The sequence below is a fragment of the Engystomops pustulosus genome, chromosome 4 (assembly GCF_040894005.1).
Source record: "Engystomops pustulosus chromosome 4, aEngPut4.maternal, whole genome shotgun sequence".
Taxonomy (NCBI): Eukaryota; Metazoa; Chordata; class Amphibia; order Anura; family Leptodactylidae; genus Engystomops; species Engystomops pustulosus.
In genome coordinates this window covers 22,836,084-22,895,351 of record NC_092414.1, presented here as the reverse complement: position 1 = coordinate 22,895,351, position 59,268 = coordinate 22,836,084, and the positions used below count along the sequence as shown (strand labels likewise).

Sequence of the window (59,268 nt, the reverse complement as noted above, 5' to 3'; positions counted from 1 at the left end):
CGCTTCATCACCACCTACACCAAAAACCATAAGGAGATAGAGGCAATTTTTAGAAAACACTGGCACATCTTGTGTAATGACCCCTATCTACAACAAAATATCTCGGCTAAACCAATATTTACATATAGAAGGGCCACCACATTAAAACAAAGATTGGCCCCAAGTATACCCAAACAACTGAAAAAAGTAACACGTCCAGATAACTCTATTCAGAAAGTCAGCAAGTGCCTTAGTAAAAACTGCCAATGCTGCAAAGTCATTAACCATGGAACCACCATTTTCGGTTCCAACAACTCCGAAGAGAAATTCCACATTAAAACCAACATGACCTGTCAATCCAGATATGTCATCTACCTAATTGAATGCCAATGTGGATTGCAATACGTAGGCAGGACCACACAACCCCTTCACTGCCGCCTCAACCAGCACAGATTTAACATCCAACATCACAATAATAAACACAGTGTATCCAGACACATGGAAATAAAACATAAGAATGATGTCAGATACAATATCACTCCAATTGATCATGTACACAAAGAAACCTCCAATAGATTCGAAGTCCTCAAACGTAAAGAAATTTACTGGATGTTTAAACTTAAAACATTGAAACCACTGGGCTTAAATGAAATAACTGAAACGATCCTAATATAATCATACCTCTAGAACAATCACTTGTTTTTAAATATCTATAATTATATAATAATATACCTTCATTCAACCCCTGTACTTCAGATTCATTCAGCCAATCTCCAGTTTCGTATTCTTACCCTCATATTACGCTACACTTCTATGTATACATCCCTGGGCACGAACTTCCACCTGTCTACCACGGGGAATTATGGCCCATCTAGGCTTCCGTAGTTGTAGTCCTGCATCTACACCTCGGCCATTTTAGTAGTTCCCAGCATCAAGATAGATATAGATCGATGCCCAAGTCTTATCCAGCACATCGACCAATAATAGGTATAGCCACGAATACCTATATTCATATTTTAATATGTTTATTCATTTTTAATTTCATTTTAATTGTATTTATTGTATTTATTGGAACCATTCAAACTATTCTTCTTTTATATATTTCATCCATGAGTGCTATCGATCATATATTGATTTATATGCCTGCAGTAACGCAACCTGTCCCGTTGCCGTGTACGCGCCAAAACAATATGTATATATAGAACTCTATAGACGAACACCTATTATGCAACTGAGGAAGGATCCGGTCCGGATCCGAAACGCGTCTTGCTTTTCCATTTATTTTAATATGTTATTTTAATCGGAACAAATAAAATTATCTTTCCATTGGAACGAAGTGCGCCCAGGTTTTTGTTTTTAAAACCAACACAGGAGTCTTGAAGAACTCTAGGAATAGAGATCTACCTTTACCTCCCCGCAGTCGAAAAACACGCCCACTTGGGTCAGGCTGTCAGCGGACCCAACTTTCTCTCAGTCTCTCTTTGCCGTGGTCTGTGAAACTGGTCTGGCTTTCAGTCACAGTCTTATCAGTTCCTGTATACGCAAGTCTGGTTGAGATGTCTCTAGTCCGCTAACACCGTAAAAACCCATTACAAAACAGATGTACATTACACTGTCAGGTCATCCCCCATGTGTCCCAAAGCTGCAAACCGTTCCCATGGAACTCTTCCATTACCGTGTGCATCTCCGCTTTATCTCATCCAGACATATAGGATTCTCTTAACTATCTATAAACTTCTGACCAGACTCCAACATCTCAACAAAATCCAGATACACTTATGTTGGTTTTTTTGTCATAAAAGCAATAAAAGTCAGTCATAGGCTTTGTAATACAGTTGGGGGGGCTCGTTCTTACTTAGTCACATCAGGAGGACGTCACATCATAAGAAATTAATTCAGACAAATTGCTGATTTAAATCTCACTCAAACTATATAGAAATTATGGAAGAAGCAGAAGGGGGCGGAGAATTCCCAGCTCATGTAGTCTCTTGATTGGAGAACTTCCCTGCTGTTACTTACTGACGTCATGTTGACATTCTTTAGCCTTAATTGTTTTCGTTATGATCACGAGGCCGGCGCCATCTTATAATGAAGTCTCTGTTACAATGCTTTTAGGAAAATAGAACAAGTAGAAATGACTATTGCATGATCCGGGTCTTTGGATAGACATGAACAGAAACCTGAGGGATTTCCTTGTATTGCATGGTCCACAGCAAGTGAAACGTTTTAGATATCCCAAGGATGGAAGTAAAAGAAGCTTTGACCGCAAGCGTTATAATTGTGAACTTCCCAACAAGGAGATAACAAAAAGGCAGTGGCTCATGTATTCAGCAAGCAAAGATTTATTGCTTTTGCTGCTAAATTTTCCCTCCTCGATTTATTGTAGCTGCCATGTGTTCTACTGGTACAAGTGATTGGAGGAACTTAGTTTGGAATTTGGCGACCCATGAAAAAACCGATTACCATGAAAGAGCATTCCAGAAATGGAAAGATCTTGAGACCAGATTGCGGATGAACCTAACCATTGAAGATCAAAATAAAGTAGTTATTGAAGCTGAAAAACGTCACTGGCAAAATGTTTTAAAAAGATTGATTGTGCTTGTTAGAACACTTGGCTGTGCAAAACTTAGCTTTCCGTGGGACATCCAACAAATTATTTGAAAAAAACAATGGAAACTTCCTGAAGTTTGTGGAGGCAATAAGCGAATTTGATGAAGTCATGGAGAAACATGTTAGAAGGGTAACCAATCATGAAACTCACAATCATTGGGACAGATTTACTTACCCGGCCCATTTGCGATCCAGCGGCGCGTTCTCTGAGTTGGATTCGGGTCCGGCCGGGATTTATTGAGGTAGTTCCTCCGACGTCCACCAGGTGGCGCTGCTGCGCTGAAGAGCATCGGAACGTACTGGAATACACCGAGCCGGGCTGAGTGAAGGTAAGTGAAATTTTCGCGACACATTTTTTTTTTTTAAATGCGGCGGTTTTTCCGAATCCGTCGGGTTTTCGTTTGGCCACGCCCCCCGATTCCCGTCGCGTGCATGCTGATTGCGATGCAGTTTTAACTGCAACGTGTGAACGCACCCTAAGGTAGAAGATCCTAGCGCAGCTGCATTTCGCAAAATATTACTCGGTTATCTTAGACTGCACTCCTGACATTAGCCACAGAGAACAGATGACTTTAATAGTGCACTTTGTTCGATTGCAGGAAAGTGATACCACTGAGGTGACCATTAAAGAGCACTTTTCGAGTTTTATTGAAATGGAAAGCACAACTGGTGGCGAAATGACAAGTGTCCTTATTCAACATCTGGAAAAACTTGGAATTGACTTCAAAGATCAGGGCTACGATAACGGCGCCAATATGAAAGGCAAAATCAGCGGTGTCCAGGCTCATATGTGGGAACTAAATCCTTGTGCATTTTTTGTACCTTGCAGCTCACATTCATTGAACCTTGTTGTCAGTGATGCTGCATCTACTTGTGTGGAAGCTGTAGAATTCTTTAATGTGATTCAAAGCCTTTACATGTTTTTTTCTGCATCCACGCAACGATGGAACCTACTAAAGCAAAATTTGGCAGCTTCACAACAATATTTAACCCTAAAACCATTGAGTACTACACGCTGGGAAAGCCGAATAGATGCTGTAAAGGCCGTCAGGAACCAGTTGCCAAAAATAGATGATGCCTTGACTGCAGTTACGGAGGATACTACCTTGACAGGCACAGCTCACTCAAAGACTGTTGCAGAGGCTAGAGCAGTGATGGCGAACCTATTAGAGCCTGAGTGCCCAAACTTCAACCAAAAGCCACTTATTTATTGCAAAGTGCCAGCACAGCAATTTAAGCAGTAATTTATTTCTTCTTGTTCTTTGATAACTTTCAATCCTTCAGCCTCCTAAGGACACCAATGCAGTTGAAAGGAGGAGGGCAAATTCGCCTATCATTGTAGGAAGATTCTGCAGGAAGATTCTTTGAGTCCTGTCTGGTGAACTTCATGCTGGGGTGATGGCCTGGGTGCCCACAGAGAGCGCTCCGAGTGCCGCCTCTGGCACCAGTGCCATAGGTTCGCCACCACTGGGCTAGAGGAATTCAGAAAAATGTTACAGAATTCTAATTTTTTTGTGGCCTTGTACTGTGGTTTGACATTTTATTTGAAATAAACCTCACTAGCAAGAGACTCCAAGGCATTGAAATGGACATTTCTGGGGCCATAGAACAATTGGAGAAAACCAAATTGTACCTTCAAGAATATCGTTCTGATGCACAATTTGAAAATGTTCTGAAGGATGCAAAGAAATTAGCAGAGGAACTGAATGTTGATGGAGATTTCCCAGCAGACCAAGGAAGAAAACGCAGCAGAAGAAGACTATTTGATTATGAGGCAGAGGATGAACAGCTCAAAGATCCAAAGGAAGTTTTCAAAGTTCAGTTCTTCTATCAGATTTTAGATTGTGCAATCCAGTCAGTAGAGGAACGTTTTTTGCAGCTTCGAGAGCACAGCAGTGTCTTTGGGGTACTGTATAAAATACCCCAAATAAAAGATTGGACAGTGGAAGAAATCAACATCCATTGCAATACGTTAGGAGAAATTCTTGCACACGACAATCAACGAGATATTGATGCAGCAGATTTATGCCATGAACTAAAATCTGTCTCCAGATACATTCCCACTGATTGTATTACACCCAAGAGAGTTTTAGAGTATATTGCGAAAACAAAAATGACCAACATATATATCTTTTTCTAAACTTGCCTACTGAAATTCACAGAAATACCTGTTACTTTGTAGTGTATTGAATATGCAATGCATTTTTCTTTTCAAGATCAAAATCCTAATTATTTGTCTGTGTTTGATTACTTAAAGTGTTTGATTACTTGAAGTTTCAAGAAGAAGTTTAAAAAACGTGAGCCCCTTCACCCAGATATCCTGGTAAGTTACTGTTTTACTATTTAAATTCTCTATTTATTTGCAGTTTCAAGTTTTGCCTAGTCTACAGGAAATGGTAATATTAAATATTTTCTGTCTTTATTATATATATTATATATATCCAAGAAGATGGATATACATTTTCCTGGTAAGTTATCATTTTTCTACTTATAATTTAATTCTACTTATAATTTTATATTTAATTGTCATATCATGCGTCATTATATTTATCAGTCAAGACCCTCCATGTTGGTAAATCTGGTGTATTTTAGGCCTTTCTGGCTAGATATTATACTGAATTGGGTTCTGCAATCTTAGGAGATGAGAACCTGCTGAAAACTATTGTATTAGTTCATGTAATCTCCACATAATGTATCAGGCCTAACTGTAAACAGTCATCTGTGCCTATAACAACCAATTAGATCTCGGCTTAAATTTTTTCAATGCTGTCTTTGAAATGAAAGCTAATCTCTGATTGGTTGCCAGGAGCAACAAAGTCAGTTTTTCTTATCGCTAATTTCAGACATCTTGTAACCTACACAACATCCTTAGACACCCTCTGTGACATACCATGTAGAAGAGGGTGATAAAGCTCTGCCCTGTGAGGTACCTCCATTCTCTTACATCAGCCACCCAGGCTTTCTTGAGACCCACAGGAATGGATCTGACCATCACCCTGGACTCCATTAAGAGAAGAAATTAGCAATTACTGGTGCGAAATAGGGAACTTAAGATAATGTTATTTCTAATGCATGAAAATGTGGTTCTCAGGAACACCTTGGAAAACGTAAGTGACAACGCAGATGAGATGCGTCGTATTACAGACCTCAAATTAGATGAGGAATCGAGAACTTCCGAGGAGCATAAACAGATCGAAGATGGAGCCAGTGACGTTGGTGTCTACCAGGGCACAGGCAAGGAAAGACGTCCGCTGTTCCTCAACTCCTGGGTTTGTGGAGGTCATGACCGTATTAGGGTCCTAAGACCCCCTCTATTACTAAAGGGACATGAATGGGGGAGGGGATTATGCATAGATTTTACATTGGAGATCTGAGACTTCAAAATATCCCACCCAACTCCATTTCTTAACCCCACAGCTGATGGCGGAGATGTACATCGGAGCCACTAGGCCAGTGATGGCAAACCTTTTAAACACCGAGTGCCCAAACTACAACCAAAACCCACATATTTTTCACAAAGTGCCAATGCGACAATTTAAGCAGTAACTTATTACTCCCTGCTCTTTCACAGATTTAAATTGTATAGGCACCTGAGGACACCAATACAGTAGAAAGAAGGAGAACATGTTTGGATTATCATTGTAGCTTCCTTCTTGGGTCCTGGACTGCCTGGGACTGCAAGAGGCCTTGAGTCCTGTTTGGCAAACTTTACCCTGGGGCGATGGCAAGGGTGCCCATATAGAGGGCTCCGAGTGCCACCCCTGGCACCCGTGCCATAGGTTCGCCACCACTGCACTAGGCGATATGTGCCGTCCAACCACCAGTGTTTTCTGTTTTTATATATATATATATACAATATATTGTTGTTATTGTATCAAGCGTAAAAACAATCAGATGAATCTAATCATAATTTTAATTATTTCCTTCTTTCTTCTTGTCCCCTTCCTGCTAGCAGAGAAGAGCGAAAAAATAGGAGTGCCCTCAAAGTAAGTGACTTCTATATTGTACTCTGCAGCTAATGTATATAGTAAAAAATAACCTCTATAAATAACCTGCAGATTACTTAAAAAAAAACTTTATAGAGTTTGCAACTTTTAATCTTTATTATAAGCAGGGCGTTGCTAGCGTCGTAAAAGATGCGGGACATAGGCCCCCTCAAATAGACATACGCCAAAACCAAATACACGAGAAATCCCTACCTATTCTGCGGGGTACGCCTGGCTAAGTAAGGAAGGTGCCCCTGGACTGGTGGCTGCGTTTTTCCTGTTAGTTCATGGTGAAGGTCAGGGATAGGTGGCACTTTAGTAGGTGGGTTAGTAGCTTATCTCCACCCTTGCTACCTCATAATTGTTCACACCTACAGGCGTTTGGGGATTTAAGCTGGGAAAAAGCGGTGGGTTCCCTCTCTTTTGTCAAGCTTGGCAAGAAGCGGTCCCGCCCTCCCGCCCTATTTTGTTGTTTTGTTTCTTGTTAATTTATTGTTCTTTTAGCTCATGAAGTCACAGCTGGCGGAAAGTGAGCGATGGAGGTGAAGGCTCGGTTGGCCGACTTGGCAGCTGGGAGGCCAGCTGGAATACAGCGGCCGGGCCAATTACGAGATTAAGAGTTTTTGGAATTGTTAATTAAAATAAAGCTGTGACCATCTTTTTATACCCAACAAAAGAGAGTCTGTGTGGTTCTGTTGTTATATGGTTATGTAATGGGGTTTTGCATTATAGGGCCTGAGAGAGTTCTAATAAAGGTTTGTGTGTTCATGCCACCCAGTCCGTCCAGCGCCTGCATGGGAGCCTTGTCCTCTATCTTGTCCATTAGCCCGGCATCACCATGTCTTCTCTTCAGCCACGTGTCCTCCCTGTGGAGTTCACCACACAGACCTCTTATGTTTTTCATTGTTCCTACGTCTTTGTCCCCGAATAGTGTTTTCCTGCTGTTACTCCTAACACTCTCTCTCAAGTACTGTAATACAGCTAAACAGAAAATCCACTACAGGCGGTCCCCTACTTAAGAACACTCGACTTACATACGACCCCTAGTTACAAACGGACCTCTGGATATTGGTCATTTATTGTACTTTAGTCCTAGGCTACAATAATCAGCTGTAACAATTATCACAGGCGTCTGTAATGAAGCTTTAGTGTTAATATTGATTCTTATGACAACCCAACATTTAAATAAAATCCAATTGTCACAGAGACCAAAAAAGTTCTGTCTAGGATTTCAATGATAAAATATACAGTTCCGACTTACATACAAATTCAACTTAAGAACAAACCTACAGACCCTATCTTGTATGTAACCCGGGGACTGCCTGTATTTTTAAAGCCTGCAATTGTGGCAATATACATTATACTGTCCTGATTTTGCCCCTCACCCTTACATCACCCCCTAAAAATAGAATGTGAAGGGGCAGTAATTGTGGGGGCAACGGAATGAGTAGCATACATATATATGCTACTCATTCCGTGGCCCCCACAATTACTGGACATTATATGGGCTCCATACTTTACATTACAACACCCTCATACACCCAATAATGTTCCCTAATCGTGGCCTAGCATGTAAAAATGCACTTAATTCCTGTGCCCTCTTCTAATACCCATTCAATGTGACCCTACGCTGAATTATGCCCCCTCAATGACCCTAAACCTTTCTAATCATGTGCAGTGATCCTAGTGTAGGAGAAATTAAAGGGGTATTCCAGGAATAAGCATAATTCATATTCAAATGAGTCATTAAAATATAAGTTAATATGTAATTACTTTTTGTTTAAAAATGTTCCCCCCTTAGCAGGAAAATTAAGAGAATTAAAATGCTACTGGCCCTTTGAATTTTTTGTCCTTGGGGAGGAGACACAGCACAGAAGATGGCTGCTGCACCTGCCTGGGCAGGTCATGTGATCATCACTACGTTTGGCTGTAGTCGGTTGGTTGCAGTGCATCCAGTATGGCCAGTGTTGTGGTGAGATGCTATCTAAGTGAAGTAATGTGCAGTGATGGCAGTTACACATCCTTACTATGGTAACAGAGCAGGGCAGTCTGTTACATCATCACTGGTAGGAGAGCATTAGAGGGAGGAGCTATGGTTGAGAACTGAGGGATCATGGGAGATGTAGTATTCTGTGACAACCATCTATCAGATAGCTCCGCCTATTATAGAAAACTCATACAATTTTGTTGATCATAAAATCAAACTATTTGAGCTCCATTTTATGATTAATGATATTGAGTATTGTATATTCCTTTACTTGTACTTTATTTGCATCAGACATTCAATTCCCAGAATACCTCTTTAAAAGAACAGACATCAAGTTGATTGTGTGCTCAGCAGTAATAAAAGGAGTATTGACATTGAACATTTTGTATGTGGTGACTAGTTTGCAGATAGTGTAATGTAATGCTGTATGTCTATTTACAAAAAGCATTACACAGTTTCAATTAGAATAAATTGTGCCATAGACTGTGTATAAAATGGCTTTTACTCCATATTATTGCATCTAAAAGCTTTAAAAAGCTGATTTAATCATACTATATCTAGCTTGTAGTGATGAATGGGTCTGCAAACCGTGCAGAGCTGAAAGCTAAAATTCTGACTACTTGCAATGGCCACTAGGGGGAGCTCAGGCACATACAGCATATATTTATAAATTAAAAACTGTATATTGAACACTGTTAGGCTACATTCACACTACCATATGGGAGACGTATATACGGCCGACGTACACTCACCGGCCACTTTATTAGGTACACCATGCTACGGGTTGGGCCCCTTTTTGCCCTCAGAACTGCTTCAATTCTTCGTGGCATAGATTCAACAAGGTGCTGGAAGCTCCTCAGAGATTTTGGTCCATATTGACATGATGGCATCACACAGTTGCCGCAGATTTGTCGGCTGCACATCCATGATGCGAATCTCCCGTTCCACCACATCCCAAAGATGCTCTATTGGATTGAGATCTGGTGACTGCGGAGGCCATTTGAGTCCAGTGACCTCATTGTCATGTTCAAGAAACCAGTCTGAGATGATTCCAGCTTTATGACATGGCGCATTATCCTGCTGAAAGTAGCCATCAGATGTTACAGGGTACATTGTGGTCATAAAGGGATGGACATGGTCAGCAACAATACTCAGGTAGGCTGTGGCGTTGCAACGATGCTCAATTGGTACCAAGGGGCCCAAAGAATGACAAGAAAATATTCCCCACACCATGACACCACCACCACCAGCCTAAACCGTTGATACAAGGCAGGATGGATCCATGCTTTCATGTTGTTGACGCCAAATTCTGACCCTACCATCCGAATGCCGCAGCAGAAATCGAGACTCATCAGACCAGGCAACGTTTTTCCAATCTTCTACTGTCCAATTTCGATAAGCTTGTGCAAATTGTAGCCTCAGTTTCCTGTTCTTAGCTGAAAGGAGTGGCACCCGGTGTGGTCTTCTGCTGCTGTAGCCCATCTGCCTCAAACTTCGACGTACTGTGCGTTCAGAGATGCTCTTCTGCCTACCTTGGTTGTAACGGGTGGCGATTTGAGTCACTGTTGCCTTTCTATCAGCTCGAACCAGTCTGCCCATTCTCCTCTGACCTCTGGCATCAACAAGGCATTTCCGCCCACAGAACTGCCGCTAACTGGATGTTTTTTCTTTTTCGGACCATTCTCTGTAAACCCTAGAGATGGTTGTGCGTGAAAATCCCAGTAGATCAGCAGTTTCTGAAATACTCAGACCAGCCCTTCTGGCACCAACAACCATGCCACGTTCAAAGGCCTCAAATCACCTTTCTTCCCCATACTGATGCTCGGTTTGAACTGCAGGAGATTGTCTTGACCATGTCTACATGCCTAAATGCACTGAGTTGCCGCCATGTTATTGGCTGATTAGAAATTAAGTGTTAACGAGCAGTTGGACAGGTGTACCTAATAAAGTGGGCGGTGAGTGTATATACAGCCGATATACGTCCCCCATAGACGGCAATGGGCGCACGGCGCCCTACGGGAGCGGTACGGTGCAGCACACGTGCGGCACCGTACCGCTCTGTACCCCGGAAAAAGATAGGACATGTCCTATCTTTCTCCGTAGTACGGCGCCGTGCGCCATACCTTCCTATGGAGAGGGGTGGGGGTGAGCTGCGCTCACCTCCTCCTCCTCTCCCCGTGCACTGCCGTTGCCCGCTACGGTACGGGTGGGCAACAGCAGTGTGAATGTAGCTTTAGACAGATCTTCATAAGATAAACAGACAGCAGTTTAAAAGGAACCTATCTTCACCTTATCCCCCCCAAACACACCACTAGTACCTTGTTATATCTTATTCTCGTCGCGCACCCCTTGCTGCCCGGGCGCGGCGAGAAGAAACAGGACGCGGCACCAGAGGTGAGTATAAGGTTTTATTTTTTTAATCGAACAGCGGTAAAAGATGGTGGGGGCCTAAATATTTAAAATAATTAAGGGTGGGCTGAATATTAAATAGTTAATGGTTGGGGGGGCAGCAGCATATCAAATGATTAAGGGGGGCAGCAGCATATTAACTAATCAATTGGGGGGCAGCAGCATATTAACTAATCAATTGGGGGGCAGCAGCATATTAACTAATCAATTGGGGGGGCAGCAGCATATTAACTAATCAATTGGGGGGGCAGCAGCACATTAACTAATCAATTGGGGGGGCAGCAGCATATTAACTAATCAATTGGGGGGGCAGCAGCATATTAACTAATCAATTGGGGGGGCAGCAGCATATTACTAATCAATTGGGGGGGCAGCAGCATATTAACTAATCAATTGGGGGGGCAGCAGCATATTAACGAATCAATTGGGGGGCAGCAGCATATTAACTAATCAATTGGGAGGGCAGCATATTAACTAATTATTTGGGGGGAAGCAGCATATTAACTAATTATTTGGGGGGTAGCCGCATATTAACTAATTATTTGGGGAGCAGCCGCATATTAACTAAATAATTCTGGGAGGGAAAGCATAAATAATTAATTGTGTGTGTGTGTGGGGGGGTAGAATATTAACTCCTTCACACTCTTCGGTGTACGTGTACGGCGCAGAGGTGCGGAGGCTGTATGCTTGGGCTCACGGGCTGAGCCCTCTTCATACAGAGGTGTGATTTGCTGCATATTGCGATTGGTGCTAGCAACGACCGAGGGTATTAACCCATCTGATGCCACGGCCAACATTTCAAGGATGGTGGCACGTTGGCGCAATCATCTTTTATCCGATCGTCGCTTGCTCCCTACGACGTCATAGGGGGCAGCGAACGGTTGCCATGACAGCCTTGGGTCTTCGTCAGATCCAAGGCTGCATGGTTTCTGCAGATTTGTTACAATGTGCCAGTGGCTCATTGTAATGAATACTGTGTAAAAATTACATATACTGCAATACAGTAGTATTGCAGTATATGGTAGGAACGATCAGTACCCTAGAGTGTCTAAAAAATTGTAAAAAAAAAAAAGTTTAAAAAATAAATCATCCCCCTTTCCCTGGAACTTATATTAAATTTATTAAACAGTAAAAATCACAAACACATTAGGTATGGCTGCGTCTCAAAATGTCCGGTCTATTAAAATATAAAAACAGTTATTGCTGTTGTTGAACCACATAACGAAAAATAGCAGCCAAATGTCCGAAATGCGACTTTTACACCATTTTACATAACATAAAAAATTTAATAAAAACTGATCGAAAGGTCTCACAGTCCTCAAAATGGTAGCAAAGAAAACTACAGCTCATTCCGCCAAAAAATAACTCCTCACGCCAACCCTTATATAGCCAGCACCTGCCCCTGATATTGTTTTCCTCCTGTATATAGCCTGCCCCGTATATAGACAGCCAGCCCCCATATATACCCAGCACCTGCTCCTGATATAGCCTGCCCCCGTATATAGCCAGTTCCTGCCTTGGTATATAGCTTGCACCTGCCCCTGATATAGCTCTCCTCCTGCCCCCATATGTAGCCTTGCTCCTGCCCCATATATAGCCAGCCAGTCCCCATATATACTCAGCACCTGCTCCTGGTATAGCCTGCCCCCGCCCCGTATATAGCCAGCTCCTGCCTTGGTATATAGCTTGCACCTGCCCCCGATATTGCCAGCTCCTGCCCTGGTAAATAGCTTGCACCTGCCCCCGATATAGCCAGCTCCTGCCCTGGTAAATAGCTTGCACCTGCCCCCGTATATAGCCAGCTTCTGCCCCTGTATATAGCTTGCACCCGCCCCGAATATAGCCAGCTCCTGCCCCCGTATATAGCCAGATCCTGACCCGTATATAGCCAGCTCCTGCCCTCGTATATAGCTTGCACCTGCCCCCGATATATCCAGCTCCTGCCCCCGTATATAGCCAGCTCCTGCCCCCTTTTATAGCCAGCTCCTGCCTTGGTATATAGCCTGCACATGACCCCGTATATAGCCAGCTCCTGCCTTGGTATATAGCTTGCACCTGCCCCTGATATAGCTCTCTTTCTGCCCCCATATATAGCCTTCCTCCTGCCCCATATATAGCCAGCTAGTTCCCATATATACTCAGTACCTGCCCCTGATATAGCTCTCCTCCTGGGCCTGTATATAGCCTTCCTCCTGCCCCGTATATAGACAGCCAGCCCCCATATATACCCAGCACCCGCCCCTGATATAGCCAGCTCCTGCCTTGGTATATAGCTTGCACCTGCCCCTGGTATAGACCTCCTCCTGCCCCCATATGTAGCCTTCCTCCTGCCCCATATATAGCCAGCCAGTCCCCATATATACTCAGCACCTGCTCCTAATATATACTGCCCCCGCCCCCGTATATAGCCAGCTCCTGCCCTGGTAAATAGCTTGCACCTGCCCCCGATATAGCCAGCTCCTGCCCTGGTAAATAGCTTGCACCTGCCCCCGTATATAGCCAGCTCCTGCCCTGTTATATAGCTTGCACCTGCCCCCAATATAGTCAGCTCCTGCCCTCGTATATAGCTTGCATCTGCCCCCGATATATCCAGCCCCTGCCCCCTTATATAGCCAGCTCCTGCCCTGGTATATAGCCTGCACATGACCCCATATATAGCCAGCTTCTGCCTTGGTATATAGCTTGCACCTGCCCCTGATATAGCTCTCCTCCTGCCCCCATATGTAGCCAGCCAGTCCCCATATATACTCAGCACCTGCTCCTGATATAGCCTGCCCCCGCCCCCGTATATAGCCAGCTCCTGCCCTGGTATATATAGCTTGCACCTGCCCCCGATATAGCCAGCTCCTGCTCCCGTATATAGCCAGCTCCTGCCCTGGTATATAGCTTGCACCTGCCCCCAATATAGCCAGATCCTGCCCTCGTATATATCGTGCACATGACCCTGTATATAGCCAGCTCCTGCCCCCGGTAGCACTTAAAAATAGAAAGTCAAAACTCACCTTTCCGACGCTCCCCGCAGGCCTTCTCTTGTTCCGTTGGCAGCATGTACGAACCTGCCACTGCTGATGGAAGAAGAGAAGACCTGCGGGGGGTGCCGGAAAGGTGGGTTTTGACTTTTTTTTTCTTTTTCTTGACTCGAGTATAAACCGAAAAACTCGGCTTATACTCAAGAATATATGGATGAAAAAGTTATTAGCGTCAGAAGATGACAAAACCCCCTTTTTTTTCGTGATGAGGTTTTAATTTTTTTAAAAATGTATTAAAACTCAAAAAAACCTGCATAAATTTAGTATCCCTCTGATCTTACTGAACCAAAGAGTGAAGTGTACAAAATTCATTTGGGGGCCCAGTATATTACATAATTAATGGAGGGGGCAGAATATAAAATAATTTACAGAGGAGGGGGGGGGGGTATATTAAATAAATACTTGAGGGGCCAGCCTCTAAAATTCATGTGGCACCCCAGTATATTAGAAAGGGCCATAAATAGGTAAATTAATTCATTAAAGGGGTCAATGTATAAATTAAGTCATGGGGGAACCATATATTGTGTAATTGGGAGGTAACATATAATTAGGGGTACAGTATTATTCAGGGTCTGTAGTACAGTAATATATGCAGGGAACACAGAGGTTTTATTATAGGGCATATATGCGGGGGGGGGGGGCATATTTCTGTTATCCAGGTGACATTATATTGTGAGTAACTGTGGTAATTTTAGTTGCACAGTGTGGGGCATGTGCTGCCGGGAGCTGGAGACATCTGCTGGAAGATTCTTCAGCCATAAGTTACGTCGATTCTGGCCCTGACTGAGAAGACACGTCACCTGTGAGGTACTAGAAGCCACTTCTGCCTGTGTCAGATCAGTATTGTATTCACAGATTAACCTTCTAGGGTGAGACAGCTCTCAGCTTGTACTGTACATGTCCTGTTATATTCCTAGTGTCTGTAGTGAGCCAGCATTGGGGTGCGGGGTTATTGTCGTCAGTTATTGTTATGGTTTTATCTTATTGATAATGTGGGTGCTGTGACTTCACTGTAATACCCCCTGTTCTGTGACATCACTGTGTGTAGGTATTATCCCCCTGTTCTGTGACATCACTGTGTGTGTGTATTAAACCTCTGTCCTGTGACATCACTGAGTGTGTATTAACACTGGTCAGGGGTACAGTGTGGGGGTATATGTGGGGGTACAGTGTGAACAGTTGTGGTGTGAGGAGTATATATGATATATGTGAGGCACAGTGTGGTCAGTTGTGGTGTGAGGGGTATATATGATATATGTGGGGGTACATTGTGGTCAGTTGTGGTGTGAGGGGTATATATGATATATGTGGGGGTACAGTGTGGTCAGTTGTGGTGTGAGGGGTATATATGATATATGTGGTGGTACAGTGTGGTCAGTTGTGGTGTGAGGGGTATATATGATATATGTGAGGGCACAGTGTGGTCAGTTGTGGTGTGAGGGGTATATATGATATATGTGGGGGGCACAGTGTGGTCAGTTGTGGTGTGAGGGGTATATATGATATATGTGAGGGCACAGTGTGGTCAGTTGTGGTGTGAGGGGTATATATGATATATGTGGGGGTACAGTGTGGTCAGTTGTGGTGTGAGGGGTATATATGATATATGTGAGGGCACAGTGTGGTCAGTTGTGGTGTGAGGGGTATATATGATATATGTGGGGGTACAGTGTGGTCAGTTGTGGTGTGAGGGGTATATATGATATATGTGGGGGTACAGTGTGGTCAGTTGTGGTGTGAGGGGTATATATGATATATGTGAGGAGCACAATGTGGTCAGTTGTGGTGTGAGGGGTATATATGATATATGTGAGGGCACAGTGTGGTCAGTTGTGGTATGAGGGGTATATGTGATATATGTGGGGGTACAGTGTGGTCAGTTGTGGTGTGAGGGGTATATATGATATATGTGAGGGCACAGTATGGTCAGTTGTGGTGTGAGGGGTATATATGATATATGTGAGGGCACAGTGTGGTCAGTTGTGGTGTGAGGGGTATATATGATATATGTGGGGCACAGTGTGGTCAGTTGTGGTGTGAGGGGTATAGATATGATATATGTGGGGGTACAGTGTGGTCAGTTGTGGTGTGAGGGGTATATATGATATATGTGGGAGCACAGTGTGGTCAGTTGTGGTGTGAGGGGTATATAATATATGTGGGGACACAGTGTGTACAGTTGTGGTGTGAGGGTTATATATGATATATGTGGGGACACAGTGTGTACAGTTGTGGTGTGAGGGGTATATATGATATATGTGAGGGCACAGTGTGGTCAGTTGTGGTGTGAGGGGTATATATGATATATGTGAGGGCACAGTGTGGTCAGTTGTGGTGTGAGGGGTATATTTGATATATGTGAGGGGCACAGTATGGTCAGTTGTGGTGTGAGGGGTATATATGATATATGTGAGGGCACAGTGTGGTCAGTTGTGGTGTGAGGGGTATATATGATATATGTGAGGGCACATTGTGGTCAGTTGTGGTGTGAGGGGTATATATGATACATGTGGGGGTACAGTGTGGTCAGTTGTGGTGTGAGGGGTATATATGATACATGTGGGGGTACAGTGTGGTCAGTTGTGGTGTGAGGGGTATATATGATATATGTGAGGGCACAGTGTGGTCAGTTGTGGTGTGACGGGTATATATGATATATGTGGGGACACAGTGTGGTCAGTTGTGGTGTGAGGGGTATATATGATATATGTGGGGGCACAGTGTGGTCAGTTGTGGTGTGAGGGGTATATATGATATATGTGGGGGTACAGTGTGGTCAGTTGTGGTGTGAGGGGTATATATGATATATGTGGGGGTACAGTGTGGTCAGTTGTGGTGTGAGGGGTATATATGATATATGTGAGGAGCACAGTGTGGTCAGTTGTGGTGTGAGGGGTATATATGATATATGTGAGGGCACAGTGTGGTCAGTTGTGGTGTGAGGGGTATATATGATATATGTGAGGGCACAGTGTGGTCAGTTGTGGTGTGAGGGGTATATATGATATATGTGAGGGCACAGTGTGGTCAGTTGTGGTGTGAGGGGTATATATGATATATGTGAGGGCACAGTGTGGTCAGTTGTGGTGTGAGGGGTATATATGATATATGTGAGGGCACAGTGTGGTCAGTTGTGGTGTGAGGGGTATATTTGATATATGTGAGGGGCACAGTATGGTCAGTTGTGGTGTGAGGGGTATATATGATATATGTGAGGGCACAGTGTGGTCAGTTGTGGTGTGAGGGGTATATATGATATATGTGAGGGGCACAGTATGGTCAGTTGTGGTGTGAGGGGTATATATGATATATGTGAGGGCACAGTGTGGTCAGTTGTGGTGTGAGGGGTATATATGATATATGTGGGGCACAGTGTGGTCAGTTGTTGTGTGAGGGGTATATATATGATATATGTGGGGGTACAGTGTGGTCAGTTGTGGTGTGAGGGGTATATATGATATATGTGGGAGCACAGTGTGGTCAGTTGTGGTGTGAGGGGTATATAATATATGTGGGGACACAGTGTGTACAGTTGTGGTGTGAGGGTTATATATGATATATGTGGGGACACAGTGTGTACAGTTGTGGTGTGAGGGGTATATATGATATATGTGGGAGCACAGTGTGGTCAGTTGTGGTGTGAGGGGTATATATGATATATGTGGGGGTACAGTGTGGTCAGTTGTGGTGTGAGGGGTATATATGATATATGTGAGGGCACAGTGTGGTCAGTTGTGGTGTGAGGGGTATATATGATATATGTGAGGGCACAGTGTGGTCAGTTGTGGTGTGAGGGGTATATTTGATATATGTGAGGGGCACAGTATGGTCAGTTGTGGTGTGAGGAGTATATATGATATATGTGAGGGCACAGTGTGGTCAGTTGTGGTGTGAGGGGTATATATGATATATGTGAGGGGCACAGTATGGTCAGTTGTGGTGTGAGGGGTATATATGATATATGTGAGGGCACAGTGTGGTCAGTTGTGGTGTGAGGGGTATATATGATATATGTGGGGCACAGTGTGGTCAGTTGTGGTGTGAGGGGTATATATATGATATATGTGGGGGTACAGTGTGGTCAGTTGTGGTGTGAGGGGTATATATGATATATGTGGGAGCACAGTGTGGTCAGTTGTGGTGTGAGGGGTATATAATATATGTGGGGACACAGTGTGTACAGTTGTGGTGTGAGGGTTATATATGATATATGTGGGGACACAGTGTGTACAGTTGTGGTGTGAGGGGTATATACGATATATGTGGGAGCACAGTGTGGTCAGTTGTGGTGTGAGGGGTATATATTATATATGTGGGGCACAGTGTGGTCAGTTGTGGTGTGAGGGGTATATATGATATATGTGGGGGTACAGTGTGGTCAGTTGTGGTTTGTTGAATATTGGAATTATGGAAGTTTTATTTGGTAACAGTATTGTGGTATCATTATTCAGTAATAATATGGCGGGAGTATTTTTTAGTTTGTCATGGACCAAAATTGGAAATTGTTTAGTAAAAGTAGGAATTTATCTAAAACTAAAGATACCATTGTTTCTAATATCTCTAGAGCTGTGTAACTATGTGATATCTTTTTACAGATATTGTTGTGGGAGGGGGCCCATGCTCCATACCGCTGGGACCCTTAGGGCGCTGTCCCACGTTGCGTTTGAAAACGCAGACGCAGACATAACCGCGCCCACCGGGGCGGTCTGCAATCCGATCGCATCGGCGTTTCTATGGAAACGCCTGCGATTGGGAACGAGCCACCGGTGTTTTGCATTGATTTAACGCAAAACACCGGCGGCTCGTACCCGATCGCAGGCGTTTCCATAGAAACGCCGATGCGATCGGATTGCAGACCGCCCCGGTGGGCGCGGTTTTGTCTGCGTCTGCGAACGCAACGTGGGACAGCGCCCTTAATCTGGCCCTGATCTCATATCTCTGTCTGTCTGTCTCTCTATCTCCTATCTAAAAAACAAAAAGTCCAGCAGCACAATCAAAGTAGAAAAGTAAAAAAGGAGGATAGGGTGCTATCCTAAACTCTCACCAACAGAGTCCTAGATGCATAAGAAATCGAAAATGGCAGCACTCCAATTCAGTGAAAAAATGGTGTTTATTCCAACCTGTGCAACGTTTCAGCTGTATCACAGCTGACAAAGGCTGGGATACAGCTGAAACGTTGCACAGGTTGGAATAAACACAGTTTTTTCACTGAATTGGAGTGCTGCCATTTTCGATTTCTTATCTCCTATCTAGCTATCTATCTCCTATCTATCTATATCATATCTCTCTATCTCATATCTAGCTATCTCCTATCTATCTATCTATCTATCTCATATCTAGCTATCACTATCTATCTATCTATCTCATATCTAGCTATCACTATCTATCTATCTATCTATCTCATATCTAGCTATCACTATCTATCTATCTATCTATCTCATATCTAGCTATCACTATCTATCTATCTATCTATCTATCTCATATCTAGCTATCACTATCTATCTATCTATCTATCTCATATCTAGCTATCACTATCTATCTATCTATCTATCTATCTATCTCATATCTAGCTATCACTATCTATCTATCACTATCTATCCACCTGTTCCTCTCTAGTGACCCCTGGCAGCCCGTAGATGACCAGTGTCCTCCATACCCTGACCTGAGCTGCAGGGTGAGTGATGGCTGCTGGGTGGGGGAGCACATGAGAGGAGCCCAGCACTTCCCATCTGCTGCTGCTGCAGCCATGTTGAGCTCTTTGTGAGGGGGTGGGAGAGAGGGAGGAGAGAGCAGCCGATGAGAGGAGACACTGAGGATGGTGGCAGACATCAGCTCCTGAATCCAGCAGAACCTGCAGCCCAGACACCTGCAGCAGCTTGCCCTCCAGAGCAGCACTCCCTGGACCATGAGCCCCTGCACTGCCTGGTAAGTCACAGGGGGTACCAGGGGCTCTTCCCTCCCTCTCCCCGAGCTGTGTTCACATTGTGCGGATGTCATGGATGCAGATGCTGAGCTCATCCTCCATGTACACAGCATAGAGGGCGGCCGGGCTCCTCATCCATCCTGATGCCATCACTGCTGCAGTGTAAAACCTGATTGCTGAACATGGCAGTGCCCGGCCAGCTGGATGCAGCCTGTGACTCAGGGCTTTCCTTATCCCAGGCCAGTGGTCGCCACATCTTTGCATGATACAGACTAATGTCTTATAACCTATGTATTTTCTCATCATCCGGCACATTGACACCAGGACCATGCCCGCCCTGGTGCCCACGCTGTCATCTGTGCATCACAGCATTTGGGTATATATGCACTTCCAGATCCTTCAGATCTTTGTGATCTCTGCACTATAAGGGGCTTTACTGTAGGGTGTGCACGGGTAGCAGTCACCACCGGGTCCTGGTGCACCGTGTGGGGAATGGACTGTAGGGGTAGAAGTAACCCTTGGGTCCTGGTGCACCTTGTGGGGCATTACTATATAGACTGTAGGGGTAAAAGTCACCCCTGGGTCCTGGTGCACTGTGTGGGGCATGGACTGTAGGGGTAGAAGTAACCCTTGGGTCCTGGACTGTAGGTGTAAAAGTCACCCCTGGCCCTGGTGCACCTTGTGGGGGATTACTGTATGGACTGTAGGGGTAGAAGTAACCCTTGGGTCCTGGTGCACCTTGTGGGGTAATACTATATGGACTGTAGGTGTAAAAGTCACCCCTGGGTCCTGGTGCGCAGTGTGGGGCATTACTATATGGACTGTAGGGGTAAAAGTCACCCTTGGGTCATGGTGCACTGTGTGGGGCAATACTATATAGACTGTAGGGCTAGCAGTCACCCCTGGGTCCTGGTGCACCGTGTGAGGCAATACTATATGGACTGTAGTGGCCATATTCTCCACTAGGACCTAGTGCACCATGTTGGGCTTTACTATGTGGACTGTAGGGATAGTAGTCACCATTGGGTCATGTGGCACCTTATGGAACAATAAGAAATGGACTTTAGGTGTAGTAGTCCCCACTAGGTTCTAGTCCACGATAAGGGGAATTACTATATGAAATTTAGGGGAACTAATCACCACCGGATCCTGGTGCAGCGTATGGGGCATTACTATAGGGAGTGCAAGGGTAGTAGTCACCAGTGGGACCTGCTGCACCATAAGGGGCATTACTATAGGGAGTGTCAGGGTTTTAGCCACCACCAGGTCTTGGTGCACCACAAGGGGTATTACTATAGGGAGAATAGAGGTAGTAGTCACCACTGGGCCTTGGTGCACTGTAAGGAGCATTACTATAGTGAGTGTTGGCATTATGTGACCCTAGGGATCCTCTATAATATAACAATATACCTGGTAATGGGGCCCCTTTTTCAGATTTTACAGACTTCTGAATATCAAACTACGCATCTCTGCACCATAGAGTGTTTGCTCATCATAGACACCAGTCAAATATCTGCCCAGCATCCTGATTACACCACGGTAGCAGTACATCAGTGTTTTCCATAGCATTAAATTTTAATTGTAAATACCACAGTAATGGATGTAATGCATAGGGATATATATGAGGCAGTAAGTGAACAGGTCAGTGTTGGAAGCAGGAAAAATGGTCACGCACAAGAATCTGAGCAATTTTAACAGGGGCCATGAAAACAGCAGATGTTGTGGGTTGGTCCCTGTAGTTAATGGTAAGGCCTTGGACCATAAGTGGTCCAAGAAAGTTCAGCTGTTAAGCAAATATTGTGTACACGAGCCCCCATGGTGGGCACGGGGAGTCAAGTGTAGTTGACAACGGATTTAGTATGATGCTCCTAAACATTGTAAAGATCCAAGTGCACCCCTCTGGTACTCCCCTGTAGCATTGATCACATATATAGACCTAGATAAATCTTATATACAGTATTTTTCGGACTATAAGGCGCACCAGAGTATAAGGCGCACCATCAATAAATGCTTGCTAAAACGTCTAGGTTCATATATAGTTCAAGGCAGCTGTTGTCTGTAAGTATGGTTCATATATAAGGCGCACTGGACTATAAGGCGCACCTTCGATTTCTGAAAAAATCAAAGGATTTTTAGTGCGCCTTATAGTCCGAATAATACTGTACCTATAAATATTTTGAACATGACTAAGAGTTTGCTACAGCGTGTGCCTTCCTACTGGTATAGGTAACATTACTGCTCTTATGTGAGGGACGTTTTTCCTCTGTTTGCAATTCCTACTTAGGTTGTGACTATTAATAGGCTACACTTACCAGTCTCTACTTGTTCTATTGGTTTTATCAACTTTATATTATGTGGCACTCTCTGTTGTTTTTATATTGTACTGTTGCTGGTGCATTGTGATGCACTATTTTTTCCCAATAAAGATTGTTTTGTATTATACGAAATATACTTTAGATGCTGTGTTTTTCAATTTTTTGGTGAGATAAAGAGTTTGCTATATTGACTCTCTTGAGCATTTGTGGCATTTGCACCAGGGAAGGGTGTTATCAGTCTGGATGCAAATTGCATGTATCTGTGTAGTAGTATTGTTCTCTTGTGTATACCAGCTGGGCGCTCGCCCTTTGTATATCTCCGTCCTCATTATTTGCACCCCCTGGCACTGTCCCAGCAGTGTTTTGTGCCAGGCCTGAGCCGTGTATTATGGTGGGGGGTGCAGCAGGTGCTTGTACAGGAAGGGCCGGGCTTAGCTGTGCTGATCTCCTCCACAGTCACATCTCACATCCGCAGCATCTGAGCCCTCACACATCCTCCCACAGCAGTCAGGTTCCTGTACGCCACCCGAGAGGTAATCACACAAGTGGGGTGACCTAATGCATAGCGATGTGATGGGAGATTGTGGCTGTATGGTCCTGCTGATAGAGGGGTAGACTGGGGACCTCGAAGCACAGGACCAAGGTATCTTTGGCCTACAGGACACACAATCTACAATACACAACCAATAGATAATGCAGCATTATGTGCGTCCTGCTTTTTTTTTGCAATAAATGTTGGTGTAAAGCAATAACTGGCTACTTCAGGAAAGAGATAATCTACATTCTGGCTGTAAAGTCCTGACAATATACTGGGGACTGTGTTTTTGGTCTTCAGAACCACACAAAGCTTTATAAATATGAATTTTTTTAATTACAGATGTGATAACGTATTCAGTAATCTAGGGGTTTTGCTTTTTACGGGATCAGCTATAGTTTTCATGTTTGTAAGGGTTCAATTACTATCAGGGGTTGGACAGAAATAAGAAAAAAAACTTCATTTCTTGGGGTTTCGTATACAGAAACCCCACGTGAAAACATTAACAGAAGCCCACAAGTTCTCTAAATTGCCATGTATGGCTTGTACATATATTGACCATGTACTACAATGGGAGTTGAACTGTGGTTACAGCTTTGGAACACTATACAGAACACGGAGCTGTCCATTCCAGCTCTGTGTTTATGTCAGGCCACAAAGCTGATCGGTGCTGGGGGTGGGTGTATTATTCAGATACTACCTTCTTGAGTATTATATGGTGGTATTATGTATGCTATATATGCCAGTATGCTACTGTTCTAAATTGTAAGTTCTAATCGAACTTTAATGCATATAATAAATCCTGGAAGTTTTTTAATTACTGGATCCTGATCCTGTTTGTACACGCCAGGATCTCACCTCTCTGTGGCAGTAGTGCAGCATTATGTGGGTGCAAGTTACAATATGGCCAGCCATTGATACACTGTGCAGTATATAAGTCATCCGGCCCATTCATTAGCTTGTGGAGTAACAGATTTGTATCTAAGTCTTTGACTCTTTGTAGGTCAGGTCGGCTTGGCTTGCCTGAAGGCTTCCATTCATTGTCGCCGTCTCTGGATCTTTGAATACTGAATAAATTACTTTCATTGATGTGTGCGTAGTGTTAGAGAAAGATTTCTTCAGTAAAACTGTAAAATATCTTATTGTACAGAAACATCTACTTATCTTTATATCTTAATATGTCACTTGAATGGGTTGTCTCCTAAATGTCTTTTAAAATTTGGTTTTGTGGGACAAACTGTATTTTTTATTGGTGACATTTCATACCCTATACAGTATATTGAAAAGTTGGGAAAAAAATTCAAAATGTGGTGAAATTGAAAAAAAAAGTTAGTTTTTATTACTTTCACAGTTCAATCCAAATGAAACATTCTCTTTATTCTTTGATCACAGAGATCACATAAAAATTTGGTATCGCCATATTCTTACAGCCGTAACTTGTTTACACTTCAGCAAAAATAGCTCTCTAAGTTGTCATTTTTGCAAGACGAGCTGATGTTTTCATTGTTTTCGGAAAACTGCATAATTTTAATCACTTCTTATTTAAATTTTTATTGACGGCAAAAATGCAACATTTTGAACATTTGGTTATTTTTCACCTTTTGGGGTTATAACCTAATTTTGATAGACAAGGAAAGGGACATTTCGGATGAGGACATGTTTAAGATTGCTTGTTTATTTTTAGATTATGTTCTATGGAAAAAAGTGATAGAATTTTTAGGTATGATGCTTCAGCCTCCTGCAGGGGCTGGAAAAAGACGCTCTTTAACATTGATAGGAGTGCCGAAAAGACACTCACTTGCCATAGAAAGAGATCGCCACCTCTGATAAGGTCATGGGCAGATTACATTTTAAGGGGTTATTCAGTCACAACAAACTAGTCCTTATCCACAGGATGTGGGCCAACTTGCTGATGGGTAGTGGTCTCAGTGAAGGGTCCTTCACAGATCACAAGAATGGGTGCCTGTTGCACCACAAAAGAATGGATCGACCGGTAGCACATGCGCACTGCCGCTCGTATCACTGTCTATGGCACTCAGTGCTTGTCTACCTCTGTCAGTGCCATAGCAATGACTAGAGCAGCAGGGCGCATGCGCAACTGTTTGTTCAATGGGGGTACATTGAAGAGAGCCCCACCAATCAGCAGCTTAGGCCCTGATTGGACAGCCCCCTTAGAGGGCGTTCACATGTTGCGTTTTGGCCTGCGTTATCATTGTGTTTGAAACGCATTACACGTGCATTTTGTTAGCGCATGCGTTAAGATTGTGTTAACAAATTTAAACAGTAATGTAATTAGGCAAAACGCAACGTGTGAACGCGCCCTCAGGGGCTGTAGTGAGGTCAACACCCATCATCTATTGAAGCACCGATCACGGGGTTAGCGGTGGGTGTGTGCTGTATATTGTATTAGACACCTGCCCTGTATAGAGAGTGCTCAGCCTCTCTCCATATACCGTTTGGGTTCATTCAAACGGGTGTTTAAGATCAGCATGCTATCCTTTCTTTTGCAGATGCTGACCCTTTCTATTCACATATCAGTTTTTTTCAAAGATTTGAAAATCGTAAGAAAAAAATTGCAGCATGCACAATATTTTTCTCACATGCAGACCACATACCTCCATAGAAGCCAATAGATGCATAAAGAAAACCAACATTACTTGTTACATGATTGACATCCATATGCAGTCCATTTTTCTCAAATGTTGCTATGCAAGCAACTGGGCAGGGCAGAAAATAAATTAGAAACCCACAAGTTTTTTTTTTTCAGACGTGGAAAAAATCAGATGACATACGGACGTTAAAAAAAACGAAAAACCAATACAATATGGAAGGCACACGGATCTCACAACAGGCGTGCACATGTGAATAAGCCCTTAATGACACTGTACTGTTCTATTATGGTGCTTGTCGTTAAGGTGTTAAATAATTACTCATTTCATGAATGTTTACTAACAAGTGTGCTAATAGGGCCTACAATGGCAAATGTTAATTTATATCCCAAAATGAAGGACAGTGAATGGGTAAAACTACTCCAAATTGGTGGTGACCCTTAGGGTGATGCCACACATGGCGTTTTGAACCCGTTTTTTGCTCTGTTTTTTAAGCATTTTGTTTCGATGCGTTTTTGGACGGACTGCTTAAAAACGGACCAAAAACGGGTTCAAAACGCCATGTGTGTGATCACCTTTAGAGTCATCTCTAATTTCTATAGTAGATAGTTTGGCATTTGCTGATATATTGATCATAATTGTATTGATATGTGATATATAGTGAACAACAAGATGGTTGGTAAATATGTGGATATATAGGTTTTACCAAATTGATTCTGTGAGGTAAAACAGCAGCCATTACATATTTTGAATGTACTTTTTATATACCGCTTGTAACAGACTGTTCCTTTCTCTTCTGTTTTTCAGAGAAATTCGATGATCCGTCGCTCGTGAAGAGACGGTAGCATAAAATAAAAACTATACAATCCCATTTCTTTAGGTAAGGTGCTGCTGCCTATTTTAGTATGTGCATATGTAAAATATATACGTGCAATGAGCTTTTTCTGAGCTTATACAACCTTCTTTTAAGTATGTTGCTATGGTAACATGAAATAATGCCTTTCACTGATCGGGCCTCACACACAGCGGTATTATTCCCCGGTACCAGTGGGATGGAGCTTAGTCATGTCTCATTTGAGCTATTTAAAGGAAATAATCTTGAAGATTATTATGTAAGACCAGGCATAAAATTGCTAGGTCAGCCATATATAATACTATAGATATGGCTACTCTTCATGCGTGTTTTGAGTGGATAGATTTGAGACTGCCTATAAGGTCTCCTACCAAATTAGGGGAAAGGGGCACATATTGGGGCAGATTTATCAAGCTGTCTGAATGTCAGAATATTTCTAGTTGCCCATGGCAACAAATCACAGCTCAGCTTTCATTTTACCAGTGCTCATGAATAATTTAAAGGGGAACTGTCATTGGTTGCCGTGGGGAACTAGAAATATTCTAACTTTCAGACAGCTTGATAAATCTGCCCCAGTGGGGGTCATTTACTAAGGGCCCGATTCGTGTTTTCCCGACGTGTTACCCGAATAATTACGATTTGCGCCGACTTTCCCTGTATTGCCCCAGGATTTTGGTGCACATGATCGGATTTTGGTGCATCGGCGCTGGCATGCATGCGACGGAAATCGGGGGCGTGGCCGAGCAAAAACCCGACGGATTCGGAAAAACCGCCGCATTTAAAACCAAAAAAGTGTCGCTTGGGACGCGCTTACCTTCACTTGGTCCGGCCCGGTGAATTCCAGAGCGCAACCATGTTTTTCAGCGCAGCAGCGCCACTTGGTGCACAGTGGAGGAACTGCCGGACCCGAATCCACCGCAGAGAACGTGCCGCTGGATCGCGAACAGACCGGGTAAGTAGATCTGCCCCATTGTGTGTGCTGCTTGTCAAGCCAAATTGGCTGTGGTTTTGATACCAGAATCAGCCTGGATAGGCCTATACAGTGAAATGGCAACAAAGATGGAGCACCTCAGTATAAAGGGAGTATATTTTCATGTGACCGCCTCAAAATTTAATCCAGTGTACACTTGTCTTAGGTTTACTTCACACAGCTGATTTTATTGTGGCTTTTCAGTTAGTAAACTAAAAAGCAAAATACTTCTCACATTGAAATCATGAGGAGGCCACAAAATTTTGTAATAAAAAAACTGAAGAATTGTCCTTTTTTCGATATCTGGCAAGTTGGTGAAAATCTTCCTCAGGAAGCTCCCTCAATGTACGAGTACTGGTCTGAGTGATATACAGCGCTGGTTGAGTAAAGTGAACCTCTCTCCAGCTGTCACCACGAAGGCTTCCGAGGCTTATTATGGTTGTCATTGATAATACCATGACCATAAACTTTAATATGGGGTTTTCTCTGAGGTTTATTAACACATGGCATAGGCGTTGCGTTGACAAACACATTGGGGCACATTTACTAAGGGTCCGCGGACCGCATTTTTGTCGGGTTTCCCGACTTTTTCCGTTTTGCGTCGCATTTAACTGGGGTTTTTGGCGCACGCAATCGGATTTTGCCGGCGGCATTCATGCGACACAATTCGGGGGCGTGGCCGTTGGAAGAAGAATTCGGACTAAGCGCGGGATTTAGCATTCAAAATTGTGTTGCAAGCCATGCACTTACATGCATCGGGAAGTAGATGGTGAACTCCGGCAGACCTGAGCGGGGAAGCGACACTTGCAGGAAATTGGACGCATTTTTCTGCGTTTGTAGTGAAATAAATGCGATCGGTAACCAGCACCCATTGTTTTGCAAAACCCAGATGGCCAATCTGGCCGAGGGATGCTCATGGGGCGTTTGCATTAATTAGTGAACAAAGAGCAAACTCTACCTATGAATTCACCCTCACGGAATATATGTATAATCTACTGAAGAGGAGCATGTGTGAAAAAATATGGAGTACAGGGATAGTAGTACCTAGGCCTAGAGCAGTGATGGCAAACCTTTTAGAAACCAAGTGCCCAAGCTACAACCAAAATCCACTTATTTACCGTGAAGTGCCAATATGGCATTTTAAGCAGTAACGTATTGCTACCTGTTCTTCCACATCTTTCAATCGCATCGGCCCCCTGAGGACACCAATACAGTTGAAAGAAAGAGTGCAAATTCAGACTCTCATTGTAGCTTCTCTCCAGGGTCTCTCTGTAGAGGAAGAATGAAGGGTCCAGCAGGCGGACCTCAAAAAAGATACTGCAGCCCTGTCCACACCTTCTCACTTTTCCCGCAGTTCCAAACAGCCAATGAAGTGTCTCTTAAAAATAGCGCCGAGAGCAGCATTGCTAAAGTTGGCTGGGACTGCAGAAAGATTTGGTGGATTTGTTCCTTTCTGGTGTCCTGGGGTGATAACCTGAGTGCCCACAGAAATGGCTCTTAATGCCTCCTCTGGCACCAGTGCCATAGGTTCGCCACCACTGGCCTAGAGCCTCAGAGGTCCCAAAGACCCCTCCTCAGCACAAGGAGACACTAGTATTGCAGTATTGGCATCTGCTACAGGTTTGATAATTTTTAAGTTACATCCTTAGGAAGTATTCTCATGTTTCATATTTATGACATATTCACCTCTGTGATACGCAACCATCTTGAGAATGGAGGTCCACTGACCCCATTCCCACGTTTGGTTAGAAGGAAAGATTGGCATGTGCAACTACTTTTAATTCAAGTCTGTGGCGCACCAAAAATAGTTGTGCTATTTTCTGTGCTCCCATTGACCATTGGCCCTAGCTGTGGGAAGGGGGTCAGTGGATTCCACTTTCTTGAGATCTATCATGTATTTTTTGACATATCCTGTAGGTAGGTCATAAATATTAAACAGGAGAATACCGATTTAGGCCTCATGCACTGTAAATGGCAACTTTGAACTAGCCACAAAAACATCGGCAAGCTCACAGTCACCATTGAGGTCTTTTGAGCACAGTTATGGTACGGTACAGTACAGCTCAGGTTCTTAGGGACACGGAAAGGGTGATGAGTGCTCACCTCTCCCATCTGTACCCATCCCAAACTGTCTGCAGTGCGTTTCTATACATGGTAGATGTGTATAAGATCTAAAAGAGCAGAATATCTTGTAATGTAGTATAGGATGGAGGTATCATGTGGCAACACCCAAAAGGGATGACCTTCTGGTCTGCTTTCTTCCAGTATTCTTCCATGAAGGGGGTGTTGGAGTGGGGTTTCTTGGACCCTCTAGATAAAATAATTCAGTTCATCAACTCTTAGGATATAACCCATTGTAGTCTTCAAGTTGGGTTCCCATCTACTGGACCTTTCAGACTTATTCTAAGTTTAGAGCTTGGGCCCATTGGTGAAACTTGTGGTGCTCTGGTGGACCAGTCCAACACTTCATACAGGACGTAATAAACTAGAACATTGTAGGACAAAATGGTATATAGTTTTCCTGGATACAAGAGGACTTGTATGTGTTTAACAGAGATTTATTAGCCCAATGTGGGGTTGCACTATAATTCCGAGAAGGTCGGGGAGTGATTTTGATTTAGCGAATAAGTAGCAATTATAACCTGTCAGTCCCGAGCCTACAAAACATTTCTCACCTGGCAGTATTTTATTACCAGGCTATAGTCTTCAATGTGATTTTTACATGTATGTTTGCATACAGTTGTTCAATTCGCAGATAGTGTGCTAGCCTTCTGTGTGTTTTCTTATGTGCAGACATGTAGACGTGGCTTGTTTTTGTAGCACTTTTGACTGCCGGAGCCCATGATTGGCGTTTACCATTATTGCACAGTGTAGTGGAAATAATTTCAGGATTTTATCTGCTTCACAGAGTCAGCTATGTTCATTTTGTGTCTCATGTGTAACTATAAGAATATAAATTGCTTTTATCTTGCGTTCCTGGTTTTTAGTTTAGAAGCGATAGAGGGATGAGTGAACTGTACCAGTTTTCTAGTATAGCAAATGCAGGCAAAATACAATGAACTTATTATTATTACCGGTATACACATCCTGAGGGAAAGCTACAATGTACCTCGATATATAGGAATATGGTGAAAAATGTTGCTGATAAGCTTCCTTTTAGAACAACGTATAGCAACATAAGCCAACTATAGGGGCAGTGTTTAGATGTGAACAGAGCCTGAACCTACATGGAACCTTCCTGTGCTTTCTGCCTCATACAGTGGGCTGCAAAAGTATTCATATGCCTTGGCTTTTATGATGTTATTTGTTCATTTAGCAAACCTCTCAGGCCATCACAAAACAGCTGTAGTTATACTGAGATGTTATGCTGCTGTCACAAGCTTCATTCATTGAATTGATATAAAAGCATAAAATAAAAGACTCAAGAACACTTGAATTGTGATAAAATGATGGCCGCAATGCTTCATTATTGAGTAACCAAAGTTTTATTTAATAAATAATCACCAAATAATTATCCTTTTAACAAAATATCACCATAATAACACTATTATTGAATCTCCCTACAATTAGCTTGAAGACTTCATGTCCACTAATAAAGCATTGCGTCAGGACTAGTGATGTGTCGTTCGCCAAAGAGCCGACTCTTGTTCGTGAATGACGGGATGGCTCACATAACCTCGCCCCTAACCGGCTCACCACGCCCCATTTAACCGAATACAATTGGGTTAAAAGTGGAGTGGTGTGGGGTGACTGACTGGCCAGCGGCTCCCTTTTATATATTTAATAGGGAGCTGTTCAGGAGCCAGAAGTGGCGGCTCTTCTTAGCCTAATGAGCCAGCTCACTAAGAAGAGCCATAATTCCCATCACTAGTCAGGACATATTATAGGGTGGGCTACTTCAGGATTGCGGCTGGACTGCGGCAGTAAATTTCCAGGTAGTTTCTCCAGTCAGCTTTAAGCTGTCATCTTTTCACTCAGTAACAGCAATCTGATTCAATCTACTCATGAACCAATCACAGCTTACACAGGTTATCTCTCATTTCATTGGTCACAGAAAAGAGCGGGAAAAGACACCACATAATCACATAATCATATTCACACTATTACAATATGTCTTTATAACTCAACCTGAGGTAAAATTAAAAGAACCAATAAATTAACCAGACAGTTAGGCCTCATGCACACAAATGGATGCTTTCCCGCGCCATAGTATTAAAATATTGGACATGTGAAACAACGTGTGACCAGGTGCCATAGATCACAGTCCCCATAGGTGTTTATCCGCAAATTGTGCAGCCGGACCATGGTCCCAATTAAGTTTGGCTGCATGAGACCTTACACCATGCCTACCCTTGCACAGTTAGTTCCAGGGGGTGCCAAATTATTTACTATTTTTTGCACAACCATATGGTAAAATAAGAAAACCGAATTACCACAAAAGACAAACATACACCTGAAAGGAACAGAGGCACTACTGTAAACTGCAATAGGACACTATTATGAGTAGTTTTGGTAGCAGCCTGGTGTCAAGGCTTTTATGGCCTTGGTTCTCGAAACACATGAATACAAGAGCCCTCCAAGGACCTTTGGAGGTCCTCCAGAGCTGCAGAGCAGAAAGAACACACAAAAGACCTTATTCCTTTCCCAAGAGCTTAGTTTTGGAACTATAAAGGCAGTAATTAAACTTATGGAGGGAGTCATTGTAGCCTTAACCCACTCGAAAGGGTGACATGCACCATGTCTTATCTCTATTTAGTTTCCATACCTGGTTTTGGATTACGAAAATTTTACAATGCTAAAAAGGAAAAATTTAAAAAAGGAGTTGTTACCTATAGCAGCCAGTCAGATAGCTTATTGTTGGAGGCCAGCATAGGAGGCTATCATTTTCCAGTACAGGATTGGGTAAATATATATGGAATATACAGTATATAGTACAGTGGGTGATCAAAGTCTGTGGAGGCCAATTCTTGCTACGTTACATGTCTATTTCTTTTGTTTTGTTTGTTGGTTAGATAAGCTTTAAGCTAAATCTGAATGGGCATCTTATGTAGAAAATATGTCAATTATATATAATTTCCTCTTCTCTCTCACATGTAGTCACAGGAAATGTGCAACTTCATGCTAACAGGTTATTACATTAATTTATGCAATTTTCTCCTGCATTCTGTAGTAAATTAGTACTGTAATAGGTGTGATCCCACCCATAATGAACAATAATGCTACAACTGTTATTAATGTTCATATTTGCATTGTGGTTTCTGTCCTGAATAGCGAGCAGTATGACATTAATAAGACTGCTGTGGGCACTGGCTATATCAAAATTGTAATGGTTTGACATTTACTGCCTTCATATTGCTGAGAAAATAGATGAACCAGGGACACTTACTTATAGATTGAGGCACCTTGGCTGTAGTAATCTTCTATTTGTTATACATGACTTCCTTCCTTCTGAAATCAACTTTCTAAATTATGCTAATGAGTCTGAAGGGCTACCCTAGCCCCTATGCAATCTGGCTTCTCTGGCTGTCACATTGTCTCACCCTCCCCCCGCTTCCTTAGCACTTGTGCACTGCATAGGTGCCGAAGGAGCAGGTGAGACTGTAAATATGAGGGGCTAGGGTAGGGCTCATTAGCATAAATTTAAAAGTTGATTTTAGAAGGAGGGTAGTCACAAATAACAAATATAAGAAGATTAGCACAGTCAAGGTGCCTGGATCTATGAGCAAGTGTTCCTGATTTAGCATGCTTGAATTTTATGGCAGATTTCCTTAAAGGACTTTTAGAGGACCTTGAAAGGTCCTGCAAGCGCTCATTTATACATGTGTGTCAAGACCTGACACACATGTATAAGGATGTCAGGGCTGGAGGTCCCTCTCTTTATGAACTCTACCAGGCAGTATCAAACTTGACGTGTGGCTTGGGTGGCCACATAGGCCCTCTAGAATCCATGGGCCCCTAAACCACCTATATTATAATCTGTGTCTGACCCTATTGACCAATAATAGGAACAAGCATGCAGCTTTAGTCATCCCTTTCATATTTAAAATGGAGATTACACAATCGCAATGAAGTCATGCGACCAAAATTATGGGCAATTTTAAAGTAGCATTGAAGTTGCACAATTATTTAAAGACCCTTATTTCTCAGACCCATTGAACCACAAATTGGCCCTGTATGTTCATCTCCTAAAATGAGCTGATCATTATAAAAATGCAAAAAGATCGAAAATTATAATCCCTTTGCCAATATACTTCTCTTCTGAAACAGATAAAGTTGTCAGAAAATCCCTAGAGACTGGTGCTACCGGATTTACTCAGCATGACCACCCACGTGACGCTGGAAGATGCGTTATCTAACGTGGACCTACTGGAGGAGCTGCCCCTCCCTGACCAGCAGCCATGCATCGAGCCTCCGCCGTCCTCCATAATGTACCAGGTAAACCCGAATCAAATTACAGCATTCACACTTTTCTCTTCTTACATAGCAGCATAAACATGCTTATTGTTTTATTTTTGTTTTTTTTTTAGGCTAATTTTGATACCAATTTTGAGGACCGGAATGCGTTTGTCACTGGTATCGCCAGATACATAGAACAAGCTACTGTTCATTCTAGCATGGTGAGTCTTGGTAAAAAATGGCCCAGATTGGGCCAACTTGGATTAAAGGGATTTTTAGTGACTTCAATTTAGATTGACTATGCCTTTTCTCAGCCCTTTCCCATTACCTGATTGAAGGCAGAATGTATTTGAGCACTATATGGTGGTATTCTATGACAATACGGTATTGTATAGGATTTTTATTTAGCCAACTGTATCGAGGGGTATTAAACTTTTTGGTAAAGTTATTTGTACACCGAAGGACATATACACTGAACACCATGTGGGAGGTGGGCACCAAAATGCCACACATGTCGCCACCCAACTATAGCCTGGACTTTAGTATTTAGTGTACAGAGATCCTTGCACACTTCCTGGCCCAAGATGTATTAATTTGGATGGTTTTTGTGATTTTTTTTCCAGAATGAGATGTTGGAGGAGGGGCAGGAGTATGCTGTTATGTTATATACATGGAGGAGCTGTTCCCGAGCCATTCCGCAAGTAAGTAATAAATTTAAAGGCCATATCTGTAGACTTGTTGGTTAAGATGATGGAAATGATAGAACTTGGTTAGAAGTTACACTTAAGCCATGGTGTCTGAGGTGCCGCCCACAAAAAACAAATCCTCATTATTGGGGAAAGGTCTTGAATAAACTTTAACACAGGAGATTTAGTTATGCATTTAGTTCCATTGGTTTAGGGTCTCTTTTTGACAATGCCCCTTTCTTTGACAAGAAACACTCAATGAAAAGATAAATCAGTGTATAATATGTATTTGCAGGTAAAGTGTAATGAGCAGCCAAACCGGGTGGAGATTTATGAGAAGACAGTGGAAGTCTTAGAGCCCGAGGTGACAAAATTAATGAAGTTCATGTATTTTCAGGTAAGATATTTTTCTTAATTTTTTGCCCAGAAAAATCCTGTGGAAAAACTGGACTAACAATTAGCAACCTGACCCAAACCCTTTTGTGATGTCAAAATAGCCACTGCTAATGTCAATGTAGGGTATTCAGCTATAACCCACTTGTGATTTCACAGCAGCTAACCTGACTAAAAAAACACTTGTTACGGCACAGTAGTTTCCAGCAAAAAACCTCATTTGTGATATCACAATGGTTATCTGTGGTTATTTGTGATGTCACAGCAGCTGCCTTGACTGTGATGTCATAGTAGAGTACTTGATTGAAACTCGTTTGTGATGTCACGCTAGCTTTCTTGATGATAACATGTGTGTTTACAAAAAACTTTACTAACTGACTTGTGATGTCACAGTTTCTCAGGAGTTTGCTAGAACCTACTTATGATGTCACCTTAGACTGATTGCTACAAACCTGTCACAGCAAGGCTGCGGTCACATGTGGCGTTTTGAACCCGTTTTTGGTCCGTTTTTAAGCAGTCTGTCAAAACCGCATGCGTTAAAAATCGCATCCGTTTTTGACCAGTTTTAATTAAGATAATCGATAAAACCTGTCAAAAACGCATGCGTTTTTTGACGGACTACTTAAAAACGGGCCAAAAACGGGTTAAAAAACGCCAAGTGTGACCGCAGCCTCAGGCACCTTTATGAAACTCACTTTTGATGTCATAACTTATTGTATACAAACCTGTGATGTCACAAAAACTTACCTAACTGAAAACTTCACAGCAGTGTATTTGATTGAAACTTGCTTGTATACATGTGAGAGTAAACTTCATTGGACTTTTTTCAATATTCTGGATTTACTATTTGCCCATGAATCTATTTGTGATAATTTATTCTTTCGTCTTCCTTGCACATTAAAGATTTTTGGAAAAAGTTGAGAATTATCATCAATACATCACAACTGTTCCAGTTGTGAAGTCTTGACACAAAGACGTATCAATGCTACAGCCAATCACTGTCTGTAAGGGTGAGGGTGTCATTGATTGGATGCCGCTGTGGCAAGCCTCTGTGATTGGACGTAACCACTTAAGCAGGAAGTAAAAAGAGGATTAGTTTGAATTCGGGAACCTAGCAGCAGAGGATCTCTGAGATAAACATTGGAAACTTTGACTTTTATAGGTCTGAGTTTTTTTGTGATCATTTCTCATGCTACGAAAAATTTTCTATTATTTTTGTCTTATCTTGTGCTTTTTTTTTTTCAGCGTAAAGCCATTGAGAGATTCTGCAATGAGGTGAAGCGTCTGTGCCATGCTGAGCGCAGGAAGGACTTCGTGTCAGAGGCCTACCTCCTCACCTTAGGGAAGTTCATCAACATGTTTGCTGTGCTGGATGAGCTCAAGAACATGAAGTGCAGCGTGAAGAATGACCACTCTGCATATAAGCGGTGAGCAGCCATTATTATTATTGGTTGTTGGGCTGTAGCCATGGTTCTAGAATTACAGGTGGTCCCCTACTTAAGAACACCTGACTTACAGATGACCCCTAGTTACAATCGGACCTCTGGATGTTGTTAATTTACTCTACTTTAGTCTCAGGCTGCAATAAACAGCTATAACAGTTATCACAGGTGTCTGCAATGAAGCTTTATTGTTAATCTTATAAGCTTTGTTGTTCTCTTATGAGAATCCAACATTTTTAAAATCCAATTGTCACAGAGACCAAAAGAAATTGGGCTGGAGTTACAATTATAAAATATACAGTTCCGAGTTACATACAAATTCAACTTAAGAACAAACCTACAGACCCTATCTTGCCTGTACCATGGTTTCGGCCCCACAGGGCTGCTAGCCCTGGGATTATTGCCAGTGCCCTATTGACCACATGGATCAGGTCTTCTTTGATGAGTTAAATGGGTTCTCCAGTGACATATAAAAGCCACTATCCTCAAGAACACCGGTTCTTGTGATCCATGGGGGCCGATCACCGAGACCCCCACCAATCAGTAAGTTAGCCCCTATCCTGTGAGATAGGGAGATATCACTAGAGACCCCCTTTAACAATGACAAAAGTTATAGCTTGATATTATATATAGCAAGATCTAATAAGATCGAAGGACAAAACATCTTCCAATCATGTGGGGAAAGAGGGTGTCTAAGTTAGCAACACAGGCTATTTTGAATATTTGAGATTCTTTTATAGAGAATGTTTCCACTAATTGAGCCAATATCATTTTGTGATTAAATTTATCATTATTAGTTCTGTCTTTCTTATGCTTTTGGCGCCGTTTTCTTCTCTGCAGTGCCGCCCAGTTCCTGAGGAAGATGGCCGATCCTCAGTCAATCCAAGAGTCCCAGAACCTCTCCATGTTTTTGGCCAACCATAACAGGATCACTCAGGTATATGATGTACAGTATAGGTTGTAACTTAATATATATATTATAAGTTATATACTATTAGTCATGAATATTTTTTCACTTCCCCATCATTATAACATTCCTCCCTTTAGAAAATTCAGACAAGTTATTTATCTAATATCCTCAAGATATATAGCAGGATAGGTCATCTCATGCCATGCAACACCCAAAATTACAAGTGCTGTTAAAGTCTTTATAGGCCAAAGACAGAAGTACATCCTCGTCAGTCATTCCTTTATAAACACCATTTCTTTTGTCCCAAAAAAAGAAACTAAAACTGCTCCAGAGGTACATTATTCATTGTATGACATCAGCTGCTGCAGAACTTCTTCTCTTATAGTATGGCGTTATACCTGTGCAGCATTGATTGTGGTGAAAAGCTATCATTCTATTCAGAAAGGTCTGCAGCAAATATAATTTGCAATATGATGTCCTGTAGCAACTCGGACATAGTATGGTATATTACACACAGGTCAGTAAACCTACTGCAAAAGCGATTTCTGTTTCTATAATGAGCAGCATCTTTAAAGTCACGTTTCTATAATAATCTATGACAGAGGCTTCTGCAGCTAATAATAAGTTTTATATCTGGTATTTTCTATTTACTCACATCCTTTACTGTTCACTACTTTTATATGATGTCATCCATTAATTTGCTGCCTCTAAGTGAGGGTAAAGGGGTAGACTGTCCTGTTTTCTCCATGTCCAGTATATGGGAGACATCATTGTGGATCCACCAGCTCAGGAAACAACTGATAATTCAACCTAGAGCTTGCAGGGGGAGAATACAACAAAACAAAGTATAGAATACAAGTCATATAATGGTCAGATATAAAGTTATTACTCATAAAGGAAATTTGTGTCCACAGTGCCTGCACCAGCAGCTGGAGGTGATTCCTGGCTATGAGGAGCTCCTGGCCGACATTGTCAACATCTGTGTGGATTACTATGAGAATAAGATGTATCTGACACCAAGTGAGAAGCACATGCTCCTGAAGGTGAGAGTCAGCACTTTCATACACAATCATTTAGATTTCAGATTTGGAAAATTTGGTTTGCTCTTATGATTTATGAGACTCAGAGGCCAAAGTTCCAAAGAGTGGCCGATCAGCTGAATACAAGACAAATGATGAGTGGGCAAAAAAGTGGGAATAAAATATTCACGGTGAAAACCTGCTACAAATCCACCATGGTATATCAAGGCCTTCACAGTATCTGACTTTCTCTGTTTCTTGCAGGTGATGGGTTTTGGACTGTACCTGATGGATGGTAACGTTAGTAACATCTACAAGCTGGATGCTAAGAAGAGAATAAATCTCAGCAAAATTGACAAATTTTTCAAGGTGATGTGTGAAGTATATAGGGGAATATGTGTCTTGCCTTGTCCACAAGCGTAATTTTATCTGTGTCATTTTTTTTTATTTTGGTAAAAGGATTAGGTAAAGTGACGGGGGCGGGGCTTGACAACAAAATTCAAGGGAGAACAGTTTTGTTATGACCTGCCCCTCAGGACACGTTCATAAAAAACACTGGGGTGATTTATCTCCAGCTTTTTCTGTTGAACAAAACGTGATGAAGTCACAATTCCTGGTGCACAACGGGAGAGGTTTTCATAAATCCCCCTAAAATATGTGCATATTAACACTTTATACATCTTATCGCATAACCCTATCATGGGCCATACCCATAGGCCAATACTGTCTATCTAGTTTTGTCTGGGGAGACCTCCTTGAGCCCCAGGAGAGTTGGCAAATCTCCCCCAACCAAGGCTGCCATGCTCTGTGACATTTTATACATGATATTCCCATTTTTTACATTGGTGTAGCAGGTAGCCGTTATATCTGTGCTCCACCATTGACAGTCAGCTTAGACACGGAAGGAACGATATAATAACATGGGGTTTTCCCACACAATACACTAATCCCTTAGGCCGGCGTCGCGCTTGTCGTTTTTAAGCAGTCCGTTAAAAACTGCATCAGTTTTTTTTTTTTTAAGCATCTGTTTTTTCCGTTTTTGTCAGTTTTTCCCCAACGATAATTGTGATAATTGGGAAAAACAGACAAAAAACGGAAAAAAATGATGTGTTCAAGGCACCACTTGTGCCGCCGGCCTAAGCCACAGGGCAGTGATATTGTAATTTTTTTCCTTGCCGTTGGTGTTTTTGTGGCTTCTTCCTGCGCAATGGCTGTTTTGCACTTATTTGCGCTTTTTTTTGGAATGCTATGCTTCAATTAGCCATGTGTTGTTGCGCCCTATTTGTCATTACATTGCGACCGATTTATTATACTACTTCGCCTATATGGATGTAAATAATTGTGCAATAACACGCCAGTCCTGACCGTGCTTAGGAAAGGCAATGGTGTGATTAGCGCAACAAATTGCGCCTTTTTCAAAATTTGCACTTAATAAGGTGCAGAAAAGCCTGCATTTGACACAGAGCCAAAATGAGAAAGACAAATGAGGTGCAAAAAATTGACTCACAAAAGGCGTATAAAGAACTCAGAGAAGGGGGAAATAAGATAAATGACCCCCTATATGAATTGGGCATGCCTAAAAAGGCCCACCATTCTCTTCTATGGGACTTTTGGGATGGCTATGGATGCAAGTTCTGATCTCTCTTCGCTAACAGCAAGCAGTGATCCTAAACAAGCAATACAAAGGATACATTTAAGCGGAACAGCATAAGGAAAGTTCAGTACTGATAAGTTTCAGGGACCACATCTTATCATGACTGCATTTGGGGGGCCTCCTGTATGGTGGTCTGTCTGCTCAGTAGATCTTTGTCTTGTCTTGCAGCAGCTGCAGGTGGTCCCGCTCTTTGGAGACATGCAGATAGAGCTGGCCAGATACATTAAGACCAGTGCTCACTATGAGGAGAACAAGTCAAAGTGAGTGCATGCCGTAATGTCTCTCGGCTCTGCGGAGTAACAGGATGTTCATGGCGGTAGGACTTGATGAATCATAGATTCTGGTGGATGCGGCGGAAATTATTAAGCAGCTTGTGGTTGGTAAATGCAATAATTATCTTCCCAGCTTTACTGCCAGAAGCTGCTTAGTGCTGCTGACATTCACCGGAGGATCTGCCCTGAGTATTCAGGGCGATTTATACTGCTGCGGGGCATTTTAGTATCAGTTACCCAGGTCCTGGTACTTCTCTGATCATATTTGGCAGATTTGGATATGTTCAGCAGAAACCGGGTGTGGGAACAGTTACGTGCTAAAATGACTGGGAGCAGTATACAATGTATAACATATTTATTTGTTTTTCTTTTTTTTTTTTTTTGGACATTGGTTTGCTGCAAATGTTTGGACTGCAGCAAATTACACATCCTTCATACAGCGCATGACAACCCGACCTAAGGCCGGGATCAATTGTGATGTAAATGCTATGACTGTCTATAATTTCTGGTCAGGGTATCACCACTGCTGCTTCTCATTCCCTTTAACAAACTGTTATGACCGATGGAAGCAGCATCTAGTATACACAAATGGCCGTCCTTTAGAGTAGGGGACCCATCTGTATCATATAGGGCACATGGACAGGCGTAGATTGTATGTCTTGAGACTAATTTATGGGTTTGTAGCAAGTGTGCATGTTACTCCCTATCCACAGGATAAGGTATAACAATCCGATCGGTGTTGGTCCAACTGCTGGGACCTCTACCAGTCCCCAATAATCTGGAGAATTAGAGTCCTGTTTTCACTAATTGATAGAGAGGTCGATTGAGCTTGCAGTACCGGAGTGCCTGGAAATGCTGAGCAAAGCGCTCTGTTAACTCCACCACTGTCATTCACTGCTGAGTGCCAGAGATACCTGAGCGCTTTTCATTTTCCGACACTACCATACTATTGAATGGAGTGGCAAGAGACATTCTCAACCTGCTTCTAAATTAAGTTATTGAAAATGAGACTCCCATTGTCTGGATAGCTGTGGGTCCATTCTCTTGATTGGTGGGGGTCCCGGCAGTTGTTCCTCACTGCTCAGATTGGTATCCTCTATCCTGTGTATAGGAGAAAGAAATTCAAAATTAGGACAACCCCTTTAAGGAATTGACCCTTTATCAGGTCATGTAACAGAGATTTCTCACAATAATGAAATTCTAAAAGAAAAGTTAATTTTGATGTTCCTTGTGCGGTTGTCACTTCCCTTTCTACCACACACCATTAAAGAGGAACCAAAACAAAGTGTCACTTTAAATGGTGACCAAAATGTATTTTATTTTTAGATCTAATAGTGGGCATTGTATAATTTATATATAGTGTCATCTGTATTAGTCTTGCATATATCTTATAGGTTACATTGTGTAGTCTATAGCTGTCTCGTCAGTGTAGCTCCCTACCTATAAGTCCTCCTAGCCACTCTCTCCGCTCGCCCTATTGACACCCATCTTCAGGCTTTAAGCAGCTGTTTCCTGCCCAGGTGGACCTGCACCCAGAGCAGTATCAGTCCCCAGTACAATATCTGTGAGCAGATGGTACAGATTCGTGATGACCACATCCGCTTCATCTCTGAGCTGGCACGCTACAGCAACAGTGAGGTAAGGGCGTCCCCGGGATGCTGTCATCTTTTAGTTTCTAGGTGATTCATATTGGTTTGTTTTGTTCCTTATACTACCGAGCTCTAAATTGGGTAGATAGATGAAATAATATAGAAAGAATACTAAGATTTATGGATAGATAGAATTCTAAATATGAGGTTGCACTCAAAGATAAAATTCAATACAAAAAGGGGTACATTAATTCACCCTAGTGCACTTGGGTGGAATAAAGTACACCCTTTTCTATTGAATTTCATCTTGGAGTGAAGCCTAATTTTTTAGATTTATATAAAAAACCATTCATATTCATACTGGCAAGCTCTGTGCATATATTGGGGCACATTTACTTACCCGGTCCAGTCGCGATCCAGCGGCGGGTTCTCCGATGCTGATTCGGGTCTGGCCGGGATTCACTAAGGTCGTGCGCCGATATCCACTAGGTGTCACTGCTGCGCCGAGGTCCGCTGGAGTTCACCGGAGTTCACCTTCTATTTCTTGGTGCAGGTAAGTGTGTGTCGAGCGACACTTTTTTTTTTAATACCGCGGGTTTTCCGAATCCGTCGGGTTTTCAGGCGGCCACGGCCCCCGATTTCCGTCGCATTTGCCAAAATTCCGGCGGAATTCGGCGCAAATCGGAAATCATCGGGATACCCGTCGGAATCGCGCGATTCGGACCCTTAGTAAATGAGCCCCATTATGTCATATATATATATATATATATATATATATATATATATATATATATATATATATATATATATATATATATATAGGTATGTCATTAAGCTCTTCTGAAATTTGCCCCCAATTTGCATTTTTTGGTGCTGCTGCAATTATTTATTTATGTAATAAATATCTGACACCATGCAAATAATGGTTGAGGGGACTTATCTCTTCGTCTATGGCCAGAACATGTTGTCTTAAAAGCTGCCACAGTGGATCCGATTTTCAATATCTCTTGTGGTTCAAAAGTTATCTACATTGAGATAAGTCATAGATTCTCATGCAGGTTAATAACGATTGGGTCCAGCGCCTTCAGCTCTGTGTTCGGAAGCAGGGACAACACCTCACATAGCTGTACATCACAGGGAACTTTCCCAGTTGTTGTTCGAACTTTATGTGCTCATATTATTCGAGACACAAGAGATATTACAAATCTGATTGCATAAATCCTATTTCCAGGACAATTCTGGTCTTAGATATACTACATGAATACCGTGGAAAAACTTACTCTTGATCCAAGATTGTGCTCGTTTTCTAGACTTCAGTGTAAAGATAGACCCCTCACTCTTTACTTGCTGGGGTATCAGATATGTCATTTTCACTTTCATTTTTGAAATAAAAGGTTCTCCTAGGACATTTGATTTGCTGATGGGGTTTATAATGGTATCATGTCGTTATCAGGTTGTAACAGGTTCGGGTCTGGACAGCCAGAAATCAGATGAAGAGTACAGAGAGTTGTTTGACCTGGCTCTGAGGGGTCTGCAGCTCCTATCTAAGTGGAGCGCCCATGTCATGGAAGTGGTGAGTCTGTGGTAACCACAGGTCTGCTTGCTTCTGATAATCTATCTTTATATCCTGTATAATCCATTTATTATAATCCATTTATTATTCACTCACTTTTATATAACCCTGATCTATAAAGCCTATAGTGTTTACTCTTTCTGATATGCATTCCCTTCCTCCAGTATTCCTGGAAGTTGGTCCATCCTACAGATAAGTTCTGTAACAAGGACTGTCCAGGCACAGCTGAAGAATATGAGCGAGCTACAAGGTATAACTACACCAGTGAGGAGAAGTTTGCATTTGTCGAGGTGAGTTGTACATTCAGTAGGTAGCCCCCACTTTAGTATCAGTGGTAATAATCCGGTCCTAAGGTTTGGACCCTTACTGGTCTGAAAGAGGTGGGATATCCTAGTAGGGTTTATATCAACACCAGGCTATTACATATAAACATACATTTATGGTAAATTTCCTTTTAGGTGATTGCCATGGTAAAGGGTCTGCAGGTCCTCATGGGCCGCATGGAAAGTGTATTCAACCAAGCCATCAGAAACACCATATACGCCGCTCTTCAAGACTTTGCTCAGAGTACCCTACGAGAGCCTCTCCGCCAGGCCGTGCGCAAAAAGAAGAATGTGCTGATAAGGTGAGAGCTGCGGGAGAAAGGGCAGAGGGGGCAGGGGACCCCCAAGGCACAGAATGCCCAAAAATGACTGCCAACTAACATGAAATTAGAACTATATCATTTGTAAAGCAATGGAAATAAATATAGCATCACAGTTTACAATATGTCAACCATTATGTTGTTCTGACCCTGAGAAGAGGATAGTCGGGGTCCCTAGGCATGGACCTCATGTGCCAAATCAAAATGGCTGAAGTTTTGTGGACATATGTATTATATATAACTGTTGAATTGAATAAATGTTTTGTGTTTTCTTAGTGTTTTGCAAGCGATTCGTAAGACAATCTGTGACTGGGAAGCAGGCCGCGAGCCCCCCAATGACCCATGTCTACGAGGAGAGAAGGACCCCAAAGGTGGCTTTGATATCAAAGTCCCTCGTAGAGCAGTGGGGCCCTCAAGCACACAGGTCTGTAGGACATTTGTATAAATAGTCTGACACTTCCTGTTTTGCAAAGATCACTTTATTATGACCACAGACAAGGTTACAACTTAAGACAACACATCTATTATCTACAGGCACAGTACATTTTCTCTTCCCCTTCCCTGCAGGTCACAGAGCATGCCCACAACAACCTCCCACAGAAAACAAAAAAAAAAGTCCTTATAGCTGCTATTAACTGCGACCTACTTCCTAAAACACTCTAGTATTTTGTATTTGTACTTTATATGTATATAGAAGCTACCTTTACTCTGTATACTTAATATCTTGTCTCTCCTCACCCTTCTAGTTGTACATGGTGCGCACAATGCTGGAGTCCCTCATAGCCGATAAGAGCGGCTCTAAGAAGACATTACGCAGCAGTCTGGACGGACCAATCGTACAAGCTATCGAGGAGTTTCACAAACACTCCTTCTTCTTCACTCACCTGCTCAACTTCAGCGGTGCGTAGGGGCAAAAATTTTGGGTGTGGTTCCAATAGACCGGCTGTAGGCATGCGGACCATATGTTAGACCTAATTCTCAAGCAACATTCACACAACCATTCCGTACGGCACCGCATCATTCCGTACCTGGGGAAAAGATAGGACATGTCCTATTCTTCCTCATATTATGGCGCCGTGCGCCATGTATCTTTGTGGACAGCGGCTGGGGGGAGCAGCACTCACCCGCTCCTCCTCTCCCGTGCGCCGACGTGTGCCAGCACGGAGCACAAACATTTGTGTGAATGCAGCCTCAGACGGAACACAGCATCAGAGTCATCAATGGAGTACGGAAAGTGTTTTTACATTACAGGACTCCTTGCATCATAGATGACTATGATGCTGTGAGTTACGGCCCTGAATGCTCCCTGCCCAGGTGACCACCGCAGCCTTCTGCATACATTGGTGTGACTACAATGAAAATTATTTTATATATTGGAGTTATAACTTTTCCCCTCATTACAGAAGCCCTCCAGCAATGTTGTGACCTGTCCCAGCTCTGGTTCAGAGAATTCTTCCTTGAACTTACTATGGGACGACGCATTCAGTTCCCCATCGAGATGTCCATGCCTTGGATCCTGACTGACCACATCCTGGAGACCAAGGAGCCTTCTATGATGGAGTAAGTGATGGTGGAGATGTTCTCCACCATAATACTGGTACAATCACTTTGCTTTTGCTATGTGAGCTACACAACCACGTCTGCCTCGTGGATCTCATATTGGGACTAGACTTAAAATGTCACTGTATAAAATGAAAGACTCTGGTGCATTTAGCTTAGGAACTATCCCCTATAGCGATGACTATTACTTAGAACTGACACAAGAGGGCGCTTGCTGTATACTGTTTATACAATGAATCCTAAATGAAAACAGAATGCCTTAAAGGGATTTCCTTGGTTAATTAGAAAAATTGGTGGCCAGGGAAGGTACAAAATAAAGAAGGCATACTCACCTTCCTCTGGCTCCGTTCCTGGGGTGCAACCCACATTCTCTCCACTTTTAGTCCTATCTAGACTAGAAGTAGTGAGGCTCCTATGTCCACAGTGGGCCAATAACTTTCTTCAGTGGTCACATGTGCACTGACAGTGATGTTACTGCAGCCGATTGAGGCCAATGTTAGGCCCATAGAAGTCATAGCAACCTCCCCACACCCAGTCTGGATGGGAACAAAAGAGGTGGAAAGGGGACCCAGATTTCAGGAAGGGAGCAGTGGGGGTAGGCAAGTATTTTTTTATATTATTTTAATCTATCTATTGGATTTCTGGACACTTTTATGCTCCCTCTAGTGGAGGCTGCATTTAGCCAGACATGTTATCATTAACTTATAACTACGGATATACATGTAGTTGCTTTACTATGCAGTACACCTTTTTCATTGGAGTGGGCTGTATTTCTACATACAAAGACTTGCATATTAGATAAATCACTTGTACAATCTATTTCGTCCCCAGGTACGTTCTGTATCCCCTTGACCTGTATAATGACAGTGCCTATTATGCTTTGACCAAGTTTAAGAAGCAGTTTCTCTATGATGAAATTGAAGCTGAGGTAAGTGGTCACCTCTGTTCCTGTTGTGTTAAACATGTGATACATGACTATACTGATGATTTTTAAGATTCAGCATTATGTGGGCTATTTTTTTTTCCTTCTATTCCAGGTAAATTTGTGCTTTGACCAGTTTGTCTACAAGTTATCAGATCAGATTTTCGCTTACTACAAGGCCATGTCTGGGAGGTATAGACTTCTATAGTCTTTTAAATTGCCAAATTATACAGTATTTTTTATTATGCCTCATTTATTTAAAAGATATTGTCCAAAAACTGAGAAGCAGAGCCCCAGATACAGCGCCACACATACCCATAGGCTATGTATGGTATAGCGTTTCAGCCCCGTTCACTTTTATGGTGCTGAACTGCAATTCCAGCCACATCCCATGGAGAGGCGCTGTCTCTGGAGTAATGCACTTTTTATAAATCTTATACAACCCCTTAAAGAGGCGTGCACAAATTCATTCATGCATCCATTATGTCCATTACCTGGACATATTTCCAACATTATTTACAACTTTCAGTGTCCTGCTGGATAAACGCTTCCGGGCGGAATGTAAGAACTATGGAGTGATCATTCCGTACCCGCCATCCAATCGCTACGAGACACTGCTAAAGCAGCGACATGTACAGGTGTGTGCATTTATATTACTGCCTTTATCTTAGTGCATAGAGATATAAATATATACCTGTGCCTGAAATCTCATATCCGTATATATCTTCCTTACAGCTGCTGGGACGATCTATTGACCTGAACAGACTGATCACCCAGAGAATCTCAGCCGCCATGTACAAATCTCTGGATCATGCCATCAGTCGCTTTGAGAGTGAAGATCTGACCTCTATTGTGGTGAGTGTATATTATCTGTAATAATACACAGCAATCCTGCTGAAATGTATATTTTACTACACATCTGGCAGAACCCAGAGCTTCCTCTCTTAAATCTTTGCTCTGTTCTGTTCCTCTCTTACACTTCCTGGAAATGTATACTCAAATTGACAATGATTTTAAACGATTGCTTCCCCCATTGCATGACCTCCCATCCATGTCTCCAGGAACTGGAATGGCTTCTAGACATCAACCGGCTGACGCACAGACTCCTTTCCAAGCATTTAACGCTGGACAGCTTTGACGCCATGTTCAGAGAGGCCAATCACAACGTGTCCGCGCCATATGGAAGAAACACTCTGCATGTCTTTTGGGAGCTCAACTTTGACTTCTTACCAAACTATTGCTACAATGGCTCAACCAACCGGTGGGTTCTGGACAGACTGCAATCACTGGTGTTTTGCTGGGGCAGTTAAAAGGGTTTTACCAAGTTCCATTGTACCCACAGGATATGCGATAACAATCTGATTAGTGGGGCTCCAACTTCTGGGACCCCACCGATCATGAAAATGGGCTACTGTTCTCACTGAATGAAACTGCAGGTTAGGAATGAGTACAGCCGCTCCATGGGAACATTGGGAATTGAGAAGGACAATGTTCAACTATCTCCTGTATCGAATATTTAATAGGAGTGTCAGAGATACCTGACACTCAGCAGATGCTGATCTCAGCAATTTCCAATGCTCAAACAGTATTGAATGGAGTGGGTCCGGTCTTATGATCAGTGGGGGTATCTGCAGACAGACCTAACAGCGTCATCCTGTGGATAGGGGATAACAATTGTATCGGTACAACCTCTTTAATGCTGAAACTTATTGGTGACCCTATTTATAGGATATTGGAGATGTGGAGATGTTAGAGCACATCATACAGGGCCACTGGCAGCATCTGCTACTTAATGGATGGAGCTAAAAGGGGACAGCTCCATCCATTGTTTAGTGGCTGTGCTGTGGTATTGCATCTCATCTCTCAGGAAATGGGACTTTGTAGCAAACCCATTATGGGCCCAATAAACAGCTTATTAGTGGAGGTGCAAGGTGTCGGTTTCACACTGATCTTATTGAAATTGATGACCTATCCATGTTTAGGCTTCATTGTATAGTTTATTTAGTTAATCTATTAAATTTTAATCAATTAGTCAGAGTTAAACCCTTTCCCTCCCCTTTTGCAGGTTCGTCCGTACAGCTATCCCCTTCACACAGGAGCCGCAGAGAGACAAGCCAGCCAATGTCCAGCCTTATTATCTGTATGGCTCAAAGGTCAGTTTTTCCTTTTACAGAAGTTGTTTGTTTTAATGACTTTACATTGAGATTTCAATTACATTTTATTTAATCCTTTACTGTAGCCTCTCAATATAGCCTACAGCCACATCTACAGTTCATACAGAAATTTTGTGGGTCCCCCACATTTCAAAACCATCTGCCGCTTACTGGGATACCAGGGGATTGCTGTGGTGATGGAGGAACTACTGAAGATTGTGAAAAGTCTGGTAAGATGGGGAGCAACGCGATTCAGAATTTTTGTAAATTAAGAAAATATAATTATATTGAACTTATTTTGCTGTGGAAGATGTTATTAGTCTAATGTTGTTACTCTTTGGTGTTAGGATTGTTATATATTTCTGTGTTCCTTCTTACAGCTTCAGGGTACCGTATTGCAGTATGTAAAGACTCTCATTGAGGTCATGCCAAAAATATGTCGCCTGCCTCGCCATGAGTATGGATCTCCAGGTAAAAGCAGATTGAACTTATTGAGGCTTCTTTTAGAAGGACATAGTAGACCATAGTCTCTCATGGTCTACTATGTATTGATGACTTGTAGGTATCCTGGAGTTCTTCCATCATCAGCTGAAGGACATCATTGAGTACGCCGAGCTGAAGACTGACGTGTTCCAGAGCCTGAGAGAAGTGGGCAACGCAGTGCTCTTCTGTCTGCTCATCGAACAAGCTCTGGTGAGAACCTCATAAACCTGAGTTTAAAAAAAAATGTGTAATGTATCTATATCAACTCCTCATAAGATTCAAGATCTCTGCTTGCAGTCAGTGGTGTATATTTATTGTATGTATAATGAAAACCCCTCTGCCGGATAAATCAATGCCTATTTAGTGGGAACTTGTGATGGACACAAAGATGCACAGCTTGGGGGAGATTAATCATATCACATAGTGCCAGGCTGTGCCGTGTCAGCAGGGCAGTTCTCAGGCCCGAACTGGTGTAGACATCCCCATCGGCGCAGGCTATAGCTAGTGCCCAATTAGCCATTGGGAGCAAACCCTTCCATACTGTGCACCAGGAATTGTGCTTGTTTTGGGCCTGTACACCAGATTTCAGGTCTACCAGTCCTATAAATTCTTCCCCCATTACAGTTTAGTTTAATGCTGTGTTATGTTTCCAGGAGCAGGACAGATTTCTATCCCCTGGTATGAATGATAGATGATGACAGAGATGCTAGATGATAGAGCGGCATCAGAATGCACCTCACTCAATCATGGTGCCCAATGCAGAACTAGTGTTAGTGGTCCTGCTAACTTTTTACAATTTTCTAGTAATTGTTGAGTTGCACCTGGATTCGTGATCTGAAATCATGTCCATGTGCAGACTCACAATTAACCAGAAGTCCATTATTACTAATGTAAGAGCACCACCGTATATATTTTTTTTTTCTTGCTTCTATCCTCAGTCCCAGGAAGAGGTATGTGATCTGCTTCACGCAGCACCATTTCAGAACATCCTACCGCGAGTGTTCATCAAAGGTATGTCCAATCTTGGGTCCTACATCCATGCACAGCTGATTTAAAGGGTCCATTGGGCAGCTTTATTCATTGTGTAGTGGCTGTGAAGGGTATTGCAGGTCTCTTGCACTCACTTGAAAGACACGGAGACTACACAATATATGGAGCTGTTCTTCTTCTGGAGAATTGTAGCCTGTTCGGTCTGGCAGAAGTTGACCCGCCAGCCCCCACAGATCTCATCCATGTCTGTGTTGTAGAGTCATGCTGTACTCATATTTGGATCTTTCTTAGAGGGTGAACGTCTGGAGGTGAGGATGAAGAGGCTTGAAGCCAAGTATGCTCCACTGCATCTTGTCCCGTTGATTGAGAGACTGGGCACACCACAGGTATGGAAGTCATCAGCTGAGGATAGGTACCTCACATGTAAGAATGCAAACCTTATAGAGTTCCTCCAATTATGAAACTATTCAAAAATTAATAATGTGGGGGATGAAAGGCTACTTAGAAGCACTTCTATGGAGAAAGGAGGTGTTGGAAATATGTTACAGCTAAAATGTACTCAATGAAGTCTCTTCTTACAGCAAATTGCCATCGCCAGGGAAGGTGACCTATTGACCAAGGAAAGACTATGCTGCGGACTCTCCATGTTTGAAGTTATCCTGACTCGGATACGCAGCTACTTGCAGGACCCAATATGGCGGGGCCCTCCCCCCACTAACGGAGTGATGCATGTGGACGAATGTGTGGAGTTTCACCGACTCTGGAGCGCCATGCAGTTTGTGTACTGTATTCCTGTGGGGACCAATGAGTTTACAGCAGAGTAAGTAGCTGCGCCATTTATTCTATAGGAAGCTGAGGTCCAGCACTAGGAGGCGACATTCATAAATGTTTCATAACTTTCTTGGGCATTACGTAATACAGGCGGTCCCATACTTAAGAACACCCGACTTACAGATGACTCCCAGTTACAAACGGATCTCTGGTAATTTACTGTACTTTACCCCCAGGCTACAATAAACAGCTCCAACAGTTATTAAAGGTGTCTGTAATGAAGCTTTATTGGTAATCCTGGTTCTTATGACAACCCAACATTTTTAACATCCAATTGTCACAAAGACCAAAAAAAATTTGTCTGGGGTTACAATTATAAAATATACAGTTCCGACTTACATACAAATTCAACTTAAGAACAAACCTACTGAACCTATCTTGTACGTAACCCGGGGACTGCCTGTACTTTATTTTCCTGTAATGAAGCAAACTATGATCATTTTATTTGTAGGAGAATTGTATAAACTGGACAGTCCCTTTAAAGGGAACCTGTCAGCAGAAATATACCTAATATACAACTACTAGTGTGTTGTGAAGCATCTGAACACCTTCCAGATCATATTTCTTTCATGACCCAGGGTGGTAGCATCATCTAGAAAATGAACTTTAAAGTGAATGCAAATTTGTTTTATAAAGTAAAGGAGGTGGAGAGTTTAACACTGAATTCAAGCTCTCCCTGTCTCAGAAAGCTCCTTCACGGTAATTGATGGTTCTGAACCCAGAGACATCACTAACCAGGTCTCCTAAAGTCTGTTGCATGATGTAAGTCGAGGAAGGAGGTGTTAGAGGTGGGGAGAACTTGACTTCACTGTTAAACTCTCCACCTCCTTGACTTTACTACCAGTATACTTCATTTCAAAGTTGATTTTTTGGGTGATGGAAACATGCTGGGCTATGAAAGTAATATGATCTGGAAGGTGTTCAGCTGATTGATAACATACTGGTTGTAGTTTTTTAGGCCAGTTCCTGATGACAGGTTCCCTTTATCGATTGTAATATTTAAGGGCCAGAAAATCTTAACATCTTATACTTTGGTGTTTTATTTAGGCAATGCTTTGGAGATGGGCTGAACTGGGCCGGATGCGCCATCATTGTGCTACTTGGTCAGCAGCGCCGCTTCGACCTCTTTGACTTTTGCTATCACCTTCTCAAAGTCCAGAGGCAGGATGGGAAGGATGAAATTATAAAAAATGTGGTAAGTAGGCATTTCAAGAGGGCGCTTAATAGAAAAAGATATCTTTTTAACATATCAGCATAATAACTAGAATAAGCCATGATACATTTTAAGGGGATGTCCAGGACAGCCAAGGACGTATTTCGTAGTCATGCTGTCCTAGGCACTCTCAGTGCTTACGCCCCTTATTGGTGCCTTCAAGCTGTTGCCTCTGCCCATAACCCCTAGCATGTTACTAGACAAGAGCAGCGCTGGACCCAGGAGTCATCTCTCCAATGATCCACTGCTAGCATTAGAAATGCGTTTGCCTTGTGTTTTAAAACGCATTGGACAAAATGCTTCATCTCAAATACATTTTCTTAGTAGTAACATGCGTGTAGTGTGTGACATTATTAGTCATTACTTTTAATGTTAAAAGACAAAACACATGTTGCTACTTACAAATCACATATGCGTTTGGTGATTCATTTTGCTCAATGCATTGGAAATGTAAATCCAAATGAGCGCAGAATCGTGAGCTATTGTGTACTCACACATGACATCTTTGATCAAAAGATTTCACTTTCATCTTCTTTCTGGAGGATTTGTCAGCTTCTTCCAGCCGGAACTCGCCTCTGAAGATTTAGCATCACAAAAAATTTAGGTTCCTCATTTTATCATCATGCCCTCCACCTTCTTATGACAAATTTAATAGTGTATTATTGTTCCCCTAGAGATCATAGTTATGCCCCGATAGTGGAAATAGTCACAATGCTTGCCCCACGTAGCGATTAGTCACAGTGCCTCTCCCCAGTTTCCAATAGTCACAGCACCTCCTCCACAGTAGCCAATAGTCACAGCACCTCCTCCACAGTAGCCAATAGTCACAGCACCTTCTCCACAGTAGCCAATAGTCACAGCACCGCCTCCACAGTAGCCAATAGTCACAGCACCGCCTCCACAGTAGCCAATAGTCACAGCGCCTCCTCCACAGTAGCCAATAGTCATAGCGCCTCCTCCACAGTAGCCAATAGTCACAGCACCTTCTCCACAGTAGCCAGTAATGATATTACCTGCCTTCACAATAGGCAACAGTCACAGGGCCTGCACCCGGTAACCAATAGTCACAGTGTCTGTCCTAATACCTGATTGTCACAATGCTTACCTCCAGTAGACAATAGTCAACGTGCTTGTCCCCAGAAAGAGTTGATAAAATGTGATAAGTTTCATAAACACCACAATGGTGCCTTTAAAAACTACAGATTGTCCCACAAAAAATATGGTTTACACGAGTATAGCAGCTCACACATATAATAATGAGTGGAGCTTAGTTGCAGTACAAAACACTAGCCGTGGTCATGCGTGGCACTGTTTATGGAAGAAAGCAGCAATGTTTTCCAACCACAGGACAGCCCCTTTAAGCCAGTCACCAAGGTGTTAACCACTGATCTCATTCATCTCCTTCAGCCACTGAAGAAAATGGCAGACCGAATACGGAAGTACCAGATCCTGAACAACGAAATCTTTGCCGTTCTGAACAAATACATGAAATCGGTGGAGAGCGACAGCTCCACGGTGGAGCACGTGCGATGCTTCCAGCCGCCCATCCACCAGTCACTGGCCACCACCTGCTGAAGGGGCGCAGACTACACCCAATGGACGATTTTGATGAATTCCATAATGTTGTGGTGCATGTTCTTCCTGTTTTCGCCGTACACCTTCATGATACTATGGAAACAACAGGACTGTACAGGAAGTAGCCATGTAAAGGGGTGCGCGTTGACTATCACTCCTATCAGGGTCTGTGGTGACAATCACCACCAGAGCTTGCCGAGGTCTCGTGATGACAGAGCAGTATCAATGGTTTTATACTGGTTTGAGTTTTGAGTATTTTTTGACCTACTATACATAGACATTAGTCCGGGGAAAGACTATAGGATCTGCTTGGCCTTTGTAGTATTTGCCCTGTACAGAGGTGGATGTACCTGGTAGGTAAAGGGGCCCACTGTCTCCTTAAAAGCATTTTCCTACTATTAAAGGGATGGCTCTATAAGATATTTAAGAAGATGATTCTTACAGAGGCCCATTGCCATCTCTGTTTCTTTGATCCTTCAGGACCCCGAAGGTCCAAAACTGGAGAACCCTGCTGAAGGCATGTGTATCCCCGTAGTTCTATGGACCGGCTGTGACACAGCGCCTACAGCCATCTTCCCTCCATACGACTTTGGCACATATAAACCCAAGCACATCCTAGCTTTAGTTGTACATTCCAGAGGACCCCTTTAATTGTGGTTCGGTCAGTGTCCAACCACAAACTTGTTGACTGCCCTATTTATTGTGACTGTACAGTGTTGTGGTAATCTTATCTGCGCTTGAAGACTATTTCGCCAATTTATCTACTTGTTGTGGGTGGGTTCAGTTTACTATTGTGGGGGCAGGCGGGCGGTGTCACCCACTACCGGCCCGTCATACACACCCATATTTTATCATTGATATATTTTTATTATTATTACCTTTTAACAAAATTGTATTCATGTTTTGTGAAAACTTTTTTTATGGTTTTTTTTTGTTTTTTCTTTGGTTGGTCAAATGACATTAGTTCTTTTGTTTAAATTATTTAGCTTCTTCGCTTGTGAATAAAAAGAAAGTTAAATTCTCATAAATGGACGTGTGGTAAGTGGTAGGTTTTACCTTATCTACCAATCACAGCACAGCTTTCACTTTTCAAACTCTCTAATCATCATCATAATTAGTTGCTATTGGCTTTTTTTTTTTTTTATTGGATCCTGTTTATTAAATTCCGACATCAAATTTTCCATTTACAAGAACAAGAACACAACAGACTCCCCTTCCTCCCCCCAAACCCCAACACCCCCCATTCCCAGCACAATTCTTCACGAGTCCATTTGATGAAGCAAAGTGTCCATTCATTCAGTCAGTCTTTCCTTGATATATTGACCTAGCTGACCCCCACCCCCACAGACAGACATACAGCACTCATTCCATTCGTTGCCTGTTTCTACCCCAAGATGACAGAGGGGTTCAGCAAAAACCTAGAAGGGAGACCGGGTGTGACAAACAAAGGGCCCCATATGGCATCAATTCAGGCATTATTCAGGCGCTCCTTCAGTTCTTTACTATTAGGGGGTGCGGCTGAATCCATTTGGCTGCTATTACCTTCCGGGCCTGGTAGACCTTCCAAGACATGCCTATGATGTTCGGTGTAAGGATGATGCCACACGTGACGTTTTTCAATCGTTTACCATGCTATACCGTATACCATCTATTAAAGGCGCGGTCACACGGGGCGTTTTGGCTGCGTTTGCAAACGCAGACCAAACCGCAACCCACTGGGGCGGGCCGCATGCGATCGGGCCGCGACCCGCCCTGCAAGGCCAAACACTAATGTGTTCTGCCTGTGGAATCGGACCCGTGTTTAGGTCAAATCCCATGGACCAAACACATTGCACAGGACTGAATGTGATGCAAGGATCCCCTGTCTGCTGGCAAAACTGTAGCGTTGACAGTTATAGTTGTTACAGTGGCGTTAAACGCAGATGTAATCGAGCCACAGCATTTGCAAACGCAGCCAAAACGCCCCCATGTGACCGCGCCCTTAATAGATGGTATACGGTATGGCATGGTAAACTGACTGAAAAACGCCACGTGTGGGAGCCGCAATGACTCCAGTACTCCCAGTCTCCATATTGTCATAGCTAGGGTTTGGTTTTGGGAGTCATATACATGACGCAGGGTAAAAGGCGGTATACGGTATCTAGTACTCCTCTCTAAGAACATCAAACCTTTTTAGTTCCCCTTTGGTTTGTATGTCTTTAAGTGTTGCAATGCCTCTATTGGACCAGAACTGTGGCTCCTCCATTTTCAGAAACTCCCCAAATGAGGAGTTATACCAGATGGGGTGGGTGATAGTTCATACACAGAGGCGTTTAGACCTAAATGCTTCAACTTTGGGAACAAGCAACATGTGTTTTGGCAAAACATGCAGAGGTAGTTCCTGAACCCAAGTGCTGAGGTCTAGCACATCTGCATTCGGGGGGCTATTTGGCCCCAAGTGTTCAGGACGCAATGCAAGCCCAATATGTGAATGCGGCCTTGAAATTCGTCTTTTGAAATGTTGGACCTATGGAATAATTCATTACCATCTATAACCCAGAAATCCCTTTTTAAGTCATGTCTGGTCTCCAGCCCCACATAGAGCCCAGTGACATCTCCATAACTATAGATCCACAAACAACCAAATAAAGCTCCATTCTTCTCCTGTGGACACTTTCCCATACACATTAAACCTCTGAGAGCAAAAACTTCCTGCTTCTTTTCACATTCATGTAGAGATCTTAAAGGGATCCGGCTTGTAATCTCAGAATGTGGCCATTGATGTGATAAGCAGCCTGGTACATAGTGTACACAGAAGAGAAGCTATGACAGAGCTAGGAAATCATTGGTCATGATTATTTCCAATCATTGGCACAATAACGATGTCAGAGGCAGGCGACTGATCACAGGCTTCAGCTCCTTGAATCGCTTCATGCTGCCGGTCAGGACGGAAACAGTACATAATAACTAATACAACATATCATTTGTATGACATTTTAGGCAGAGTAAGGAAGGCTGAACACGAACATGTTCTGTCTGTGGAATCGGACCCGATTCCATCAAATACCATGGACCAAACACATTGCACGGGACTGAATGTGATGCAAGGATCCCCTGTCTGCTGGCAAAACTGTACCGTTGACAGTTATAGTTGTTACTGTCATCGCTGCAGTTAGGCCAGCAGACAGGGACTCCTTGCATTATATTTCTGTATGATGCAAGGATTCCCTACCTGAGCAATGTGTTCAGCTTCTGGGATCTGACCTGAACAGGCGTCCGATACCGCGGACATAAAATGTCTGTGTGAAGGCAGCCTAAGTGGTACAGGAGCTTACAAGTTGTTGACCACCTCAAGTACATTTTGCTTCTAGTGCTCTTCCCAGGCTAAACCCTTGCGTGAAAGTGATCACTGGCGTTCATGAGAACAGTCGTCCCTTAACGCTCTTTATAATGGAGCGCTGGTCTGACCCTGACAAAGATGGCAGAAGTACAGTGCCCGGTGATGCTTGGCATCCCCGGGGGATCATGTGTGATGCAGCAGGGCGCTTGCTCTGTGAAAGGGCCTGGTACCAGCAGAGAGAATCTCCCATCACTTATTCTCTGACTCAGAGGTGTAGCATGGGGTTCAGCATGAAGGGGGGTCCTGAGTGGGTCCCCTACCCAGGTATACCAAAATAACCACCTTACAGTGACCATGTAGTGGTAGATACTGGTCCTCTTCAGCACTCCTTAATAATGGGTTTCCTCTGGGTCCTCCGGTTGATTGAGACTCATCAGACCAGGCAACGTTTTTCCAATCTTCTACTGTCCAATTTCGATGAGCTTGTGCAAATTGTAGCCTCAGTTTCCTGTTCTTAGCTGAAAGGAGTGGCACCCGGTGTGGTCTTCTGCTGCTGTAGCCCATCTGCCTCAAAGTTTGACGTACTGTGCGTTCAGAGATGCTCTTCTGCCTACCTTGGTTGTAACGGTTGACGATTTGAGTCACTGTTGCCTTTCTATCAGCTCGAACCAGTCTGCCCATTCTCCTCTGCCATCAACAAGGCATTTCCGCCCACAGAACTGCCGCTCACTGGATGTTTTTTCTTTTTCGGACCATTCTCTGTAAACCCTAGAGATGGTTGTGCGTGAAAATCCCAGTAGATCAGCAGTTTCTGAAATACTCAGACCAGCCCTTCTGGCACCAACAACCATGCCACGTTCAAAGGCCTCAAATCACTTTTCTTCCCCATACTGATGCTCGGGAGAACTGCAGGAGATTGTCTTGACCAAGTCTACATGCCTAAATGCACTGAGTTGCCGCCATGTGATTGGCTGATTAGAAATTAAGTGTTAACGAGCAGTTGGACAGGTGTACCTAATAAAGTGGCCGGTGAGTGTATATATAACCAATCGTTGCTATGGCTATGGCTTGCTATATGCTTTCATTGCTAAAAAGTTAGTTAATAACAAATAAATTAATAAACCACAAAACATATAAGACATATATAATGCACAAAAAGTCTAAATCATAACACAAACCCCACATATATAGTATCAACGCTTCCGCAACAACCCGTAGAATCAAAGTAAATGATACAAGTCTGGTATCTCTGTAATCGTATCGACACATAGCATAAAGAGAACATGATTATAAGGCAATACCGTGAACACGAAAAAAAGTAAAAAATCCAGTACAGAATTAATGCTTTTCTACTCCTGACCTAAAAAAAAAAAATTTCAACAATAGGGGATACCAACCCGAAAATGGTAACACTGGAAAAAGCATCTCATCCCGCAAAAAAAATGTTGTCACATGGCCCCAATAACGAAAAAAGCTAAAATGTTATAGCCTATAAAATGAGGAAACTAAAATCCTGGCAGCTGCAGGGCGCTCCTTCCCTTCTGCGCCTCGCTGTGCGCCCATAAAACAAGTAACGGCCACATGTGGGGGGTCTCTGCACTCGGGAGAAATTGCATAACAAAATTTTAGATGGGTTTTCTCTTTTTATCTTTTGGAAATGTGTAAATTTTAGGGCTAAATGAACATATAACTGAAAAAATTTGACCATTCTAAATTTCAAATCAAATGGGTTGATTATGGTTTTAATGCTAAATATTTAAAATTTCATTCAAAACAGTATTTATCCCCAAAATAATCAATTCTAAAAAAATACGTAACATCGATATTCGATTTGTAAATCAAAATAAATTATCCAGACATTTCAAAAATGATGAAGATGTAAAGTAGACATATGGGAAATGTTATTCAGCAATTTATTTAGGTGGTAAATCGATCTGCCTGAAAACGCGATGATTTAGAATTTTGAAAATGGCAAAGTTTTCAAAAAATTCACAATTTTTTTTTTTTGTAAATAAATTTAAAACTTATCAACAAACATTTGACACTAAAATGAAGTACAACATGTGGGGAAAAAAACAATCTCAGAATCACTTTGATAAGTAACAGAGTTCAAAAGTTATAACCGTATAAAGCGACGCAAGTCAGAATCCAAAAAATGGGGCTGAGCCTTAGGGCGCGTTCACACGTTGCGTTTTGGTTCCGTTTTCATTGCGTTTGAAACGCATATACAACAGCTGATGAGAGGCGATTTGCCTAATTACATTGCCGTTTACGTTTGCAAACGCAATGTTAACGCATGTGTTAACAAATCGCATATGTTAACACGTTGTTAACACATGCGTTAACATCACATTTACGATGCGTTTTGTAAGCAGAAATGTTAACAGTGATGTAATTATGCAAATCACCTCTCCTCAGCTGTTGTATATGCGTTTCAGAC

The 59,268-nt window shown here is 42.7% G+C and overlaps 1 protein-coding gene across 2 annotated transcripts; it reads left to right on the top strand.

Annotated features, from left to right (window-relative positions):
* Positions 1-19,751: 19,751 nt before the first annotated feature.
* CYFIP2 (cytoplasmic FMR1 interacting protein 2) lies at positions 19,752-54,502 on the top strand. 2 transcript variants are annotated; one of them, XM_072145496.1, is made up of 32 exons: positions 19,752-19,925; positions 26,190-26,262; positions 33,473-33,640; positions 33,733-33,822; positions 34,225-34,302; positions 34,583-34,684; positions 35,926-36,107; positions 36,963-37,059; positions 37,947-38,075; positions 38,316-38,420; positions 39,874-39,965; positions 41,498-41,615; positions 43,020-43,139; positions 43,304-43,429; positions 43,598-43,764; positions 44,059-44,206; positions 44,529-44,682; positions 45,186-45,342; positions 46,174-46,270; positions 46,380-46,456; positions 46,794-46,902; positions 47,000-47,119; positions 47,326-47,525; positions 48,330-48,417; positions 48,504-48,647; positions 48,798-48,888; positions 48,980-49,110; positions 49,839-49,911; positions 50,182-50,276; positions 50,472-50,710; positions 51,769-51,916; positions 53,342-54,502. In XM_072145496.1, the coding sequence occupies exons 3-32, from the start codon at positions 33,524-33,526 to the stop codon at positions 53,507-53,509; spliced, it is 3,762 nt and encodes a 1,253-aa protein (XP_072001597.1). In that variant the 5' UTR covers positions 19,752-19,925; positions 26,190-26,262; positions 33,473-33,523; the 3' UTR covers positions 53,510-54,502. The 2 variants fall into 2 exon arrangements, with proteins under 2 accessions (XP_072001597.1, XP_072001598.1); XM_072145497.1 differs by lacking the exon at positions 19,752-19,925 and adding an exon at positions 22,750-22,771.
* The last annotated feature ends 4,766 nt before the right edge of the window (positions 54,503-59,268 follow it).

What these genes read in the sequence shown, in the direction of transcription:
- CYFIP2 (XM_072145496.1), top strand. Translation starts at nt 33,524, where the DNA reads ATGACCACCCACGTGACGCTGGAAGATGCGTTATCTAACGTGGACCTA. An exon ending in TACAATGGCTCAACCAACCG is followed by an intron (nt 47,526 to 48,329) that starts GTGGGTTCTGGA and finishes CCCCTTTTGCAG; the next exon opens with GTTCGTCCGTACAGCTATCC. An exon ending in ATGAAATTATAAAAAATGTG is followed by an intron (nt 51,917 to 53,341) that starts GTAAGTAGGCAT and finishes CATCTCCTTCAG; the next exon opens with CCACTGAAGAAAATGGCAGA.